The sequence below is a fragment of the Fundulus heteroclitus genome, unplaced genomic scaffold (genome assembly GCF_011125445.2).
Source record: "Fundulus heteroclitus isolate FHET01 unplaced genomic scaffold, MU-UCD_Fhet_4.1 scaffold_36, whole genome shotgun sequence".
Classification (NCBI taxonomy): Eukaryota; Metazoa; Chordata; class Actinopteri; order Cyprinodontiformes; family Fundulidae; genus Fundulus; species Fundulus heteroclitus.
In genome coordinates, this window is record NW_023396770.1 from 2,638,033 (window position 1) to 2,709,317 (window position 71,285).

At 41.3% G+C, this 71,285-nt stretch overlaps 4 protein-coding genes across 4 annotated transcripts in view; all 4 read right to left on the reverse strand.

The window, feature by feature from the left end:
* Positions 1-1,511: 1,511 nt before the first annotated feature.
* Positions 1,512-11,229, reverse strand: LOC105918689 (NACHT, LRR and PYD domains-containing protein 3). The gene is made up of 11 exons (XM_021311295.2): positions 11,078-11,229; positions 10,912-10,990; positions 9,422-9,647; positions 7,452-9,255; positions 7,184-7,357; positions 6,921-7,094; positions 5,342-5,515; positions 3,711-3,884; positions 3,457-3,630; positions 3,078-3,124; positions 1,512-2,498 (listed from the first exon to the last, which is right to left on the reverse strand). Exons 1-11 carry the CDS (start codon positions 11,125-11,127, stop codon positions 1,948-1,950), a joined length of 3,627 nt encoding a protein of 1,208 aa, XP_021166970.2. The 5' UTR covers positions 11,128-11,229; the 3' UTR covers positions 1,512-1,947.
* A 5,645-nt stretch (positions 11,230-16,874) lies between these two features.
* Positions 16,875-30,909, reverse strand: LOC105918690 (NACHT, LRR and PYD domains-containing protein 14). The gene is given in 15 exon segments (XM_036130416.1): positions 16,875-17,481; positions 18,270-18,316; positions 19,734-19,907; positions 19,994-20,167; positions 20,254-22,039; positions 23,439-23,667; positions 23,929-24,007; positions 24,176-24,243; positions 25,047-25,077; positions 25,228-25,341; positions 25,552-25,665; positions 26,589-26,702; positions 30,281-30,379; positions 30,479-30,550; positions 30,645-30,909. Coding segments are annotated over 15 exon segments (3,678 nt in total). The 5' UTR covers positions 30,689-30,909; the 3' UTR covers positions 16,875-16,948.
* A 2,969-nt stretch (positions 30,910-33,878) lies between these two features.
* Positions 33,879-42,710, reverse strand: LOC118559865 (protein NLRC3-like). The gene is made up of 7 exons (XM_036130417.1): positions 42,428-42,710; positions 40,606-40,831; positions 38,008-39,808; positions 37,753-37,926; positions 35,037-35,204; positions 34,861-34,907; positions 33,879-34,789 (listed from the first exon to the last, which is right to left on the reverse strand). The coding sequence occupies exons 1-7, from the start codon at positions 42,428-42,430 to the stop codon at positions 34,206-34,208; spliced, it is 3,003 nt and encodes a 1,000-aa protein (XP_035986310.1). The 5' UTR covers positions 42,431-42,710; the 3' UTR covers positions 33,879-34,205.
* A 7,537-nt stretch (positions 42,711-50,247) lies between these two features.
* Positions 50,248-71,285, reverse strand: part of LOC105918683 (NLR family CARD domain-containing protein 3-like) — a 25,069-nt gene continuing 4,031 nt past the window's right edge. The window contains exons 6-15 of the mRNA XM_036130415.1: positions 69,003-69,113; positions 67,630-67,740; positions 66,953-67,063; positions 64,807-64,870; positions 63,740-63,965; positions 54,661-56,452; positions 54,395-54,568; positions 54,138-54,311; positions 52,183-52,229; positions 50,248-52,009 (exon numbers count right to left, since the gene is read on the reverse strand). Coding sequence (XP_035986308.1) covers positions 51,483-52,009; positions 52,183-52,229; positions 54,138-54,311; positions 54,395-54,568; positions 54,661-56,452; positions 63,740-63,965; positions 64,807-64,870; positions 66,953-67,063; positions 67,630-67,740; positions 69,003-69,113 — 3,337 coding nt within the window. The 3' untranslated portion in view covers positions 50,248-51,482. The remainder of the gene's footprint in view (positions 52,010-52,182; positions 52,230-54,137; positions 54,312-54,394; positions 54,569-54,660; positions 56,453-63,739; positions 63,966-64,806; positions 64,871-66,952; positions 67,064-67,629; positions 67,741-69,002; positions 69,114-71,285) is intronic.

A 71,285-nucleotide genomic window follows, 5' to 3' on the forward strand; every position in this document is an offset into this window, starting at 1 on the left:
AGCATCTTTTTGTCAATAGGTTGCAAACAACCTTTTTTTATCATTTGGGTGCCATTTGCTATAAAGATCAAATGTCTAATTGAAGAAAATGCATTAAACCTAAACATAAAAATACTGTTGGTTAAATAATATAAACTGTTGATCTTTAATTTAAAAAAATTTAAAAAAATTCCTATAGTACACTATAAAAACATTCTCTTGTTTCAAAGAGATGTGTAGCTTTTGTGGCTCTAAACAAAATTTGTTTAGCTGGACCGAGGGCAACAATGGCTTTAAAGGTTGCTGAGCTCTGGTCTAGTGGAATGGTCCTGGTCTGCAGTGGGATCTATCTACTGGGTCAACTAATATCTGTGTTTTTAGACCAGGAGTACCAGGTGAGAACCCACGCAGGCGCATGGAGACACTGCTAACGTCATGCAGAAGAGCAACAGAAAAAAGCAAAGGACCACCAGAGCATCAGTTAATCAGCTGTTCCTGAACAACCATTTTCCCTGCAGCGTGTTGTAGTGGCTGCTGAGGTAGAGGCGCCGGGGATGCGTGTAAAGATAAGATAAGATAAGATAAGATAAGATAAGATAAGATAAGATAGTCTTTATTGATCTCACAGTGGAGAAATTTACTCGTCACATCGGCTCATACAAGAAGGTGCGGAGTAGGGAAGGTGCATTCAGTTATATACAGTGAATCTTCATATATACAATGGATCAAAAAGAATACAAAAAAATACAAAAACAGGGTCTGGTCCTTGTGTCCACGTTCTAAGGGTTGGACTCAAAGTCTAATCTTTTTTTGCAGACGATATGATTCTCTCTCTCCTCTACATCAGAAAAGTAAGCCGCGAGGGTCCTGGCCTTCCTCCTGGGCTTCTTTTTTCTGCATAATCACCGGAGCTGGCTCAGAACTCGTTGGAGGAACGTTCTGGTTATTTTGGCCTGAGGATAGTGGGCATTCCCCAGAAAGATCTGGGGAACGTTGTCCTGGGGCAGAGGGACATCTATGACACGTCACCACCAAAACATGATCCATGAACGGACAGATGGGTGAAAATAGGTTAAAAGAACCCATGATTCAGTTAAAAAAGAAACATAACAGCTGGTCTTACCTGTTCACATTTAAAACAAAGTTTCTTGTTACACATAAAATATACATTGTACAATGTGATGGGCCAAACCCATGGCCACACCTTAAAAGTCGGTACCACACATGCACCTTCACCTTTTTATTTACTAATCAGTATACGTACACTTTAGTTTGCAATAAAACTTTGTTCTTAGTTTAATTAATTGTTTTCTATTTGTAAGCTTGCACATTTAGTTCACTTATGTACTTATAGCCACTTATCCATATTTTCTTTGTGTTTTTGTCACTAATCTTTGTTTCTTACCGTACATGGTGCCGGGGAGTTTGGCCAGACAAAAGATGGCTGCCAAAGCTCAGATCTCCTAAATACAGGGAGGGGAAATTGGACTGTTCTGCCAGCTGTTGCTGGAATGGGGAATTAGTATTGTCTATTTTTATTTTTTGTTAATTTCATTTAGGGCTTGTATTTAGAGGTTGGTGTGTTTTCATTTTTCTTAGATTAGTTTATTGCCAAACTTAACTGTACTGCTTTGTTGTGTAATTTATGATTGTTTGATTGGTTTCATCACCTCTATTGTGTTAATGGTCTGATCAGCCAGTGTAAATATACCCTTGTCTGTCATTTCTTTGAGAGGTCAGTTATATTTGGTTGTGCAGTCAGTTTGTTTGGGCACAGTTTGGCTTGAGTTAAATTGTGTCCCTTTTTATCTCTTTTATGGCTCTGGAACCCACAGTTTTTGTAAATTTGGCTTTTTGGGTTACAAATAAAAAACCCAACTGTTGAATTAACACGTGACTCCTCGAGCATCTTGCCTCAGTCCCTCATATACAGTTGTAATTATTTAAAGCTGTTCCATTCAAAGGGCTTTAAGCAGAAGGTTGGTCTGAAGCTGCTGAACGCAACGACAGGAAGCCTCCGGTCCACAAACCAAAACTGGGATAAACGGGTTCAGTGAACGAGGCGCTGAAGGTGTGGAGGTGGATCAGTGCCTCGGAGGAGGCGATGTAGAACGAGAGGGTTCCTGCAGGGTGGTCCAGAAACACGCCGATCCTCTGGGAGGTAGCGGGAGTCAGGATGCTGGTTTCTCTGTTAACGTGCCAGGCAGAGAAACCAAAGACGTCAGAGCACTCCAGAGTCCAGGACTGATCATTCCTCCCAAACCGGCACTCGTTATTCGTTCCCCTTCGTTTGATCCCTTTGTAGCTGGCGGAGATGAGAACGCTTCCCTTCCACTCCACCTCCCAGTAGCAGCGGCCGGTCACGCCGTTTCTGCACATCAGCTGCCAGCATTGTTGGAATCGGTTTGGGTGGTCGGCGTACGGCTGCTCGACCTCCGTCAGCCTGACCTGCGTGTTGCTGTCAGACAGTCTCAGCTTTCTGTTGACTGAATACGTGTCCACCTCCAGCTCACACAGATCTGACGGACAGACATTTTTATTCCCCATTAGCACCTATATACAAAATATACTGGTGCTGCAAATTATATGAAAACAAAACAAATTCCTTCTTTATATTTAGAGCCAATTTAAAGTAAATATGAAATTATGGAACAATTCATTTGTTTGTGACCAAGTTGATAATCAATAATATTAATTTATTATTAAGAGAAAATTAGCATTTTAGCATTTGATTCTTTTCTCTACAATGCTCTTTGAAGAAGAAAGGTTTTTGTGTTTTTCTTTTGTTTCCGTGTAAAGCACTTAGAGTTGAGTTGAATGATGCTATATAATATTTCTGAATACTGTAAAATGTAATCACAGCAAATATGGATAACTGAGACAAAATGGATGTAAATACTGTAAAAAAGATTAAGTAACAGAACTGATGCACAATTATTGTAAGTTAAGGGATAGATATCAGAAGATTTCTCTCTGCAGCTTTTCATTCAAGATGCATTGATTTGCTAGTGTTGTGTATGAATTTTAAAGTTATTTTTGAAATAAATAAATAAAATAAAATAAAAAACTATATAAAAAAGGGGGTTTGTCAAACTTACACTTTCTAAAATCTGGTTTTAACCTGTTCTCTCCATCATGATCCAACCTGCAGAAAAAAAAGATTTTTTTTTATACTTTATACTTTTTAAGCATTGAATGAAGCATCTATGTAGGTACTGTAAAAGCTTTGAGATAGAGGTACATCATTTTATTCAGATTCTGTATTGCAAATACTCTCAGTGTTCATAAAAAAGAACCAATTATTCAAGAAATCTAGTTTTGGAGGAAAGCGTTAAATGAGAGAGAATTGGCCACTTTTAGCAGAACTGGCATGGAAATCTGTTGTAGGTTTCATTTCATCCATGAATATTTTTTCTTAACCTTTCACAACAAGAAATCTTAATAGAGATCTGATTAGGAAGGTTTCTCTGTTAATACCTAAGGGTGGCCAGTTTCCAAAGCGGACCCTTCTGCTCAGAAGACAGCATTTGCTTCCCCAGGAGTCCTGGATAGTTGTAGCTCAGGTCCAGCTCTATCAGATACGAGTGGTTGGAGGTCAGAGCCGATGCCAGATAAGCACAACCTTTCCCAGTCACCAGACAGCCTGACAATCTGAAGTTTAAGGGGAAAAACTATAAATCCCAGAATAAAGATAGAAATAGAAAAGTGATGAAGGATCGGTTTTGCCTGACCTGAGAGTTTCCAGCTTGCAGTGTGGACTCCCCAGGCCGTTGGATAGCTGCTGCACTCCTGCATCTCTCAGGTTGTTGTTGCTCAGGTCCAGGACTCTCAGTCTGGATGTCTTGGTGCTGAGCGCCTTAGAAATCGACTCACAGCTCCTTTCTGAGAGCTCACATCCACAGAGTCTGGAAAAAACATAATAAAACAGGATGAATCCACTGTGGAGAGTTCACTGACCGCAGTTATTTAAATGTTATTTTTCCAGTTTTATTTTGAATGGCACTTATTTTCAGCCAGTCGGTGCTAGGTATGTGCTCATATTTATTCTGTGTATTACATTTATGAAAACAAAGTAAACCTTGGATGAACATGAAAGAAAAATACAATAAACGATAGATCCTGTCACCATTAGTGGTAAATACAATAGGCCCATTGACATGAAATTCACACCATATGCAGGTGACAAGCTAGGAACGGTTAAAAATAATAATCAGAAGAATTAATCTACAGTAAAAGACATGAAAACATGAAATTAGCCTGGTTGTTTTTCCATGAAAAAACTTCAATGGCTTCTATGCCAACCCACTGCACACTGTGGATGAAAACACGTTAAATTACATTTAAGAGTGAGCTTCATAACAAATGAACAAATTAGCAAAATGCAACGTAGTCTCATCAGATGAGAACAATTCTGAACTATGGAGTAGAGATGCACCAATCCAGTTTTTTTCTATCCAATCCGATGCGATACCTGGGCTGAGCACATCAGCCGATACCTGACACCGAGCCGATACTCCTGTTGAACGAATGAACCGTATACCTTGCCATGTTTGTGGAGATGAATTTACCAACCTCACCACTACAGCTCATAATTTCCGCGTTGCAGATGTTGCAGTCGTACTTGTTGGCGTATCAAGTACAAAATTTTTCCAGATAGCAGACTTGGCTCGGTCCGGCTCGTGCTCCATGTTGCTCTGTGTTCACTCACCGCTAGCGGCTGTGCGTTATGACATAACCGGCGTTGCAAACATAGAAAAGAAGTGACAAAATTGTTGTAACTGTATTGCTGTGTATGACATTAATAATAAAAAAGAAATGACTGGATCAGAATGCTGAATAGGCATCATTCATCCGATATCCTATCCTATACTTAGTCAACATCGGAGCCGATATCCGATCCGGGTATCAGATCGTGCATCTCTACTATTAAGTTAACACACCGTGACAGGAGAAATGTGCCAGGAGACTCCATTAGGAAACTGAAGATGAAGCAAATTTGGATTTTTCTGCGAGAACGGCCCCAAGTAGAGCAGCCAAGGAAAGTCTCAGCTGGTTTCAGAGAAAGGAAGCAAAGCTGCTGCAATGCTGCAGCCAGTAGCCTGACCTGATCTTGGGAGCATTACATATATTTCAGTATGCATGCTGAATATTTAGTCCCTTTTTCATTTTTGCTTTATTTCCACTTGTGGAAAACGGGTTTTGATTTCTTGGTATATGTGCATGACTTATCTGGTGTGAGTTTCATAACAATAGGCCAGCTGATGGGATTAATATTGGTCTGGATCTTGATAATGATCTCCACACAAAAGGTTTAAAGCACTGGATAACTCCTGGAAGTCTGCATGATAAAATCAACACGAACATAACCGTCTCCACGCCACAGTGTTTGTCTTCCAGTCCGAAGGAGAGCAGCTTCACTCCTGAATCTCCGAGGCTGTTGTTGGTCAAGTTCAGTGATCTGAGGTTGCAGGACGGCGAGCTGAGCACCAAACCCAGGACTTCACAGCTTTGCTCTGAGAGGTCACAGCCTGCCAAACTGTAAAACACAATGTTTGAATCATTTTATTCTATACAGATAGATTTAATTGGTCGTGTTGCTCTCAGATGTGTAAGCTATCTTTGTTTTTGACATTTCTGCTTTTTGTTGCACGTTTTTATATTTTTACTTTATTAACTTGATCTTCAGCTGATCCAAATTGCTGCAGCGAGAGTTCTGATAAAAATCAACCAGAGGGATCATATTTCTCCAATTTTTGCATCCCTTCATTGACTTCCTGTTAAATCAAGAATAGAATTTAAAATTCTTCTTCTAACGTATAAAGCCCTTCATAATCAAGCTCCATCATATATCAGAGCTCTGATTACCCCGTATGTTCCTAACAGAGCACTTCGCTCTCAGACTGCAGGTCTGCTGGTGGTTCCTAGAGTCTCTAAAAGTAGAATGGGAGGCAGATCCTTTAGCTATCAGGCTCCTCTCCTGTGGAACCAACTCCCAGTTTTGGTCCGTGAGGCAGACACCCCGTCTACTTTTAAGACTAATCTTAAAACTTTCCTTTGTGACAAAGCTTCTAGTCAGAGTGGCTCATGTTACCCTGAGCTACCTCTATAGTTATGCTGCTATAGGCTTAGGCTGCTGGAGGACATCAGGGTCTATTTCTCTCTCTCTGCTGAGTTCTCCTACTGCTCTCCAATCTGCATTGTTTGTTGTTATTTCAGCTTTTAACTTTTTGTTCTCTGTCTTTTTTCTCTTCATAGAAGGTACACCTGGTCTGGCGCTCTGTTAGCTGTGACATCATCAGGGGAGGCAGATCATCCTCTATCACCATCTAACATAGAAAGTACTCCTGGGTCAATGTGAGCTTCTGTGCTTTCTGTGTCTCTGCTCTGTCTTCTCTAACATAGAAAGTACCCCTGGGTCAATGTGAGCTTCTGTGCTTTCTGTGTCTCTGCTCTGTCTTCTCTAACATAGAAAATACTCCTGGGTCAATGTGAGCTTCTGAGCTTTCTGTGTCTCTGCTCTGTCTTCTCTAAGCCCCAGTGGGTGGAGGCAGATGAGCGTTCACACTGAGCCTGGTTCTGGTTCTGCTGGAGGTTCTCCTCCCTGTTAAAGGGGAGTTTTCCTCTCCACTGTCGCTTCATGCATGCTCAGTATGAGGGATTGCTGCAAAGCCATCAGCAATGCAGACGACTGTCCACTGTGGCTCTACGCTCTTTCAGGAGGAGTGAATGCTGCTTGGAGAGACTTGATGCAACCTGCTGGGTTTCCTTAGAGAGGAAACTTTCTCACCAACCTGGAGGATCTGATGGAGTCTGACTTTGGAAAGAGCCTTGAGATGATGTGTGTTGTGAATTGGAGCTATATATATATAAAACCGAATTGAAAATGTTAATTGAATTAATACAACTTTTTTTGAAACAATTGCTTGATGTGCTTCTCTTACCTGAGGGTTTCCAGTCTACAGTACGGACTCATGAGTCCGTCGGAAAGCTGCTGCAACCCTGCGTCCTGCAGGTTGTTGTAATTCAAAACCAAAGTCTTGAGCCTGGAGCTCTTTGAGCTGAGAAACGAGGAAAGAGTCTCGCAGCTTTTCTGTGACAGGTCGCAGTCAGCTAACCTGAAAAACAAACACAGCGGTGAGATATCTCGGGTCTTATGTATATATCACTTTAGTAATTTCATGTTTCGTACTGACGACCGTCATACCTCAGAGATTCCAGCTTACATTGACGGCCCAGCGTCCCAGAAGACAAGGCTTTCAGCCCAGCGTCCTCCAGGTTGTTGTTGCTCAGGTCGACTTCTTTCAGACAGCAAGACTGGGAGCTGAGCACTGAAGATAAACCTTCACAGCTTTTCCCTGAGAGGCTGCAGTTGTTAAGCCTGGAAAACAATTTACCGTACATAAAACTCAGAAAGCTTCTCAGAGTGCCTTGTGAGAATGATGGTATTCGTCGGTGTGATTCCTGCCACCTACAGAGCTTTGCTGGAGGCTTTGACCACTGGCAGCAGCATCAGCAGGGCGTCCTCTGAAGCGCAGTATTTCTTCAGATGAAACACGTTCAGATCTTCCTCTGACGACAGTAGGATGAAGATCAGAGCTGACCACTGAGCCGGAGACAGCTTCCGGGTGCTGAGACTCCCTGACCTCAGGTACTGCTGGATTTCCTCCGTCAGAGAACGATCGTTCAGTTCATTCAGACAGTGGAAGAGATTGATGCTTTTCTCCGCAGACAGGTTCTCGCCGATCTTCTTCTTGATGTACTCGGCCGTTTCCTGGTTGGTTTGGGAGCTGCACGCCGTTTGTGTCTGCAGCCCACGAAGCAGCGTTTGGTTGGACGGCAGCGAAAGACCCAGGAGCATACGGAGGACTAAGTCAAGGTGGCCATTTGGACTTTGCAATGCCTTGTCTACAGCGATCTGGTGCAGTTTCTTTACATTGGGTTTGGTTTTAAAGACTTTAGACACCCTTTGTGGCATTTGATTGTTGTCTAGCAGATTTATACCGGAGTTCATGAAGGTCAGATGGATGTAGAGAGCCGCTAGAAACTCCTGAACACTCAGATGGATGAAGCAGAACAACCTATCCTGGTAAATCCCTCTCTCCTCTTTAAAGATCTGTGTGAAAACTCCTGAATATACAGAAGCTGCTCTGATATCAATGCCAGACCCTTTCAGGTCTGATTCGTAGAAGATCAGGTTTCCTTTCCGTAGCTGATCAAAAGCCAGCTTTCCCAGAGACTGGATCATCTGCCTGCTCTCTGGACTCCAGGTTAAGTCGCTCCCCACTCCCCCGTCATACTTCACCTCCTTCACTTTGGTTTGAACGAGCAGGAAGTGCATGTATAACTCAGTCAGGCTCTTGGGCAGCTCTCTTTCCTGGCAGGTTTTTAAGACATATTCCAGAACGGTGGCGTTGATCCAGCAGAAGACAGGGATGTGGCACATGATGAAGAGGTTTGGTGACGTCTTCATGTGGGAGATGATCCTGCCGGCTTGCTTCTGGTCTATGAACCTCTTCCTGAAGTACTCCTCCTTCTGCAGATCTGTGAAGCCTTTGACTTCTGTGACTGTGTCCACACACTCAGGGGGGATCTGACTGGCTGCTGCGGGTCTGGTGGTTATCCAGAGGCGTGCGGACGGAAGCAGTTTCCCTCCAATCAGGTTTGTCAGCAGTACGTCCAGAGAGGCGGACTCGGTGATATCAGTCAGGATCTCGTTGTTCTGGAAGTCCAGGGGAAGACGGCACTCGTCCAGACCATCGAAGATGAAGAGAACCGGGAATTTTTCAAATCTGCAGATTTTTGCTTCTTTGCATACATGAAAAAAGTGATGGACAAGTTCAACCAAACTGAACCGTTTCTCTTTCAGCAAATTCAGCTCTCTGAAGGCGAAGGGGAATATGAACAGGATGTCCTGATTGGTTTTGCTTTCAGCCCAGTCGAGAGTGAACTTTTGTGTTAGGACTGTTTTACCAATGCCAGCAACTCCCTTGGTCATCACCGTTCTGATTGGTTTGTCCTTTCCAGGTGAACGTTTGAAGATATTTTCCTGTTTAATGGTGTTTTCTTGCACGTGTCGTCTCCTTGATGCTGCTTCGATCTTCATGACCTCATGTTCATCATGAGCCTCTCCAGTCCCCCCCTCGGTGATGTAGAGCTCCGTGTAGATCTGGTTGAGAAGTGTTGGGTTTCCTGCCTTAGCGAGGCCCTCAAACACGCAGCAGAATCGTTTCCTCAAGTTAGACTTTAGCTTCTGCGTGCATTCTGTCACGCAAGTTCCTGCAGTTAGAGAAAGTCAATGAGATGATTAGCAGATTTGCTAAAAGCAACATATGAGTAGATGTTTCTGGCAGTTTCCAGTTTGGAACAAATTATGGTTCAGATGTACATGTCTTCATTGTGTAGAAACATAAACTCTGAAAGGAAATCAGTGAAATTGTCTTACTGTTCCATAGAATATCGGCCAGGTCATCTTTTCTCATTCTTCTCAGGAAGTCGAGTGCAAGTTTTAGAAACGTCTCCCTGCCGCTTTTCGCCTGTTCGTGGTCTTCAGTGTCTCTCGTATCTTCTTTCTCCTGTTTTTCTAAAGTTTCTGAGTAATCAGAACTCAGAATCGTCTGAAACTTCTGCAGCTCTGTCTTCATAAATGTCGTAAGGTTTTCTTCAAGCAACTGGAACAGACAGATGTTGAATTTTCTTTTTGGAAATTACGCAGACTATTGAACATAATTCACTCGAATTTAACAGGGAAATCTCAAGCAATAGTCTTAACAATGGATGCACAAAAAGCCTTGGACTTGATTGAATTTGTTTGAAGTACTGTCTAGATTTGAATCTGGCCCAGATTTTATATATTGGGTCAGAACAATTCACTCGACACCAACATCTTATGTTATTTCAAAAAACTTTTCATCTGCCCAATTCAACCTGCATCAAAGCGTAAGACGGAGTGACTGTTAGGCTTAGCACCTAAATACATGACAGACTTGTTATCAGTGCATCAACCCTCCAGACCACTGAGGTCTTCTGGCTCCAGCCAAACTAAAGGCGGAACTAAACATGGAGAAGCAGCATTTAGTTTTTATGCTCCTCTAATCTTGAACAAACTTCCAGAAAACTGTAAAAGTGCTGAAACCCTGAGTTCCTTTAAATTAATGTTAAAGTTTAAGTCCAAATTGTCTTATTCTGTATCTGACCTACTGCTACTATTCTGATGCAATGTGCTTTCCTCTGTAATGCATTTATTTCCATGTTTTTTTTTTTGTTCTGTTCATGTTCACCACTTTGAATCGTCTTGTTACTGAAAAGTGCTTTAGAAATAAACCTGCCTTGCCTCGTTTTTCCCCTTTAATATTTTATCTAGCTTTATAACCACTTGCAATGGGGATAATAAATAATCCCTTTTATAAAAGAGATTAATATAGGCCCGACAAAGTGTCTTGTATCACTATATGCTGATGATATGCTAATCGCCCTAAGTGTCTTTTGCAAAATATGATGAGATTTGGGTCCATTTAAGGTTTTAACATTAACTGGTACAAAAGTGAACTAAGGAACTACGGGAACGATAGAGCAATGCATGTTCCCTTAAAGTGGTACATGATAGCATCACATATGTAGGGCTGAAAATGACAAAAAGTGTTTTTTTGTTGTTTTTATTTGAGCAGATCTGACCACACATTCTCGTCACTAGGAAGGTATGAATGGGGCATGATTCTGCATGCATGTGTGAGTGGGAATGTACTGGAGAGGTTGTTATGGGGATTTCATCTGTATATGAAAATACTGTATGTTTCTTTTTTGTGTTCTGGAGAAATAAAAGTTTTTTTTAAAAAAATACAGCTTTGCAAAACTATATTTAAGAAAGTTGTTCTAGTGAGAGTCTTCCCTTTTCTGTTAAGGCGATCGTGTTTTTTTTTTTTTTTTTTTTTTTACCTTAAATACAGACTCCAGTTCTCTTTGGTAATCTTTGGCAGATTGGTCACTGAGCTCATCTGAGATCTCTTGGCTAGCACTGCCAAAAAAAAAGAAATGTAGATTTAAAATAAAGTCATTTGAACCACAATGTGATCTTTTCTGGAAACTATACTCTTGTTTTTACCTGTGATGAAAAGTTTGAGCTCTGTCTTTAAAATCTACTTTATTATCCATGGAAAGATTACTCTTTAAGGAAGAGCAGGGTACAGGGGAACTTGGTGCTTTTGAACATACTCTGTATGGGTCACAATAAAATACGATTTGTTAAAAAATGTATCAGACATCCTAAAATCCATCAAGCAAAGGTTAACAAAGATGTAAGCCTTGACTTATTTGTTGGCCCTTCAAAGAAATCACCGTCTATACTCTTATGAGCTCGTCTGAGCTACACGTCCTCTAGAGGAAACCCAGAGTAATGTTGATTTTTCTTTTACATTTAAATTAAATAGAATTGTACTAAATATAAATCAAATGTGATTTTACTTTCACTGCAAAAGGGGAACTAAAAGTAAGTAAAAAAAATTGAGATGAGTATATTTGTCCTTGATTTGAGCAAACAAGTTTAAATGATCTGCAAATGGAATACGATTTTTGCACTTAAAATCATCAGCAAATCATCATCGTCATCTTATTTCAAGTGAAGTATATCTAATTATCTTATTTTAAGGGTAAAAATACCTATTCTATTGGCAGATAATCTTATTTACCTGTTCAAATCAAGGACAAATACACTAATTTCAAGAAAATTTGGCTTACTTTTACTTCCCTTTTTGTAGTTTTTCATATCTGATGTGACTTTCTCTGTTAGGGCAAAACATATTTTTTTCTAAAAACGCTCCTCTATCCTGTTGCTTTCCACTGAGGTTCAATACCCAGTTATTTTATTTCTATATTATTCTATTTTATGGACGTATGCAGTTTCTTTGGAGATATATTGTCTCTTCTATGCTGATGACATGCAGTTGTATTTGCCTCTTAGCCTTACGTAATGGATACGCTGCCGATCTAAGCCTACTGCTTAATCTGAATTAGTGATCGACTCTTGAGGAACGATGTTGCTTTAAATGCCAGTAAAAATATATAATATCACCATAATTATTTTTCTAACAGTGCCTCTATAACATACCTAACAATGTTTAGAACTGGATCCATTGGTATTTTATTTTTAGAATTTATATAGTTTCCATTCTTGCATCATGTCACTTATATTCTGATTATATTAAGTAATTATATTTGAGTTTTATCAATTGGATAGGCTGTCTGTTCTGGTCCAATATTTACTATTTCCTGGCGTTTCTTGTCTTAAATAACAGTAAAACTGAAACTATGACTATAGTCCTAGAGGGGACTAGAGAACATCTTTTAGGCATTCTTGTTACTGCATTTACTGAATTTATTGTAATGTTTTTGTTTTTTTTATGGGAGGTGGACAGTTATCCTTTTCAGGGACAGATCATTGCTTATCTTAGACTTTTCTTAATCCTTCATGCTTATGTTCAAGTTCAAGACGTAAAAAATAATTAATAAATCCATGTCATTGGAAAACATACAGCCATTTTTATTTCCTGGAAACCTAATCAGAAAATATGCATTTTTATAATTTTAATTAAGCATTTCTTTAACAATTTTTGGCATGAATTGCTTTTATTGAACAGTAATTTAAGAGGAAAGAGGGTGGAAAGAGAGGTAGAAATAACATAACAAACGGCAGAGGATGGGGAATCAAAGCCAGGACAACCGCGTCGAGGACTCTGGCCTCTCTCTGCACATGGTGGACCTCTTCAACCAGCTGAACGTCCCACATATGCATCATCTTCCTAAAACATGACTGCATGCGCTACTACAAAATAATTCAGGTACCTCTTATAAGGAAAGCGTAAAAAAGATGAGTCCTACATAACCTGACTTCGACCTAAACAACTTGAAGAGAAACTTACCGGGTTTCTAAAGAAGTTGCCGCTTTGAAATCAGCTTGTGTTTTATAAGGTATGTCACTTTTCAAAGACACACCATGAGTTTCTGGTCCAGTTCCCGTGCATTCTCCTTCATGCTTTGGGTCAGGGCTTCAACACAACAGACACAGATAACTTTGGGCTTGGAAGATGTGGATTTAGTAATTTGAGTGTTCAACTTTTACATGTAGAAAAGGCCCAGAGAGTTTTATAACAAAAGACACACAGGGCTGTGAGTTAAGTCAGAAATGTGGTGATAATTCATGTAAACTGGAGGAAGAGATGGTTATCTCACCTCTGAGCTTTGTCCTGACCCTCATCTTCCTCACAGACGGTGGCTTTTGGTGGCAGGACTCCAGAACTCATGCTTCACACCTTATCATAAATATACAAACATGCTCACACTTACTGTTAAGTTATTTTCTTCCACGGAACACAGATAAAGTATTCATGACGATCATTTGGGTCAAAATGAGTCCCAGTTAAACCAGACTGAACATTAGATTTATTTTAATTACTTTAGGAAAGACAGATAAACCGTATAGAGATGAGGATGGAAATAATTCTAAATGCTTCGAGAATTGTTCTGGCTCAAGACTGAAAAAGCGCAGCCTGTGTCATAGAGTGAAACACTTCTACTCAGCTTGATTCAAAGCTGCCAGGGTAGTTGTGACACTTCCTGCTGTTTTCACTTTTGCTATATAAGAACCACTAACAGATAAAAATTACAAAGTGCTCACAGTGAAACAGACATGTACAGACTTCTTACCTGCTAATCTCACTTTATGTCAAAAAGTTTTAACCATCCATTTGAGTAATTGCTTGGAGACGGCCGTGCTGATTCCCTGTCAGTCCAGGTGACTGAGTGCATTTGGCTTGACGATGCAGTTACATCCTCATAACTAAGTCTAGGATGAAAACATGATTGGAGCATAAAAACCAGTCTGTCCTGTCAGGAACCAAGGAGGAGCCTTTATGAAAATACTTTCAGGCATAGCAGTGATGGCAATGAAGAGTGGAAACATCATCCTGCTGACTTAAAATAGCACAACCTTGTCACATTTAAGCATTCTAGTTGGTAAAAAGATGCCAGGAATGACTTGACAATAATTCAACCAGGAGGGACTCACACAAACAAAAGAGGCAAAAGATTTATTGACAAAAATCATAAAAATCATTTTTGCTCAGACACCGGTGGAAGACGTGAAAGCTTGTGAATGTCTATGAGCTTTGATGTTCATTTTAGGATTGGGATTAGTAAAGTCTTCCCCCCGGGGTCCGGACACTAGTGGTGGAAGCCAAAGGAGATAAGGAGCCAGGTGGATGGGGTGGAGGTGGTCGAAGCTCAGCTTAAGTTTAGCTGAAGAGTGGGAGAATCCATGGATGAAAAGCCTTATAAGCAAAGTCTTTATGGGATGATAGGATGAGGACTTGAGGACATGACGAGGTGTAGGGGGAGTCTTCCAGTTTGAATTTATGTCTAAACTTCATAATATGACATTTTGTTAAATCAGTAACAAATAAAACATGTTACTTTCACTGCAATAGTAGTTGTTCTCAGTTGCAAGATTTTATAAAAAAAAAAAAAATTAAGTTTAACAAGTAGGAAAGATGCTGTGGTCAGAGATTTCGTAGAAAGGCAGGAATCCACTTGCACATATTGTTTCCACATATTCAAATGTTTCATGTAAAATAGATTAAGGAAGTCCTTGAAAGGTAACTCAAATCAGTATATACAGCTAGGAAAGTATATTTTTACCACATAACTGTTTTGCCCCTGTTGTGAAATCAGACAACAGAAAGAAGTAACAGTAAGTCTCCAAGGCTGAAGCCACCCGAAATGTGAGAAGCTGCAGGCATCAGGGGACTGAACAGGGGAGATGTTATCATCTTCCTCTTTATCCGTGGGCCCTTATGAAGAGACCGTCTACACTGGAGAGACCTGCAGCCATGTACAAGCTGGACCCAGCCAAGCACAGCCTGCCTTCTTCAACATCGAAACCTAAAACCTACAGAGAAATGAGCAGCGAAAGTCAATGGTTTACTTTTAATGTGTTTTAACTGTTCTGTTTTTAAGGTTTGACCAAGATTTAAAAAAAGACCCAGAGCCTACAGGCTAACCTCCTGCTAGCAATTTTGCAACAATGCTATGCTGATAAGTTTTGGAGTTTGATTTGCAGTTATGAAAAACTTTATTTCCATAAGGGTTTTCAGCACTGATGTAACAATAGTGTTTGTGTTTTCTGGTCCACGCATTACAACAAAATATAGCTTAAAAGTTTTTCAAGTGGAAGCCGAATGTCCGCTAGCAGTAGCCGCTATTCGTTTCTCTAATAACTGAGTAATACCCTAATTAAATGTGACTATGGCTTGTTTTAAACATAATGCTTGTTTCGTTTCGCTCCACCTCTGGAAATTGAATCATGGAAACCAGGCATCTGATTATCCATTTGAAGAGTACAGCTGTCAGTGAAGATCTCTGATTTTACTTCACTGCCTCTAGTGGCAAAACAAAATATTACAAGAACAAAGACAGAAAAATAAGCGATGAAAAAATTATCTTGTCCTTCAGGGCAGAACCAAAAACAAGGAAAAAAAAAGCTCAGAAATATTTTAATCTAGATATATTTTTCTCACTTGCCTTTCAGGGCTTCCGTATATGTGATACCTTGGTAATTAGATCCCTTTTTATTGTCCTCAAAAAACTTTGGAAATAAACAAGTTGATGCAATGATTAGAGGTAGGGTTAGGGTTGCTGTCTACAGAAATACCAGATTTAAACCATTTTCTTTAATCCAAAATGCTTTTTTTAATACTTCATTTTGTACACGTTACATACATTTTATTTGGGCAAATATTACAATCATATTTTTATCACACAAAATGAAAGAATTTACATTTATGAAGACAACAACATAGGATAAACATAAGATAAAATGTACTCATGGAATTAACTTGAACGTGAATGCCATTTTTGGCCACATAAATATACCTGGACCTATACCAGAGCATTAAAGGTAGAGTCTGTGATTTTTCAGGAAGTTTCCCTAAGTCCCTTTTTGAATAACTGCACATGTGCAAGACCAACTTACCTGCTCTTCTGTTCCTCAGGGTGATTGCATAAAACAAATCTCCCAAATTCACTCTGGTCTTGTTTCTTTCTACTGAGGCCTTCCTCTTCTTCTCAAAAATATGACACAGTTTGCTTGTTGCGACTCTCAGCCATGTTCAAAGTCTACGGTGAGAGCAGTGGAGCTACAATGAACGGCTAACACCGAAGCTAACCACTAAGCTAACCGAATACATGCACAGCCATCAAGCAGAAACTAACAAGGAACGAGCACGCACACTGGCATTAAGTGGGCGTGTCAGACTGAGTGGCATGTGGGATAACCGATAGATAAGATGATACCCCGGAACTTGAGGGACAGAAGGGGTTGAGAGCAGGAACAAAAGGGTGCATAGCATTAGTCCGACAACCCATTAGTTCGACAACCCTAACCCGACAACCTAAGGCACAAGTCATGACCGTTCTGTCTAATGTGGGAAAAGTTTAGTTTTCTTTGCTATGCACTCACCATGAAGTTCAATCTAATGCCATCAGAGAGTACTAGGCATGGTAACTGCTGATACAGATAAGATGAATTTGGGTATAGGCCTAGCGCATGAATGTTGTCAAGGTATAGGCCTGTTAAGAATCAATACTAAAAACCAAGCTAATTTTTTGGGTTGTCGGACTAATGGGTCATCCGACTATATCAGACTAGTGGGACTGTCGGATTATTGGGGTGTTGGACTATTGGGCAGACCCCTTCACAAAACTCTGACCAATCCCTGCCATTCCGACTGAACAGCAGGGATTGGTCGGTGTTTTTACAGGCCTGCAGCTCCACAGATAATGATTTTTTAACCTCCTTTTTCTAAATACATAATGTATTGACTACTTTCAGGGTGGTAGGACCATTTTACTCAAAAAGTATTGTACTGAACAGGTTTACCAGCTACAGTTTCAAAGTTGATTTCACTTTCAAATACTCTGCTCATTACAGAGAACAAATACACGCTGAGGAATCAAACCAGAATCCGAAGCCAGGGTACAGCGGCTCAGTGAAGGTGGCGTTGAAGGTGTGAAGGTGCGTCAAAGTGTCCGAGGAGATTCTGTAGTAGGACAGAGTCCCAGCAGGAAAGTCCAAGTAAACTGCTATTCTATGGGAGAGGCAGGATGCAGGGAGGGGCACGACTGTCATGATGTTATTGTGACAAACAGCATAACCAACATCGTCACAGCACCTTAGACCCCACGACAGCTCGTTCCCTCCAAACCAGCGGTCACTGCTTAGACCGCGCCGTGTGAGTCGCTTGTAGCTCACCGACACCAGAACCCTCCCGCTCCACTCCACCTCCCAGTAGCAGCGACCCGTCAGGCCGTTCTTGCACAGAAGCTGATTCCATTCGAATCTCTCCGGGTGGTCGGGATACGGCTGCTCCTCGTCGACAATCTTCACCTTCTTGTTGTTGGCCGACAGTACCAGCTTCCTGCTGACCGTGTTCGGATCCAGTTCAATTTCACAGAAATCTAAAGGGACACAAAATAGTTGTGGTTTGGCATGTTTCTGTTGGAGTCCAGTTGAAGGAAGCCCTGGATTAAATAATCTCTATACACTGCAAAAACGGATCTAAAAATAAGTAAAATGTTCTTAAAATTTGTGTTTTTGTCCTAGATTTGAGCAGGTAAATAAGACTATCTGCCAATGGAATGAGTATTTTGACCCCTAAAATAAGATAATTAGATATACTGCACTTGAAATAAGATGGAGATAAATTGTTCCTATTTTAAGTGCAAAAATCTTATTCTATTGGCAGATCATCTTATTTACCTACTCAAATCAAGGAAAAATACACAAATTTTAAGACCATTTTACTTATTTTTAGTTCCGTTTTTGCAGTGTAGTTTGTGGATATTTAAGAGAATAACAGCTGCAGATTGTGAAAAGGCTTTACTTAAAAGGCTCTAGATTTTAGACAGTAGGAAGAGAACACAAAAGGCTGTGAGAAAGACAACACAGATCTCAGTTTGCAAATAAGAGGTTAAAAAACATTGTGAGGATGAAGTGAAGCACGACAAAGCACAAACTGGTAATACCGGCTTGATCATAGAAGGAATCTGAACCGCTTTAACAAGACATTACTGGTAAGGAAATAAACTAGCTACTGAAAAATGTGTGAAACAAACTTTAAAAGCTTGAAAGAAAAGGTCCAAAGGATATTAGAAGACAAAACAAAATAGTGTGAGATGAACAAATTATTACTGTGAAATGTTTGTTAAATGAATTGGTTATTTTTGACGACATTATTCAAACTTACACTTCTTGAGGCCCGGTGTTAACCACTGCTTTCCACAATGATCCACTCTGCAGGAGGAAAAACAGAAACAAGTCAGTTAACATGGCGCCAAAGCCCCGTTCAACACGTTTAATTCAGATGGAAAGAAACTATTTCATTAACACATTTTGTAATTTGTGTTTTATTTATTGCTTTATTTTGAAATAATTGTCTGTTTTTCTTGGTTTTCCGTCTCATAGTTGCTCATAAACTTGTTATTTCTTGCCACCTTCAGCTGTTTTCTGACCTTGGGGACGCCTTTTCCTAGTGATTTCAGTCTTTTCTGCAGCTTCCAGACACCTTTAGCCCCCGGGTTCTCCTCTTGTTGCTTAAAATGTGTTCAAAGCGCTGCTTAAGTTGTTCCAGCCATATCTAGTGGACAAGCCTTTTTCTGTCCAGCTACTTTCCTGCTCTTCAGCAGCTTTCCCATTAGACTATCCTTCAGTGCTTAATTTTACGCTCTCGTTGAACACTATATTCTTTATTTGGTGTCTTTCTTTAATAGTTTCTTTAACACTTTTACTCCTTAGCAGATAAAATCCAAATTTTCCTCCATCCAAAAATTTCTCAAGGTGACATCACAAATACCTTCCTAATCTATAAAAACAAAAAACTTCTACTTTAATTGAATTTCTCTAAACCTAAATGACAATAAAACTAATATATTTGGTAAAATGTTCTTGATGGAGTTGATGTTCTTTGTCTATCTTGGAGTATAGTTGCTGCTGAATGGTTCAGACTTCTGTTTTCAGATAAACGTTGACTTGACATTTATCTGAAAACAATCAAAGCTGTTTGCGACCCTGTCTGAAGTTTCCAGTCTGTGACGGAACCTGTCCACACTACTATAATATTGCCTGTGGTCACAAGAAAGCAGACCTTACCAGCAGAGAATCTAACAAGTAATTTCAAGCTGAATATGAGACATCAGAACTGAGAACTGAAGGCTGCACTGTATTGACACATAAGTCTATGCAAAAGGAGCCCAGACCAGGTACTGATTGTGAGACTAAACTATGACTGGCCACATTTTTCAGCAGCCCCACTTTACTGCTTTAAAACCTTTTTTAAATTAGTCTTTTGTAATATTTTCTGTGAAACTAAATGTAAGATTGTATTTAGCTGCAACCCCTAATCAGCAAATTTAATGGAAATGTATGCCTTAAATATCCCTCTGTGTGTAACAAACCAAAATGACTTGTAATTTACTCAGTGAAATAAGTTGACTTTTTAGTTATATTCTAATTTATTTAGATAAAACTGCTAGAAATTATATATTTTTTCTGCACTTAAGGGATAAAGCTCTCTTCTCAAGACAGTTAAACGGAATACTATTTTAAAAATCTGATTGCCTGAATTGGTGGAGGAAAGACATCTTAGCATCTGCTGCTCATAAAAACAAGAAAGTTGTGCACAAGGAGGAATATATGTGGACACTTGTTGTACCTGAGCATTTCTAGTTTGCAGTGTGGATCTTCCACCCTGGAAGACAGAAGCTTCACTCCTGAGTCTCCTGGATGGTTGTAGCTGAGGTCCAGCTCTTTCAGGTGGGAGGGATTGGAGCTCAGAGCTTTGGCGAGAGCAGCACAGCCTTCCTCCGTGATCAGACAACCTGTAAGACTGAAAACAAAATTATATAAATAAAATTAAAAGGTCTATCAGCTTTGACACAAGTTTAACTGTTTGCAACACCAGCATATCCTGACCTAAGGGACTCCAGTTTACAATTGGGACTTTCCAGTCCCACAGAAAGTAGCTTAACTCCTGCGTCCTCCAGCTTGTTGTTGCTCAGGTCCAGTTCCCGCAGACAGGAGGATTTGAGGCTGAGAACCGAAGCCAGAGCTTCACAGCTTCTCCCAGAGAGGTTACAGCCACTCAGTCTGAAGAGTACAAAAACAAAAAACAGAAAACTAAAAGTTGTTTTCAATGAAACAGATTAAATACATGGGCTTTGTCGTCTACCTACAGGACTCTGTTGGAGGCTTTGACCACTGGAAGCAGCTTTAGAAGCTAGTCTTCTGAAGCGGAGTATTTCTTCAGGTCAAACACAGCCAGATCTTTGTCTGATGACAATAAGATAAAGACCAGAGCCGACCACTGGGCCGGAGACATTTTATCTGTGGAGAGACTTCCCGATCGCAGGTACTGTTGGATCTCTTCAACCAGAGAGCAATCGTTGAGTTCATTCAGACAGTGGAACAGGTTGATGTTCTTCTCCACAGAAACATTGTCACAGATTTTCTTCTTGATGTACTGGATTGTTTGTTGGTTGCTTTGTGGGCAGCTTTGCATTTTTGTCTGCAGGCCTTGTAAAAAGGTTTGATTTGCTGGCTGAGAAAGTCCCAACAGGAAGCGCAGGAACAGGTCCAGGTGTCCATTTGGACTCTGTAAGGCCTCGTCGACAGCATGCTGATGGAGCTTAAATGCTGCAGAGTCCGGTTCTCCAGTCTCTGATGTATTTGGTGTTCCCATCAGCAGGTTGACACCAGAGCTAATGAAGGTCAGATGGACATAGAGAGCAGCCAGGAACTCCTGGACACTCAGGTGGATGAAGCAGAACACCTTGTTCTGGTACAGCCCTCTCTCCTCTTTAAATATCTCTGTAAAAACTCCTGAGTACACCGAGGCCTCGCTGACATCAATGCCGCACTCTGCCAGGTCTGATTCGTAGAAGATCAGGTTTCCCTTCTGCAGCTGAACAAAAGCCAGTTTCCCCAAAGACTCAATCATCTTCCTGCTCTCTGGACTCCAGTGTGAATCGGTTTCCATTCCCTTATCATACTTGACCTTCTTGACTTTGGTCTGAACAACCAAGAAGTGGATGTACATTTCCGTCAGGGTCTTTGGCAGCTCTCCATCGTCTCTGGTTTTCAACATGTCCTCCAGAACGGTGGCATTGATCCAGCAGAAGATGGGGATGTGGCACATGATGTGGATGCTGCGGGATGATTTTATGTGGGCGATGATCCTGTTGGCTTGCTTCTTGTCTTTAAACCTCTTCCTAAAGTACTCCTCCTTTTTGGAATCTGAGAAACCTCTGACTTCTGTCACTACATCCACGTAGTGAGGAGGGATCAGACTGGCCGCTGAAGGTCTGGTGGTTATCCATATCTGAGCGGAGGGGAGCAGTTTCCCCCTGATGAGGTTCGTCAGCAGGACATCCACTGAGGTGGACTCTGTGACGTCAGTCAGGACCTCCTTGCTGTGGAAGTCCAGAGGAAGTCGACACTCATCCAGACCGTCGAAGATGAACAGAACCTTAAACTGTTCAAAATCGCAGATTTCATTGATTTCTGGGAAGAAGTGATGAATCAGTCCCACCAAACTGAACCGGTTCTTTTTCAGCACATTCAACTCCCTGAAGGTGAACGGAAAGGCAAAGTGGATGTCCTGGTGTGCTTGGTCTTCAGCCCAGTCCAGAGTGAACTTCTGAGTTAGGACCGTTTTCCCAATGCCAGCGACTCCTTTAGTCAGCACGGTTCTGACTGGCTGAGCTTTCCCACGGTGAGCCTTAAAAAGCTCTTCCTGCCTGATAGTTTCCAGACTGTCTTGTTTTCTGGAGGTGGTCTCAATCTGTCTGACCTCATGCTCTTCATTAACCTCTCCGGTTCCTCCCTCGGTGATGTAGAGCTCCGTGTAGATCTGGTTTAAAAGAGTCTGGTTTCCTCCTTTGGCGATCCCTTCAAAAACGCACTGGAACCTTTTCCTCAGGTTAGACTTTTGTTTCTGCTGATACTCTGTTGATGAGGCCCCTGTAGACAGAAAAGCTCTCTTTCAGGTCATTTCTTGTATAAAATAGATTTTTCTACTGCAATAAACTGGGAAGAATCAGCCAACAGTACAACTAATATATTTTACATTTCAGGGGTTTTAGTGCAACGAGTATTTTTAAAAAGTCAGGAATTTTTCACAGAGATAAAAAAATTAACTTTCTTCCATGTCCACGCGATGACACCTGCAGCATGAAATGAAGTAAACTTTGCTGTGACAATGTGAAGCTGATTTCACATTGTTTCTTAATTTGCTATGTGTGCAGGTATATTGGAAAAGGTGTTTTGTAGGTCTGAGCATAAGGAAATAAAACATCTAAACCTGTTTTATAAAATGCTGATGTTACCTTTGTTCGGGGCTCTTCCCCGTTTCCATTTTTCCTGCATTGTGATCAACATAAGAGCCCAGGACTGAGCTGTACCATTTTTTTGGGCTTTTTTAGATTAAATATACTTTCTGTTTACAGAGTAATTTCTTACTAAAGAAATCATTAATGAAAGAAGACCGCTTCTCCCTGGGAAAAGTATCTGCGATCTTTAACATGTCTTTGGAGTAAATGTGTTGCTTTGAGGCTCTCCTGCTCTGAATAGTGCATGTTTATTGGGATGATGGTTGTGAAACTCATGATATTCTGCTGTGTCAAGGCAGGGTAAATTACTTTTTTAGCAATTTCACCATCCAGTTATATTTAGTTTGGGGGGAAAAAATAATGTGTGGGTGCACCGAGGTGATCAGATCATTATTATTCAAATAAATGACAAAATATGGTAACAGTTTCGTCTCCAGTTTCAAGAATCCAGCATGCTGAGGTGAGTGGATGGTGAGGTTACAGTTGGGTCGCTGTTGTGAAATTTCAGCAGCAGTTGTATCGATTCTGATGTGTGGTGTGCATTTCATGTTTGCTAATTCTGACCAATTTTTCTAATTTAATCTGAAAATGTCAAGGAAGGCAGGATTAGCTGTTCATCAAATTGTATAGAAAGATTTATTCTCCACTACGGCGTTGTGTCTTCCTAGACCCAGGATACAAAATGTTTTGATGGTTTATTAGATTCATATATGTTATGTTAATTTGGTTGCAATATAGAAATGTTGATGGTTTAGTTCATTTCGTTGACTTTTTTCCCCTTACCTCTTTATTGTGATTGGTTCTCTTTTTTCAACTTCACCTGTTTTACATGAATGTGTGCATTTCAAGAATCAGTAACCCTGGATTTACTTTCTGAGTTGATAGCCAGCCTGGTGCTATGTGCAAATGCTCTGCTGTTAGTTTTGTTCATTCTTGCTCTATTTTTTGTTTTGTTTTTTTGCTTTTATTTTATTGGAAAATGAAAATAAATTAAATAGATCTTGATTGAAAAAAGGGTAAAGTAATCTTACTGTTGTGCAGATAATATGCCAGCTTCTTTTGTTTCATTTTCCTCAGAAAGTCTAGTGTGAGCTTCAGAAATGACTCTCCACTGGTCTTCCCTTGGTCATCATCATCTTCATCCAGCACCTCTTCTTTCTCTCCTCGGCTCGTTAAGCATTCATGGTAATCTGGTCCGAGAACGTCTTGGAATTTCTTCAGCTCTCTTTTTACAAAACTCATGATGTTTTCCTCCAGAGCCTGAAACAAAGAAATCAAATGTGTGCTTAAAATCCAGAGGAGTGCTGGGAATACTTGCCTTCATTAGAAAGGCTGAATCCCTATAACTGCTAAAATTATAACCATCATTAAAGTGGATTGGATTTAAGAAGTAAAGACCGCCCTGCAACCAAATAATGTTGGATTTGTTTTGCTGCTTACTGATGGTTATTATTTGTGAAAACCTTTACAGCGTGTTAATTTATTCTGACAATAAAGTGATGATTCTAAAATGGTTCTTACCTTAAATATAGAGTCCAGATCATTCTGAGGATGAGAGGGAGACTGAACACAGAGACACTCTGAGTTCTGCTGCTCAACGCTGCAGAAATAAGAGATTTTAGCACAACATTAGTGACAAGATTTACTTTATGTTGTTCAGATATGTTTACAGGAACAAAATATCAACATTCCTTACTACAGGTATGAACGTTTTTGATGAATGTGATGTTATTTTAAAGAGGAAACAGTGAATACTTTTTGTTCTCACCCGTTCTGGACAGACTGTTGTTCTCTGAACACAGTGATTGGATCCATGGACCGGTCGCTCTTCAGGGACAAACAGCTGACTGGAGACAGGGCTGGTGTCTCCCGCCGGATCCTGGTGGAAACAAGGCAACCAGAAAGTAAATAATTAGTGATTACTCATATTTATGGGAATTAAAATTGTATCCTAGGAAAACCCTGAATTTCTGCACTTTTATTTATGAAAAGTGTATTTTTGGAATAGCGAAGCATTTATGAGAGAAAGCATCTGCATCAGTCGCTATAATCCATGATAAATTTATTACAGGTTCTGTGTATCGTCTTCTGTCAGGAACACGTTCTTGTCCAGAGTTGGAAAACAAAGGCGGAGCTGTGGGAACAAGCTGCTCTGTTAGAGGTTTGGGTCGGTTGAAGTGTGTCTGCCGTAAAACAAATGTGTTTTTATGACTTTTATCCTGACAGCCTGCACAGTGATGCAGCTGGTAGAACTGCTGCCTTGCAGTAAGAAGGTCCTGGGTTTCAATCCCAGCCTGGGGTTGTTCTCCCTCTATATGTGTGAGTTATTTCTGGGTACTCCGGCTTCCTTCAGCAGGCTAATAAGATACTTATTTTTAAATTAGTTTTACTGTTGGTTTATGTGTCTCTCTAAGTCTGCTAAGTGTGAGTGGATGCATGCTTGTTTGCCCAGCTGCGTTACCCTGTGATGGACTGGTAACCTGTACAGGGTGGATTCCCCACCCCCACCCCCGACCCTGCACCGATAAGCTGGTATGAAAAAAACAAATGGATGGATTAAATTCTCACTCTTTATGAACAGACGGGTCTCCATTTTTGAAGACAGTGATTGGATCCATGGACCTGTCGCTCTTCAGAGATATGCAGGACGCAGGTTTCTGCTCATTCATCCTGGGAGAGAGAAAAACAACAAAATAAAAGTAGTTATGGGCCTTATCAGAGTTTAACATCCATGCTTTTTCCTGGACGATCAAATCAGATGCATAAAACTTAAATTACAGATTACAAATCCCTAATAAAGAATCTGAACCAGTTTCTCACCCGTTCTGGACAGACTGCCGTTGTTCTCTGAAAACAGTGATTGGATCCATGGACCGGTTGCTCTTCAGTGACAAACAGCTGACCGGAGACATGGCTGATGTCTGCTGCCGGATCCTGGTGGAAACAAGACAAACAGAACTTGACTAACAGGGAAGCTGCTCTGAGCAAAACCGATTATACTTTCACATTGCTTTTAAATAAAAATAAAGTGAATATTTGTTTAACCAAACATTCTAATGACCTTGTATATGTTAATAAAGTTACTATTAGTGATGGAAGTGGTAGTTTTAGAGAAGAGACCCTCTCAAGGGGTTAGATTCTCACCATTTTTGCTCCGACGGGTCTCCATCTTTGAACACAGTGATTGGATCCATGGACCGGTCACTCCTCAGCGATATACAGCTGGGTGGTGATGAGACTGGGCTCTGTGGATTTATGCTGACATAAACAAAAAAAGGCATTTTCAACTACAGAAAACATACTGGCACAAAGAATGGAGCAGTTTATGGTCAAAGTGAATCTTAAAACACCGACTGGAGGCCCAGACTCTAAACTCCAAGCAATGAGACAAAGTATTGAGTTGAACTTTTGTTATTGACCAAATACTTATTTTCCACCATAACTTACCAAAAAATTACTTAGAAATCCTGCAATATGATTTCCTGTATTTCTTTCTCATTTTGTGTCATAGTTGAAGTGAACCCATGATGAACGTTACTGACCTCTCTCATCTTTCTAAGATCAACTGACTGAATAATTGTTTCTCCACTGTAAGAGCATACAGAAAATCTAAAATAATTTGAATTCAGTTTAGTTTGTCTGTATAACAGCAATTTATAACAGTTATCTTCATTAACTTTACAGGACAAATGAGTCTAATTAAATCTAAACATATAGAATCCAATTTAGTCCAGATTAAATGCAAGTCCATCTACTTCCTTCATAACTAATCACCTTATTGTTGGACTCAGTCCAATTGAGTCAAGATTAATAAACAATAGGGTGAAGTTTAGTTAAACGTTTATCTTTTTTATTTATTTATAATCAGTTAAATTCTTAGTTTTTACTGCAGAGTCAGAGAAGGAGCTGATAATCAGGATTTCATGGGGCAACTCGGACCATGAATCTGATCCATGAGAAAATAAACTGGATTAATTTTGGATCCTATAAATGTGTAAAATCTTCCCCAGCTGAAACTGCAGAGAAAAATCTATTTTCACGAGCCTATCAACAGAAGTTTGTGTTGTGTGGTTGGATTCACTTTTGTTCTGCATCTAAATAAATGAATTAGTATATTTTATCGTGAAAATATCTGCTTCAAATGATTGTTCTTGTGTTTCCTTAAGGACGTTTATTCTCACCTTTTATGCTTAGACTGGAGTCCTTCGTTGAACACCGTGATTGGATCCATGGACTGGTTGCTCTTCATGGACACACAGCTGATTGGAGACAGGACTGGTTCCTGCTGATCGATGCTGAAGGAAACAAAGCAACAGTGTGGGAGAGTTTGTGTCAATGAATTGGAGAAATGTTCCCATCATCCAAAAGGAAAAGGAAAGGTTCTGTGACAAATGTTGCTCCCAAACGTGAAAAAAAAAGCTGATTTGTTCCAACCATTCTCAATAATTTCAGTCAGGCTGAAGAAATGAGACGCAACACTGAGAGAAGTAAACCTACAGCGTATTTTACTAGTCTAATCAGATCAGGTCAGACAGCAATGCCTCATGGGTGAGTATTCAATCTGCCAGCAGATGGAGCCAGCCGGAAAAAACACACACAAAAAAAAACAAATAATATGAACAATAAACTGAGTTTAAAGGTGCATAATTTCTTCAATCAGTACAACTATCCCTATAGTTTATCTTTGCCATCTCAGCACTATCAGATGGAGGAACCTAAGCTTGACTCCTTTAAATAAACTCTACCACCTTGTTTTCCCCTCAGAAACAAGAAGATCTGGTAAAACTGGGACTGTTTATACGGGTTATTACATTTTCTAAAATGTTCTGGGGTTTTTCCCCCCAGTGACTTTAACAGGAACGTGTTTATTGCCTTCCCTGCTAGTTGCTAATAAAGATAAACCAAACATTTGACACAACCCTTAACAGAATAAAGGTAGAACAGGGGTCACAGATGGAGTCATGGTAGTTAGTAATGATCTGATGTTTGGACTTCTCAGGAATCCACCTGATTAAACTGAATTGTTTGACATGAGCGAGAACGAAAAGCAGTTTATTCCACTTCTATACCTTTTATTTGGATAGAAAATTAAATCTCTAGCACATTATATAGTGGACACTACCGTATGTCTCGGACTATAAGTCGCACTTTTTTTTCATAGTTTTGGCCGATCCTGCGACTTGACGTCTCTGCATTTGGAGCCAGTGGGGCCCACCAGATGTCGCTGTGGAGCTCCATGTTTGCAATAATCAGTTTATAAAGTAATATTGTAAAAAAAAAAAAAAAGACAGATTATCTTGCCAATAAAATTTGGTTATAAACATTTGTATCTAAATATCTATGTCTGCCAGAAAACTAACAAGCTCAGCAGCTAAATCCTCCTGAGGCGCCTTGATATTGGGGCCGGCCCACCAATGTTTGTTTAAATAATGAACGTCTGAAATAGGGGTGTGCAAAATAATCGTCATGACGATGCATCGCAATTCTAATATTCACAATTCAATGCATCGATTCTTGACGCCAAGTATCGATTATTAATTTAAGAAACGAATAAATAAATTGCATGAATGGTTGGCGAACATCAGCCAAAAACAAGTGGAATACAACTTCCAGTCCAGTAGATGTCGCTGCAGATGTGTTGATGCCCGCTGCCTTGTGTCAAGAGCATTTCTGGCCGTGGGATACTGCGACGAGTCATTCATAAACAAAACATGGAGGATACTGAGAACATTCGCCCAGCTCCATCACATGTCAAGTCAGATGTTTGGACACATTTTGGCTTTAAAAACAAAGAAGGTAAAAACAAAATTGATATGACGCACGCAATTTGCAAACACTGTTACATCGTAATGAAATACTGTGGGAACACAACAAACTTAAAAAGGCACACATGCAGAGGCGCCATCCAGAAAAATAAGCACTGATTGAACAAACAAGCTAGCCCCAACATCTACACGCACAAACATTTTAATGTTTTCATTTCACTGGTTTAAAGGACCACTGAGGCCATGTAAACAGCACTGATTATCCTTATTTTGTTATTTTAAGTTTTAAAAATTCTAAGCATTTTTTGTCAGTGTGTCCACTCTAGTAATAGTAATATTTGTGTCCAATAACAGTAATGTTTATTTTCATGGCAATATCTTCAAAAGTTGTTTCAATAAATACAGCTATGTATGAATTCAGTTGCTTTCAGTATGTATCAGTTGAAGACACTATCCAGATCATACACAGCCAGTCAGCCACTGGTAATGGCTGTATTTTTAACAGTGTTCAGTGAAAATATCACAATGCATTGCGATGCATCGCAATAATTCAAGTATCGTGATGCATCGTGATAGAATCGGATCGTGACTTCTTTGGCAATACCCCTAATCTGAAATCACAGTGAGCATGCTCAGTACGCTCTCAGTAGACAGCTGTGGGGCACAAATACTACGGCCCCAAGCTCGGATCGTCCAATCAGAACACTGGAAATGCTCACGTTACATTTATGTTCTGCTGGAAAGTGTGAGACCATCTAGGCAAGGTAAATTTATTAGTATAGAACGTGTCAGTACAAGAACAATGCAAAGTGCTTTATGTGATTAAAACACTGGAAAATAAAAACAGAATAAAAGCAATTAAGAAAACAGTTGGAATAAAATGTCGGAAAATTTAAATAAAATACCAGTGGGTACTGGTATTTTATTTAAATTACCAGTGTGGCTTGGGTTAAAAAGGTCTTCTCATTCTGAGTTCGGACAAAGCTTGGCCTCAAAGCACAAAAGGACCCAACAGAGTCACCAGGAGGATCCTGGCAGTTCATGAAGCTGAAGAGAAAACTTTCTGAAAAAACTTTTGTTTCCTTGCATATGATACCTAAACTATCAAGAATTAAATATTTTTATTGTCATTATGTCTAAGTATAATTACATTGTGGTGAGACACAAGCTGTCATAACCTATCTGCACTATCATGTTGTTCATTGTTGTAATACATCTTGCTGCTGCATTCCTGGCAAATGTCACAATATTTGTATCCGTTTCTGTTAATTTTAGATGTTTTTATTGTGTAATTTTGATTCGTTTTATATTGCACATTGCTGCATATTGCAGCTGAATGACATTAAAGTCTAAATCTGACGTTCTGGGACTTTGGTCAAGCACATCTGGATCTAAATCCGAACTAAAGAAGCTCTAGACGTCCAAACCTGGAGCAGAAGAACCCGCTGCTGCTGTCCGGTTTATAAGTGACCGCAGTGGGCTGGCAGAAGCGTTTCTCTCCACTTCTCTGAGAAACAACTGTGGAAATGCTGCAGATCTCATTATCTAAAGCAACAGAAAAGTTTGGACTTGTCCTGAAGGCAGGCGCATCAAAAGTCTGCATACAGTTTCCCTCCCAGTCGTAACGTCCTAAACATTTTTTAATTAAAGCAACAAAATGGATACCTGACAATTAAACAGACTGTTAGGGACTTTTAGAGTTGTAACTGCTTATTAGGGCTTCTTTTATTTAGTTTTCTATAGTAATAAGTAAACACTGAGCATATTAGACATGATATTTCTTACTATAATCTGTAGTAAACATGATTTTTTTTTTTTTTGCCATACTCGTTTAATAAATACCATATTACTTTTTAAATCTACTTTACCCCTTTTAGGAATACATTTTTAGACTCAACAGAGATGTCAGGAATTTATCCCTGAACAACATTCATTTTAAAACCATTAAAGTTATTTATTGCGATGGACTAAGCGAGTATACATAATGGATGGATGATTAAAGTCATTCAAAGTAGCTGTTAGGTGTTACCAGAGTAAAGTTTTAAAACCCAGACGACAGAGTGAGCCCACAGACTGATAACTTTAGGGAATCGGAACCAGATTCTTACGTTTCTGCATTGTTGCGTTCAGCTTTGTCATAAAAACGGATTTTCTCAGACGGATCACTCTTAGTGGCGTCGTTACGACCTCGTTTCAGTGGGTGGATCCTGAAGCAGAAATCACAATCATGAAAAATGGGTCTGTAATAATACTTATTCAGAATTTAAAAGAACAAGCTAAACTACATGAAAGCAGAAATAAATCACCTTTGATCAGCAGCAGGTTCAAATAACAGTCGAAGTTGCCTGACTGACACAGAGACTGCAGAGGACACTGAGCTGTGGGGAGGGAATAAGGACGGTCCAATAAGATGGGTGCTGTGCTGAGATATGGAAAAGATCAACTGTGGATAAATGGAGATGAACATCTTACCTCTGAGTTCTGGTCTGGCTCTCATGTTCCCCACGCTGATCCATATTTACGGCCAAACCCTGAGAGAATCACAGCAGCACGGCGTTCAGAACCTACATGAGAGGAATCATGAGTTCCTGTCTGGGAACCGATGTCCAGGCCGGACAGAGAAGACCATCCAGGCTGACTCCCTCTGCTCCACACACACTGGTTTAAACACTCCAAAGAGACTGGAAACCACTTCCTGATGTTTGTTCTTCTTAAGAAATGTAGAAAATACTGGGCTGCATTGTTTTAGGGAGTTTCAGAAATAACCTCAGAGTCAAGTCTGTCTGCTTCTGTCAGAGCTTTATGTGACACTTCCTGCATTTTTTTCAGATGACACACGCTTGACTGGAAAACTGTTTTCATAACTAACATTAAGATTAACACATTATAACATGTTGATTATTACAGAATTATTAGGATTTTACTCGCAAATATGCCTTTCAGCCCGTTTAGTTAGACAAAGACATCCAAATGAACAGCCAGGAGATCTTGATCAAGATCAGGTTGATCAATTAATGACAGATGACGGTTTCCCTGTAACGAGTTTTAACTTGCTTAACTTACTTTAGCTCAACTTACAGATAATTTCGAACGACGGGAGTCCAGAAAACCATTCCAGGAGAAAAAGCTGCTCCCTGTCCCTCGTCAGGTGCACATACTGTGAGGAATTTATCACGTCGCAGAACATCAAGACAAACATCAGAGACAGAAAACCAGTCAGACAACTGGCTGGAAGCCATGTGTAATTCTAAGACCTGCCCACAGGGTGGAGCTATCCTAGAACCAGATCACTTTATCAACATGTAATGGAGAAGCAGAGCGAAAACTGCCCTAAAATTAAAAAGTTTTCATCTGCACCAGCTACCAAATCTTTGTTGAATTGCAGTTGGGGTCAGTAAAGGGGCTGAAAATGGCCCCAGGCCGCTCATTGGACACGCCTGTTCTAAAACAAACATATTTTTATCCTGAACCTAAAAACATGTAACTGCATGTAAGTAATGCCTCATTTTATGCTTCCAATGAAAACGGATTTCAGTTTAATGCAACAGATTTGGTTTTTCAAAATAAAGCTACCAAATACACCTTAAAATAAAAGCCTCAGACACATCTGTGCGATTATTAAAGAGTCCATCTTTAATTCACAACACGCCCGACACAAAGACCAAAAGGTTAAATGATAGTTTTAACATGTATTCTGTTTCATAAATGTTTCATTAATTGCATTAATTGTAATGCAAGTTCAGTCAAACTAGTCAAACTAATCCAGTAATGACGATAAAACCTTTTCAGAACCAGACTGACTTTATTAGCTCCATGGAGAAATTTGTAACATCACAGACACCCGATAAAAGCTGGAGACAAAACAAAGTATTCATTTTCTTTATTGTTTATTTGTGTAGGAACAAATGATAAATACCAAGAAATGCTGAACACCAGAACATTTATAGCCTTCACTAATTTGCAATTCACATCCCTAGATGGGATGACAGTAATCCTATAGGTGGTTCTTTATGAAGTTTTATTTCTATCAAACCAGAAACAGCAGAACTCAACATAAGCAGTATTTACATATTTTTGCTATGTCTGAATATCAGCATATATTAGCGTAGTAAAAGGCTAGTAAATGTTAGCTAAGAGGCTAGTGTGAGCTAACATGTTCATGTGAGGATGTGTGCTATAATTAGCATTTTAGTTAATAAATACAGTTAAGCTGTTATATGTTGTTGGAAGTGATCGACGGGTAAGAGCAGCGCGAGGCACTCACCATCATCATGGCTTCCAGACAAAGAAAAAGAAAGTATAGTGATATTTTTGACCAAAAGTGCAAGAGAACGATACATCCACAAAAATCGCTGCTGCCAGGTTCTATCCGTATCTATCAGACTGCCTCTGATACCTTACCATGACAGCTAATTACTTAACGAACAGGAAGAAGGCCTCACACCTACGGATGCATACGATCCATGTTTTAACGACTTCGTCAAAAGCGTTGGAAATCCTCATGTGGTTCTGCTGTTTTCTATGACCGATTCTTGAGGTGGATGCTTTCAAGCCAGACCCCCCCACACCTTCACCACTCAGTTGTTTGTAGTTCTTCATATGTTCTAAATTTCAGGGACGTAGTGGCAACTGTGCTTTGCCAAACAGTCGTTTTGTGGGTTTGGAACATCGTTTCACCCAACAGGAAATAGCCACTGCAAACTTTGTAAAACTTATAAATAAAATAAATAGTCCTTGGTATTCAAACTTAGCTGCTTCTAATGTGATTCTACCAACCAACGAGGTGGTTAGCGACAGAGTGCCCGGACATGTGACGTCACACGAGAACTGTGTCAGAATAGTGGATAAAATTAGTGCTGACTAACGGCTGGTTCCCCACGGCAGCAGTTTTAGCCCGACTTTCGCCCCGATGTCAGCGTGGCTTTTAAAATAATCTTAATGGATATTCCTGTGGTGTGTTAAAAGTAATCAGGTCCACTCGGTGGAACGTCGGGATCGCTCCGACTTTAAATCAGGGATTTCCAACATGCTGTATTGTCTTGTCCTGATATCCTAGCGTGTGTGGTGTCCCCCGTGGACAACCAGCACGAATTCTGTAGGATTTGACGTGTAGCCAATCAGAAAGTGAGGTGAGGGATTCCCCGAGAGAAAAAAAATCCCCAAATCGCTTCCATATCATAGTGCAGCAAGCGTAGAGCCCCCGGTCGCGTTGTCTCCGCTTCTTTAACCAACGGCTTTTCTTTTTGTTATGTTTTCTCTCTGTTAAAATCAGTCTACAAACTTTACCATTATTCTTCCTGGTCGTCCATGTTTATTTACTCTGAACTCACGTTTGATCTTGAGAGGACTTACAAGATTTTTCCTGTCTGACATCAGAATGATCTTAAGCAAAATCTGAGGTGTCGTCTGCCACACACTGTACGAGCAAACCTGTTTTAGCTAGGATTTTTTTTTTATCGTTAAGACTGTTTTAAAATCCTGCCGTGTGAACCAGCCTTCACGCACTGCAAAAAGAGAACTAAAATTAAGTAAAATTTTCTTTAAAATGAATGTATTTGCCCTTGATTTTACCAGATAAATAAGACTGTCAATGGAATGAGTATTTTTAGCCCTAAAATAAGATAATTAGATATTCTTCACTTGAAATAAGATGATGGAGATGAATTGTTCTTATTTTAAATGCAAAAATCTTATTCCATTGGCAAATAGTCCTATTTACCTGCTCAAATCAAAGAAAAATACTTTAATTTCAAGAAAACATTTCTTATTTTTAGGTCTATTTTTAGCAGTTAGCAGTTTAGCTAATAATAGAATGCATATTAGTAAAGTAGATGGAAATTAACGCCAGCAACAGCCGACAGCTAACAAGCTGTCAAGTGTTTACAATCTAGACTTCTTCGGGAATTATGCTAGTTTAACATTTAGCAATTAGATTTTTTTTCCCCCTCTTTTTCAAACACGAGCGTGAAACAGCATGTTTCAATTAAAATGTTGCTTTTTCAACTGAAAAAAAATAATAATTAAACAATTAATTTAGACTTGAAGTGCTGTCCTTTCCAAACATTTGCAATTCTGATAAGAACAGAGCGACAAGGTGGAGCCATATGACCAGAACCCAAATCCAGGATAAACTGCTTCTTTGAACGTGGTGTTTACTGTGTGAAGGTGGTCCAGTCTGCCGGAGCAAACTCTGTAGTAGGACAGAGATCCAGCAGGGAAGTCCAAATAGACGGCTATCCTGTTGGACACCGTGGAGGAGGAGGCAGATGAGAAGGAGATGGTGGTGACCGTGTTGTTGTGCCAGACTGAATACCCAACGGTGTCTGAGCAGCTCAGACTCCAGGACCGCTCGTTCTCTCCAAACCTGCAGTCCGTCCTGAATCCCCTCCTCTTGATACTTTTGTAACTGACGGATATATGAACTCTTCCTCTCCACTCCACCTCCCAGTAGGAGCAACCAGTCAGAGCGTTCCTGCACAGCAGCTGCCACCAGCCAAATCTGTCCACATGGTCTGGGTACGGCTGCTCCGCCTCCAACACCGTCACCGTCCTGCAGTCCTCAGACAGCTTCAGGTTTGGGTTCATTGTGTTCGTGTCGAACACCAGTTCACAGAAGTCTGACGGAGAGAAACAAATTAAGCCTTTCGTTGCTTTGTGAAGGCAATTGATACATTTAATTAAGACTTACATTTCCTTAGACCAGGCTTCAGCCACTGCTTTCCACTGTGGTGCACCCTGCAGCAGGAAATGCACTAATAAAGGTCACTAATTAAACACAACGGCTTAACAATCCTCCCAACTTCTCCTCTCTTCTCCAGCTTTGCTGCTAACTACGCTGGTTAATTTCATATTGCCTGAAAATACCTTAGTGTTTCCAGCATTGTGTTCTTCCCGCTGGTAGACGCCACCTTTTCTCCCCATTCTCCGAGGTCATTGTAGCTCAGGTCCAACTCAGTCATCAGAAAGAGGTTGGAGCTCAGAGCTGAGATCAGCGAAGCACAGCCTTCCTCTGTGATCACACAACCTGATAACCTGCAATTAAAAAAACACCACAAGCTCAAAAATACACTATGAATCTTGTTCTGGCCCTAGACCTGCACCTGCTCCATCATTCTTTGGGTTTCGTTCCTTTTTTCTGTTAATCTATATACCGTATCTCCAGTAGTTGATTGGCTGCCACTCTCTACATGGACCCCTCTCCAAAGATGACTGGCTGTAGTACGGCTGGATAATAATTCAATAACAATATATATCGATGATAGACAAAAATGGGTCAATAAAAAGTTCAACAGAATATCAGTTTTCCTTCCAAGTTCCAAAAACCAAAATTTTCCAAGAAAGGCCGTGGGTGGTAACAGGTGGTTTGTTTCATGAACGCACTTCTGACTTAAAATATGTGTTGTTTATTTCCAGCAGAAATATGGACAAAATAACTAAAAAATATCTTACAACTTAGATAATAAATTAACTTAATCTGATGTTACAACTTGCAAAAAAAAAATAAAAAAAAATAAATAAAAAAGTGGGTCAACAAAAAGATTACACCGGACATTTGACCAACAGAAAGCCATCTCCATCACGCCCTGCCGTGTTTTCTTAGTCTCTTAAATTAATGGGAGGGTCTAAAACCAAAGTAATTCAAACAATTCCAAATATAAAATTATAGATTTTGGTTTTAAACTAACTTAAATATATTATATCTGTCTAGAGAAAAATAAATAAATAAAACTTGTGATTTACAAAAATTCTAAATAAATGGCCACAACACTTCCTTTTGCTTTCTAGCCTATAATGTAGGTTAATATTACAGTCGTTAAATCCTCCCAACCAATCTCAAACGCAGACCCAGGAAGCTCCGCCCCCTCCAAAGAGTTCAGAGAGCACACGTTCATTTTTCTTTTTTTGGTAAAAATTTGGTTGAATAGAGGGTTGAGTTTGAATTAAGTGTTTGTATCTGTATCTAAAAATAGGTAACTAAGCAACAGCATAAAATGGCCAGGGCTGCACTTAAAATACATGTTTTGAATTTGTTGATAATTATCGATAGGGAACCATATGATTTGTATTTTTAATATATCGTCCAGCCCAAGGCTGTAGCACGTGTGGAGAGCACGGCCCACCCAGCAGCTACTGCCAGTGAGGAGAGCAGAAGGCTGAGAAGGAGCGCTACCCTTCAGTCAGAGCTGCTGGGCTTCATGCACATCTGCCATCGTGCTCTTAATACGTGGTTTCTTGTTTTTAAAGGTCATTTTGACTTTGTTTCAGGGATTTTTGTGACTTTTATAATTATGTAGGAGGTCAGAAGTCACCATAGAGACTTCTGCACCGATTTAGACCCAATGGATAAAAGTATGACTTTCCTTTGTGTCTGGAATCTTTAACTTTGTAAAATTGCTGTGATTGTTGTAGCGGTTTCTTTGTCTAGTTCTGATGTGCTAGTAGATCTTGAGAAGCCTTGGGACCCTGTTCCACAGGACATTTTGGAGAATAGGGTCCCAGGTTTCCTGTAAGGGCAACAATGTCAGCGGATACAGCGCGCGCACGAAATACTACTTCGTTACCATGAAATATTAATTTGTGGCCAACAAATACTAATTTGTTACCACGAAAAATAAACAAATTGAAAAAATAAATAATAATAATAATAATAATAATAATAATAATAATAATAATAAATAAATATATATATATATATATATATATATATATATATATATATATATATATATATATATATATATATATATATATATATATATATATATATAACAGAAATAAATAAACACCGTATTTTTCGGACTATAAGTCGCATCAGTCAAAAAAATGTTTCACAAAGAGGAAAAAAATATATTTAAGTTGCACCGGACTATAAGTCCAGTGCAATTTTACAGAAATATTTAAACATTTATTTCACACAATCCAAGACTAAAAATGTACTTTTAATTTGGTAAACCAAGTTATTAAATTATAGAGCTGCATCCCTAACTAGCTGGATAACGTGGAACATACCTGAGAGGTTGAATGGAGTAAATGAGCAACTTCAACCAGCAGGTTTTATCCAGTGCATTTTTCTACACTGAAAGTTGTAAAAAATTAACATAAATCACACATTCATCAGTGAAGTTGTAACCCGCGCGGACAACAGAGCTGTAAGCTAGCGCTAGCTGCTCTTAGCTTCACAGACCACTAACAGGTTCTGTCTGGTTCCTTAGAGCTGCTCCACACAACGCTCTGCTGTGTGAATGCAGAATGAAACAGTGACACAACATACAAACATGTGTTCAGTCTATAAGTTAATGTTTCAATTAATTTTCAAGTGGTACAGGAGCAGCATATTTTTCAATAGCCTAGAGCGCCCTCTTGTGGCTATAGACGGTAATGCTTCCGACTTGGTTCATGTTAGTCACAATGAATTACTATTTAAAATGTGTATGCGTAGGTGAGACCTGAATATAAGCTGCAGGATCAGCTAAACTATAAAAAAGTGACGGTACCTAAGTAATAAAAAAATAAAACTCTCTTATATTGCTGGGGAGGGGATAAGTCGTGATAATTACCACATCTTCTGTTGAGTACTGACCTGAGGCTTTCCAGTTTGCAGTGTGGACTCTGTAGTCCCACCGACAGCATCTTTATTCCCGAGTCTCCCAGGTTATTGTTGCTGAGGTCCAACTCTCTCAGAGAAGAAGTTTGTGATCCCAGGACTGAGGACAGAGCTTCACAGCTTTTCTCAGACAAGTTACAGCAACTGAGTCTGAGACAGAATGGCAGGGGGAAAACGACTAAATTATAAATGCATACTTACAAATTTAAATGTGCATTAAAATGTACCTACAGAGCTTTGTTGGAGGCTTTGACCACAGGCAGAAGCCTCAGGAGAGCCTCTTCTGAAGCGGAGTATTTCTTCAGGTCGAACACAGCGAGATCTTTGTCTGAAGACAACAAGATGAAGACCAGAGCCGACCACTGGGCCGGAGACAGCTGGTGTGAGGACAGACTTCCTGATCTCAGGTACTGCTGGATCTCCTCCACCAGGGAACAATCATTCAGTTCGTTCAGACAGTGGAACAGGTTGATGCTTTTCTCAGGAGACAGACTCTCAGCAAGCTTCTTTTTGATGCACTGAACTGTTTCCTGGTTGCTCTGTGAGCTGCTAACTGAATCTGTCAGCAGACCTCGCAAGAGCTTCTCATTGGCTGGCAAGGAAAGACCTAGAAGGAAGCGGAGGAACAAGTCCAAGTGTCCGTTCTGACTCTGTAAGGCTTTGTCCACAGCTGTTTGGTGGAGGTCTGCTCTTGAAGACTCATTCTGTCTTGATTTGGATCTCTTTGATACTTTGGTTGATCCCATCATCAGGTTGACCCCAGAGTTAACGAAGCTCAGATGGACATAGAGAGCAGCCAGGAACTCCTGAACGCTCAGATGGACGAAGCAGAACACCTTGTCCTGGTACAGGCTTCTGTCCTCTCTGAAGATCTGGGTGAACACTCCAGAGAACACCGAGGCTGCTCGGACATCGACGCCACACTCCGTCAGGTCTGGTTCGTAGAAGATCAGGTTTCCTTTCTGCAGCTGCTCAAAGGCCAGCTTCCCCAGACACTCAACCATCGCTCTGTTCTCCGGCGTCCAGTGTAGATCTGCCTCAGCCTGGACGTCATACTTCGCCCTTTTCACTTTGGTCTGAACCACCAGGAAGTGGATGTACATCTCAGTCAGGGTCTTCGGCATTTCCCCCTCGTCTCTGATCAACACTTCCTGCAGAACCGTCGCTATGATCCAGCAGAAGACTGGGATGTGGCACATGATGTGGAGGCTTCGAGATGTCTTGATGTGGGAGATGATCCTCCTTGCCTGCTTCTTTTCTCTGAACCTCTTCCTGAAGTACTCCTCCTTCTGCGGGTCGGTGAACCCTCGGATCTCCGTCACCAGATCCACCCACTGAGGAGGGATCTGATTGGCTGCTGCGGGTCGCGTGGTTATCCAGAGACGAGCAGAAGGAAGGAGTTTCCCCCTGATGAGGTTTGTCAGCAGAACATCCACTGAGGTGGACTCTGTGACGTCGGTCAGGATCTCGTTGTTCTGGAAGTCCAGAGGAAGTCGACTCTCATCCAGACCGTCAAAGATGAACAGAACCTGGAATTCCTCCAACCTGAAAATCTCGGCCTCTTTGACTTCTGCGAAAAAGCGATGAACAAGCTCCACCAAGCTGAACTTTCTCTCTTTCAGCGTGTTCAGCTCCCTGAAGGTGAATGGAAATATGAACTGGATGTCCTGGTTGGTTTTGCCCTCAGCCCAGTCCAGAGTGAACTTCTGGGTTAGGACCGTTTTTCCAATGCCGGCCACCCCCTTCGTCATCACCGTTTCAATCGGTTTAACTCTTCCGGGTGGCGTTCTAAAAACATCTTCTGGTCTGATGGCTGTTTCTTGATTTTCTGCCTTCCTGGACGCGGTTTCAATCTGTCTGACCTCGTGTTCATCGTTGACCTCTCCGCTCCCTCCCTCTGTGACGTAGAGCTCTGTGTAGATCTCGTTCAGAACCGTCGGGCTTCCTTCTGTGGCGATCCCCTCAAACACACACTGGAACTTCTTCTTAAGATTTGTTCTGTGCTTCTGTCGAAACTCTGAGGCAGGGGCCCCTGAGCGAAGAAATAAAAACAGTCTTTTACTTTATTCTAACTTAGTTCTGCTTTATTTTTAACTATTTAGCATCCATCCATGCAAAAAGCAAACAGTAAAATTCTTATATTAAAGCTGTAGTCTGTGTTGTACTCAAGAAGGCTGAAGTCTGTGATGCAGACCACATATGTCAAACTTAAGGCCCGCAGGCCGAATCGGGCCTGTCAAGGCAGTTTGTCTGGCCCTCAAGAGCCAAAAAAAAGGCGCATTATGTCGTAAAGTAGATGCATATATCCTTTTAAAGTGTATAAAGTGGGTAAAACTGAGCCTACTGTAACGAATGTTATTTTTTTTTTAACTGTGTAGTAACATCATCCTGCCACTAGTTGTCAGTTTTTCCCACAACACATTAAAACAACCCAGAAATGTCCAAAAACAGAAAAAGAGATGCAGGATGATGAGTTTAAAGTGTAACTCACCCAAATAACAACTTTCTTTGCAGATAAACTGTATAAACTGGGCCTAAGTTGCTACTTTTATGTTAATGTGCATTTTTTATACTTTTATGAGAACTGAAATTAAATCAAAAGTATCATCTATTCAGGTGCAAACAGCCCTTTTAATGACTTCATGATGCCAAAGTGGCCCCATGTAGAAATGAGTTTGACACGCCTGATTTAGACCATGGATTCACCAGGTAACAGGAAATACAATTAGTTTTTTATTAATTAGTGACGTCCCCTTCATGTTTTATGTTTTATGTTTTTAGAATGATAATGTTCGTATTTTAAAAAGAGTCACAGCTATGATGTCTTACTGCTCTGCAGACATTCAGCCAGATCCTCGTGTTTCATCCTTTTCAAGAAGTTCAGTGCAATCTTCAGAAATGACTCCCTGCTCCTTCTCTGCTCCTCCGTCTCCCCATCCGGCACCTCCTCATTATCCAGGTGACCCTCCGAGTGATCGGGATAATCTGGACTCAGGAGCTTCAGGAACCTCTTCAGCTCATTCTTCACAAAAGTCACAATATTTTCCTCCAGTAGCTGGAGAAAAGATTTATATCAGCTTTAAATTGAAGATTTCTGCCCTACACATAAAGCTTTGTGAATATGGTTGCTAGTGGATAAAATAATTATTGTTCTGAGTCAGAGCCAAATCAAAACAGTCTTTACCAGAATACCACATTGTTGTTGATTAATCAATTTTAAAGGCATATAAACTGTATTCATCCACTCACTCATCCGTTTAAATCCCATAATAAACAGGTTTCCAGAGTTTCCTTTTTTCACCTCAGGAATATTGTCAAAATTAGAAACATTCTGTCCAGGGGTGATGCTGAAAAACTAGTCCATGCATTTGTTACTTCAAGGCTGGACTATTGTAATTCTTTACTATCAGGAAGTCCACAAAATGCAGTTCAAAGCCTTCAGCTGATCCAAAATGCTGCAGCAAGAGTTCTGATGAAAATCAACCAGAGGGATCATATTTCTCCTGTTTTAGCTTCCCTTCATTGGCTTCCTGTTAAATCAAGAATAGAATTTAAAATTCTCCTTCTAACGTATAAAGCCCTTAATAATCAAGCTCCATCATATATCAGAGCTCTGATTACCCCGTATGTTCCTAACAGAGCACTTCGCTCTCAGACTGCAGGTCTGCTGGTGGTTCCTAGAGTCTCTAAAAGTAGAATGGGAGGCAGATCCTTTAGCTATCAGGCTCCTCTCCTGTGGAACCAACTCCCAGTTTTGGTCCGTGAGGCAGACACCCCGTCTACTTTTAAGACTAATCTTAAAACTTTCCTTTGTGACAAAGCTTCTAGTCAGAGTGACTCATGTTACCCTGAGCTACCTCTATAGTTATGCTGCTATAGGCTTAGACTGCTAGAGGACATCAGGGTCTATTTCTCTCTCTCTGCTGAGTTCTCCTACTGCTCTCCAATCTGCATTGTTTGTTGTTATTTCAGCTTTTAACTTTTTTTTTCTTCATAGACGGTACACCTGGTCTGGCGTTCTGTTAGCTGTGACATCATCAGGGGAGGCAGATCATCCTCTATTATAAAATCTAACATAGAAAGTACTCCTGGGTCAATGTGAGCTTCTGAGCTTTCTGTGTCTCTGCTCTGTCTTCTCTAAGCCCCAGTGGGTGGAGGCAGATGAGCGTTCACACTGAGCCTGGTTCTGGTTCTGCTGGAGGTTCTCCTCCCTGTTAAAGGGGAGTTTTCCTCTCCACTGTCGCTTCATGCATGCTCAGTATGAGGGATTGCTGCAAAGCCATCAACAATGCAGACGACTGTCCACTGTGGCTCTACGCTCTTTCAGGAGGAGTGAATGCTGCTTGGAGAGACTTGATGCAACCTGCTGGGTTTCCTTAGAGAGGAAACTTTCTCACCAACCTGGAGGATCTGATGGAGTCTGACTTTAGAAAGAGCCTTGAGATGATGGGATGTGAATTGGCGCTATGTAAATAAAACTTAATTGAACAAAATCCATCCACCCACTCATCCATCCATCATCTTGTAGGATTGAGGGGTGTCTGATGTCCATTTCTATTGGTCAATGAGTGACAGGTACACCCTGCACAGATCACAGTTCATCACAGGAATAAAAACAAATTATTAATTTTACTTCTGTTGAGATTCTCACCATAAATATGGAATCCAGTTCAGTTTGATGCCAAACGACAGACTGACTGCTGGGAGCATCTGAGCTCTCTTGGTCAGAGCTATAAAAACATTCAGCAGAGTTTATTAAGGAAAGTGGTTTTAACAGTCTGTCAAACTACAGAACAATATGTTTTTCTGTAAAATATAAAGTATTTGGTTAAATAATTTCAGAAAGACGCAGACATACTCACTGCGGCTCATAGGGGTCATGGCTGGCAAAGGCAATGGGGGCCTCCTTAGACGCAAAGCTACAATCAGAGTTCTGGTTTCTGCAACATAAACATAATATCAACTGGTTATGAATAAATGTTTAACACACGACAGGATGCAGGGGATCTCCAGTTTAGAAGATCTAACAACCTCACAATAGTTGTAGGTCAGTTCTTCATCAGATTGGACTACTTTGTGTCGACTTACTTTGTCTCAGAAGACGGTTCTTTAAACGTAACGAGAGGATATCCAGACTGCATGGACACACAGCTTGGTTCTGGTCCCCTTTCAGGTTCTGATTCATCAAATTCTTGTCTTTGCAGCTTTGTCCTTCAGTGCAACAAAGAGAGAACTGTGACGCTTTAGCGTGATTTGGAGAAGAGTCAAACAGCTCTAACTCTCACCTGTGAGCTTTGAGTTCTCCGCTCGGAGGGATTTCAGAGGGAAGGACTTCCTGGTCCTCACAGAGATTCATGTTAGCGTCCAGACCTTCGCAGGAATGCAAGATCAGATGAATTTATATCAGACTTCAAACAGTGTTTTCTCACCTTCAATCTAGAAATAGTAAGGACCTTCTTTAGTTTGGAGGAAGAGAAAAAGATGATTCAATTCAATTCAATTCAATTTTATTTATATAGCGCCAAATCATGAAACATGTCATCTCAAGGCACTTTACAAAGTCAAGTTCAATCATATTATACAGATTGGGTCAGATTATACAGATTGGTCAAAAATGTCCTATATAAGGAAACCAGTTGATTGCATCAAAGTCCCGACAAGCAGCATTCACTCCTGGGGAACCGTAGAGCCACAGGAAGAGTCGTCTGCATTGTACATGGCTTTGCTGCAATCCCTCATACTGAGCAAGCATGAAGCGACAGTGGGAAGAAAAACCACCCATTAGCGGGAAGGAAAAACCTCCGGCAGAACCGGGCTCAGTATGAACGGTCATCTGCCTCGACCGACTGGGGTTACAGAAGACAGAGCAGAGACACAACAAGAGAAACAAAAAAGCACAGAAGCACACATTGATCTAGTAATCTGTTCTACATTAGATGGAAGTAGCGGGTGAGCCGTCTTCTCTGGATGATGTCACAGTTAACAGAACGCCAGACCAGGTGTACCTACTATGAAGAGAAAAGAGAGAGAACAGAAAGTTAAAGCAGAAATGACAACACATAATGCATAATTGAAGAACAGTAGAACTCAATAGAGTGAGAAAATTAGATCCTGATATACTCCAGTAGCCTAAGCCTATAGCAGTAAAACTATAAAAGTAGCTGTGAGTAACATGAGCCACTAGTTATAATTTTTGTCAAAAAGAAAAGTTTTAAGCCTAGTCTTAAAAGTAGACAGGGTGTCTGCCTCACGGACCAAAACTGGGAGTTGGTTCCACAGGAGAGGAGCCTGATAGCTAAAGGATCTGCCTCCCATTCTACTTTTAGAGACTCTAGGAACCACCAGCAGACCTGCAGTCTGAGAGCGAAGTGCTCTGTTAGGAACATACGGGGTAATCAGAGCTCTGATATATGATGGAGCTTGATTATTAAGGGCTTTATACGTTAGAAGGAGAATTTTAAATTCTATTCTTGATTTAACAGGAAGCCAATGAAGGGAAGCTAAAATTGGAGAAATATGATCCCTCTTGTTGATTTTCATCAGAACTCTTGCTGCAGCATTTTGGATCAGCTGAAGACTTTGAACTGCATTTTGTGGACTTCCTGATAGTAAAGAATTACAATAGTCCAGCCTTGAAGTAACAAATGCATGGACTAGTTTTTCAGCATCACTCCTGGACAGAATGTCTCTAATTTTGGCGATATTCCGTAGGTGAAAAAAGGAAACTCTGGAAACCTGTTTAATATGGGATTTAAATGACATGTCTTGGTCAAAAATGATACATTCATTTTCAGATCACACTAGTAAATGTTACTCAGACAGATTTCAGATTAACTCACATTAATGCAAATGTTTTTAATTCCTGTGAAACATGTATTTGGCCTTAAACGCTTGTCTTAACTTTTGTTTTGGCAATGGTGATGTTGATGCATGCAGATAAAATGATGTGACTTCCTTATTTCTGCTTTTTTCACCACTGAAAAAGAAGAAGAAAACCCCATAAAAACAGAACAGCCAGTTTCCAGGTGGTTTGGGATTCTCTGGGTGTAATTTCCCTTATACTGGCTGCAAAGCTCTCATTTAAAACTCTTAATAATGAACTTTAATGCCGAGTCATAATTAATATAGAAATTAACCCAAAAGACAAAATAACCTGGGTTGATTTGATTTGGCCCTGGCCTTACATGTCTTTAATTTAGGAGGTACAAAAATAAAAAGAACAAAATTCAAATGTTAAAAAACACACAACAAAAAGAAACTTGGTTAATTTCAATTTTCTGTTTTATACCATACATGTAATCTTAAAGCGCTTTACAAAATAAACATCCAATTCAGATTTAGTTATGATCAAATCAACCCCACACATTCTAGCCATTTAGCCAGATTTAAATTAGCAATCCCTTTCCCTGGAAAAAGCACATAGCGACAGTGAAGAGGAACAACTTCCTTTAAATAAAAAACTTGCAACAATAAAAAGCCAAAAAAAAACGATAAAGACATAATATTTAAAACCACTTCAACCTGAAAAACATGTTTTCTTGTAATATTAAATCACTAACTTTTTCTAACAAGCAAAAATAAAACGTTTCCAAGAGTCAACAGACTGAGAGACATTTTAAAGAACCAGTGGCTGCTCTTGGCCTTTTTTTTTTTTTTTTTTTTTTTCTTTTTTTTTTTACTTTCCAGTGTCACAGCTTACAAATAAAATAAACTTTTATTCATTTGCACTGCGGGATTGTTTGAAGGACACACTTTAATTAGCAACGTGTTCCAGTTTTACTAACAAGTTGACATTTCCAAGTTGCTGGTTGGAAAAAAATGGGGGAAAGTCCCTTTTATTTCAATTTCATTAGAAAAGTTGCAGTTTGACAACATCCAGTATGGCTGGTTTTTATCAATTATCATTTTAGCAACAAATGAATTACACTGTCTAAGTAACTGGATCTGAATCTGCCATCGTAGGAATTAATGGTGCTTTAAAGTGAATTAGAGCAACACTGGAGTAAGTTAGGAGGAATTGGGTGAGTTTGTGCTATAAAATGTTTTCCTGCTTGTATAAATTAACTTAACGGAAACTGAACTCAGCTCCATCTATTAAAACGTTTTGATTTTAAAATGTCAGCTCTGTTAAACATGAGCAGAACCCAGAGCAGTCAGAAACGCTTTCTTTAGAACCGACCAATATCATTTCAGACAGATTTCATCAAGAAACTGTTCTCCGTAAAACATTAACGCATGATAAATGTATGAATCTATATCGCTAAGTAAGACAGAAAATACTGAAAAGCCTAAACTGGATGAAGACAAGGCTGCCGCCGAGTCTTCCTTTTTATCAGAAATGTAATTAATTCACTGAAGTTCTCACCTTCTAACCCCACAGATCAGCCTGCTGAGCTTTTCTTCGTGAGCAAAGGAAACACAAACAGAGAAGATGATGAATCTATCGTGTCGTTTTCGGTTTCATTCCTGGTAAAACAACCCAGAACAAAGTCACACCCTAATGAGTAAAAACAAGAGTGACGTCAGAGCAGGTCTGACCTGTGGCGGTAGGTCACGTGTGTTTATGCTCTGCGTCCGCTAGGTGGTGCTAGAATTCCACCTGAAACACCCAGAGTCAGCCTGCAGGACAAAGACATTCTTTGTAAAATGTGTTTCATGTTGTCTGAGATCTAATTCTGATCCTCGACTTGAAAAAGGTGGATTATCAGTGAAGGAGTTTTTTTCCCTTTCTCTAATAAGCGGAAGACAGACAGATGGATAGACTGAAGTCTAAGATACTCATAAAACGAAATGGATTGTGTGCAGATTTCTGTTCAGATAATATCATCAGACAGCTGTCTTATATTTCTATTTCTCAAAGAGAAACATTTTTTTTTATTTCTGTTCATTTTAATTTAGCTTACAGGTCCTAAAAACTAATTTATTAGAGATTGAATAGAGTTGACACAGTCCCTCGTGGACATGCTGTTCAGGAGGAGCACATTTCTGGATTAAAAGTCTGATAAAATATTAAAATTTACCAAAACTCAATTTTTGTTTTTTCATTTTCTGTCTGCCAGAACCATGTAAACCCTTAAAATATATCACTGTGTGTGTGAAGCTGTATAACAAATGTAACTTTTTGAACAATTTGTCAAAATAAATAAGCATTACAGTGATAGATAATAAAGATGCACCTGTGTGTAATATAGGAATAAATAAAGCAGCAAGGTCATTGTTTTATTGCAGCAAATCCTGGTTCATTGTAACTAATTAATTTTTTATCAATTATCTGGAAAAGAAACAAATAGTGATAATTAACTGCAACCATGTTGTTGTTGTTTAATAAAACATACCATTTATTTTAAGTCACACTGAACTAGGAGAAATAAGAGGAAAGATGTTAGTTAAATGTACTGCAAAAAAAAAACAAATAAACTATCTTCATTAGTGCTGACTTCCAATTTTTTATTGGTGGTTAAACTAAAATACGCTGGATTTTTGTCTGCGATAAAGCAATATTTTACCATAGATTAAAATAGAAAATATATCTTGCTACTTAAATAAATTTCAAGGGAAATTTATGTGGCGAATACGTGAGTTTGTGTTCTTAAACATAATTACAAAAGAAAAGTTTTATCACACAAAAAAAAAGCAGAAATAAAACTTAAGTCGAGGGGGGGGGGTTGGTTCGGGAAATATTGCGTTTTCTGATAACATGAGTCACCTCAGAGTCCCGTCGATGCGTTTAAACATGAAAAAGTAATTAAAACACTAATTAAAATCCATCAAAGATATACCTAAAGATACCAGAACAGCACGCAACCATAACTAACATAAAATGATGCAAATCTGTGTTTATATGCAGTCATGAAATATTACATCAGAATCACAACAAACACATGGATGAAGAAATACAGGAAAAACACGACGACTTATAATCATTCAGCTGACAAAGTAAAGGAGCAGATTAATGAAAAGAACTGAAAGAGACTCACAATATATTCATCAAAAGTAAAAAAGTTTTTCTAAAGTCGGCTGAGAGCTGGATTTCAGAGCAACCCTGAGAAGGAAGTGCAGCTTTCAACACAGACGTCTGATCCACGTAGATGGGAAGGAAATCACGAGTCACGCCAGAGAGTGCATCACGAAACTTCACAAATGATTCTATAAAATTTGAATAATAAGATTTTAAAGGTATTTATTTGATTTATTTTGGCAGATTCTCTTTTTACCCGTTTTCCACCCAGTCTGTGAATATTTGCTTATACCTTTGGCTCTAAATTAGATGTTTTAAAAAATGAATGTATTAATAGTACGATGACGGCATCTAGCAACAATCTGTTTTAAAAGAAAATTATTGATTTCTTTTATCTTTCACAAATGTATTTTTTCATGTATGTAGCAAATATGCCCGATTTTAAAGGTCATGTTTGCAGTAAATTAAACTGCAACCAAAACAGGTTCTGGATGACTGATGAAGACGAGATAGTCGTGTTCAGTATTTCTAAGATCCATTCATCCCACTCTCTCTCCATCCATCCGATGTCATCTGCTTTTCTGATCAGCTAGAGGGGGTAACAGGATATCTCCTCACCTTTTCAGTCACACTTTCCAGGTGTTTCCCGGCGAAAACAGCGACACAGTTCCTCTACATCAGGGATGTCAAACTCATTTCTACATGGGGCCACTTTGGCATCATGAAGTCATTAAAAGGGCCGGTAGCACCTGTATGGATAATATTTTTGATTTCATAATTTCAATCCAGTTCACATAAAAATGTCTAAAACAATGCACAGTAGCATAAAAGTAGCACCTTAGGACCAGTTTATACAGTGTATCTGCCAAAAAAAAGTTAAGATCGGGGTGAGTTCCATTTTAAACTCATCATTCTGCATCACTTTTGTCTTTTTGGACGGTTGTTTTAATGTGTTGTGGGAAAAACTGACATCTAGTGGCAGAATGATGTTACTACAGATACAAAAATCACCATTCGCTACAGGAGGCACAGTTTTAGCCACTTTACACGACTTAAAAGGAAATATGTCACTACTTTATGACATGATATGCCTTTTTTGGCTCTTGAGGGCCGGATATATTGCCTTGACAGGCCAGATTTGCCCCGCGGGCCTTGAGTTTGACACCTTTGCTCTAGAGAGTTCTGAATCTGCTCCAGGGGTCCTCTCAGTGGGACGCTCTCCAAAAGCCTTCAGAGTGAAACATCTTGGAAGGTGTGTTGAGGCAAATCAGCAGGTCCAGATGGCATTGCGCCCAGGGTTCTTAAGGACTGTGCTGCGGCGTCCTTACAGTGGAGCAAGGGCAATGGGCTGGTGTTAAACACTGGCAAAACAAAAGAGATGATTGTGGACTTAAGAGAAGAGCTGAACATAGACCTATCATTATGGACGATGTGAAAATCAAGGAGGTCTCCACATATAAGTACCTCGGAGTCCACCTTGATAATAAGCTGGACTGGTCGGTGCAGGCAAATGCGGCATACAAAAAGGGGCAAAGCAGACTCTACTTCCTCAGATGACTTAGGTCATTTGATGTGTGAGGGGATATGCTTTTCCTCTTTTACCAGTCAGCTGTGGCCAGCGCTGTTCTGTTTGCAGTTGTCTGCCGGGGAAGCAGCTTTACTAGCAGGGACAGGAGCAGAATAGACACGTTCATCAGGGGGGGTGCGGCAGTGATGGGGAGGGAGGCAGTCTCTATGGAGGAACAGGTGGAGAAAAGGACTAGTGCAATGGTAAAGTCCATAGGGGCCAATGGGAGCCATCCTCTGCACAGCACTGTGGTTGCTCAGGAAAGCAGCCATAGTTCAAGGCTGATCTCCATGAGGAGCAGAACGGAGAGGTACAGAAGATATGTTGTCCCGGCCGTCATTAGAGAGTTTAATGTCTCTTGAAGGACTGCGTTTTTATTTTATTCTATTAATTATTTACTTTTTTTTTTAAATCCAATTTTATGTTTTTATCCTATTGTACATGTTTTTATCTATGCTATCAGGCAGATGAATTTCCCCTATCGAGGATCAATAAAGTAATTATCTATCTATCTATCTATCTATCTATCTATCTATCTATCTATCTATCTATCTATCTATCTATCTATCTATCTGTCTGTCTGTCTGTCTATCTGTACATCTGTCTATCTATCTATCTATCTATCTATCTATCTATCTATCTATCTATCTATCTATCTATCTATCTGTCTATCTATTGTATCTATGTCAGATGCTCAAACATATTGAGCTCATTTCCATGTGAAGCAGAATCATATGAGATGATTTAAAGATGAAATGGCTCTAAAACATTGTATAACAGGATTCAGGTTGCAGACCTAAAGTCATACATCAGCTTCAGTGCATTTATTTCAAGCCTGCATGCATTACAGACAAAACTCAGAATTACATCAGACTCAGGTCTGATGAAGAGCGGGCTTTGTTTGGATATAATTATTTATTATTATTACATTTCCATCCACCATCACAGCATAATATAACACTTATCCAGACAAAGACAGACCTGACCGTTCTCCACGCATTTCTCTCTTTATTTACACGCTCTCAGCTGAGGGCATCATTATCTCTCCTCCAAATATTTCGCCATTACTCTTTTAAATTGGATGATATTAGGACATGCTTTTTTCTCCTCCTATTCCATAAAACGACTCCCTGAAATGCACAAGGATTTTAAAGCAGTTCTTACCTTTGGATGATGCACACGTCTATCACAGAATCCTTTCTGTATTTTCCTTGGAAGAGATTTTTCTGATGCCCTAAACATCATTTGAGCAGTTTACTAAATCATATCATTTTAATACTGAAGTTTTTACATTAGTGTGATCATTATATTGCACTCTGTGAACAATCCTTATTGCCTTTTATTTATTTATTTATTTAATGGAGCGTAATTAGAGGCAGTAAATTTGATCTATAACAATTCCCCCAGACGTTGACAAAATTATTTAAATATGACATCACAAACATATGATATAATGTCTTTTGCTTGCTTCATAATGCCCACAAATTTAACAACTTTTCCTTGCAACTATACTTCGCAAACAACTAATGTGAGGATTCCAAGACAATGTGTCATCTATCAGAACTCCTCAAAATACATGTTGCTGAAATAGTTATCTGTACCATAGTGTTGTTTTGCCGTTCACCAAATTGGATAATTTATTATTATTTAATGATAATTTACCAACTTTTTATCTTATCAATTTCCTCAGCTGTCCCAAGAGTTGCTCCAAGTTGTCCCCTGAACAGATTATATTAGTGTCATCTGCAAAAAGCACAAATTTCATTATCTTAGAAATGAATATTATGTCATTAAGGTGCCTAATGTGCAGCATAGGCTTGAGTAACGATCCTTGAGGTGCGCCACATTTTATATTCATACAGTCCAATTTGTTTTGCTCAGTCTGTACGAACTGTAGTCTCTCCATAACACACATAACCTTTCTGTACATTTAAAATCTCTGTTTGGCTTCTTGCTACCATCCTGTGAAAAGTCACAAAACGTTTTATTCAGTTTCTGTTTCTTTTATAATTACATTTTATGTTTCTATTTCTTTTATATTGCACCTGCTTATACTGTCTCTCTTCTGTCTTGTGTTTTTATTTGGAGCCTTGCAGCAAAGTTTCACTCAAACATACATAGCAAATGTGCAACTGAGGGACAATAAAATCTGTCTAAGTAAAAAAGAAAATGTCAAACTACTCATTCCTTCAGAGAACACAGAGACACAAAGGATGCATGGGACCAGAATCCAAAGCCAGGATACAGAGGTTCAGTGAATGTGGTGTTGAAGGTGTGGAGGTGGATCAGCGAGTCGGGGGAGACGCTGTAGAAGGACAGAATCCCAGCGGGCCAGTCCACATACACCGCTACTCTGTGAGAGACCTGAGAGGTGACGGCCGTTCTGACATTATCGTTCCAGACCTGGTAGCCACCATCAGAGCAGCTCAAACTCCAAGACTGGTTGTTCCTTCCAAACCTGAGGTACTCGCTGCCGTCTTTCCTTTTGATTCCTTTGTAACTCACTGATACGCGAGCCTCTCCCATCCAGTCCACCTCCCAGTAACAGCGGCCGGTCAGGCCGTTTGCACAGAGCACCTGCCAGTTGCTGAACCTCTCCGGGTGATCCGGGTACGGCTGCTCCTCCTTCACCAAAGCCACTGTTCTGTTCTCAAACACTTTGAGGTTTTTGTTCATGGATGTTAAGTCCAGTTCCAGGTCCCAGAAGTCTGATGATGAGAAACGACAAACTCTGAGCTCCATATTTCACCAACAAAATGATGTTTGTGGCAAATAAAGTGAAGGGATTTAATTTTTTCAGGAATATGAACATTTAATGAGGAAGAGCTGTATATGAAAAAAACAAACTTGCAGTTTGGTGTTTTGTATTAATTAAACTTACATTTTTTCAAACCAGGCTTCATCCATTGCTCTCCAACAGGGTCCAACCTGCAGGAAGAGGACAAATGTCTTAAATGGCAACACATGTCCCATTTGTAAAGTAATACATCCCATATTTCCTCATCTTATTTATTTAAATTTTTTTTATGCCTTAAATTTCTTTTTCTGGTTGCCACTAATTATTTAGAAACAAATATCTGCTTTTGTTTATTTATTTTTTTTGTTATTTTGTTTAGCTTTTAAGGGTATTGCTGCTTTTACACTTTTAGCAAAAATGCCACCGGACCTTTGTTCAGTTCTTCTAAAAATGTTTCGACACCTTTCCAGGAGTCTTCGTCAGTTCTGGTTCTCGCTCTGAACAACCTGCAGGTGGAGCACAGCTGTTTTTAAGGACATGCAGGCCCGTCCTTCTGGGCAGATTCTAAGTCAGATGCAGATCAATGACCCACCATCTCTGTCCTGGGTGGGTAGAAGCTATTGCTTGGTGTGAGTGGAGTACTTGGTCATCTGAATCCTGATGAGATGCTGATGTAATCAGTAAAAACAGGGGAGTTGGAAGTACGATTGGACCACAGACACAACACCAACACCGCCCAGCTTTGGTTTGGTTGTTCCATCTGTGGGATGAACCACTTTTTGTCTGATAGTGTTATTATTAGATTTGAACTTTACTGGTATGTTGAGTTTACTTATTTGGGATCTCAATGTTTTTGCGTCTCTCTGTTTTCTTCTTTGTGTTTGACGCTGTACTGTTGTTGTTTTTTCTGCTAGTTGTGTTGTCCGACCTGAAAAACACCCAGTTAGGGTAACCACATGCTTGAAGTGATTCCCTGACGGGATTATGTTCTTGTAGTTTCTCGTCTGTAGCAGATGGAATGTTGTCAGCCCGGTAACTCAGAGTTCTGGTAACAGACGCTTTCTTCCAGTAGGTGATGTGAATCAAAATGCAGATATTGATCTATGTGTGTAGATTACTTTAAACCTTAGTGTGTAGATTACTTTAAACCTTGGTATTGAGACTCGGTATATTGAAGAAGAAGATGCTATCAAAGTATGGAAAAGGCCAGGACAGTGACGGGTGGGGAATGGACTTGTATCTGACTTAGACCGGGCCTAGGAGGATAAACTGCAGGTTAGTCAGTGCGAGCGGCCAGGATTGACAAAGACTCCTGGATAGGTGTTGGTAGAACGGAATCCATCTGGTGAGAGTCGGATTAAATGGTTCTCGCTCTGGAAATAGCTCTGTAACCCTTTCCAGACTGACGTCAGTGACTTTGTTTCTCATCTGTTGTTAAATTTCTTTTGATCGGGGCATGATGTGCTGCTTTTTGTTTGGCCTATTTCCCGCTGTAGGAAAAGTTCTATCAAAGTAATTTATTGATGCTACTGATTGCTACCAGACCTGGATTTGGCTTGAGAAATTGCACTCACCTTTTCAGACCTACGGTTAATCAGTTAATACAGGATTTGACAAGCAGTCGGTGCTTTTTCCACACAGAGCCAGGTTGGTTTTGATGGCTTTTTCCCCATCAATAAATTATATAATTTGTCTCATGTTAACATTTGTTTTTGAGAATCTGAAACGCTTCAAAACTAAAAAGCAAAAAGCAAAAAGAGAAGAAGTGTTTAAGCAGGACAAATACTTTTTTCACTGGACTGTGTGCGCAGTTAGATTCATTTTCAGCCAAGTATGTTAAACATATTGATATTGTTTCATATTGTATATGATTTCTCAATTTTCTCTGAAAATTGTACATTTTTGTAATTTCCATAAAATATTTTTTAAAACCAAACATTCTGGCAGCGTGGCAAAAATAAACTTACTTTAGAGATTAATGATTCTTTTTCCATCATGTGAATCATTGAATTTAGGAGAACAGTAAATTAATTTTGGTGGAAACGGAAATCAATTAAGATGAATTTTCCACTCGGCACGTTTTTTTTGTCGGTCCATACTTGAGAGTTTCCAGTTTCCAGCGTGGATCCTTCAGGGCGGCGCGAAGCAGCTGCATCCCCGTCTCTCCTGGATTATTATAGGTCAAGTCCAGCCTCCTCAGATGGGAAGGGTTGGCGCTCAGAGCGTATGCAAGAGACGTGCAGCCTTCCTCTGCAACCATGCAACCCGACAGACTGCAAACAAAGAACGGGATCAGGAGGAAAGTATTAAACCAAATCTACAGAAGTTTTCCTGACAGGAACAAATATATCCTGACCTGAGCGACTCCAGTTTACAGTTTGGACTTTGCAACCCAACAGACAGGATCCTCACGCCTGAGTCCTGCAGGTTGTTGTTGGTCAGGTCCAGCTCGGTGAGGCTGGATGAGTCCAGGCCCAGAACTGTAGACAGAGCCTTGCAGCTCTTCTCTGACAGGTTGCAGCCGCTGAGCCTGGGGGGGCAGGAAACGACCGTGAAAGAACAGATTTCAGTCTTCGTGTAGAATACTACGCAAACAGCATAGGAACTAGAAAATCTCCTCACATCACTTTTTTGGAGGCTTTGACGACTGGCAGGAGCCACATGAGAGCCTCGTCTGAAGCGGAGTATTTCTTCAGGTCAAAAGTATCCAGATCTTCCTCCGATGAGAGTAAAATGAAGACCAGAGCTGACCACTGAGCAGCAGACAGTTTACCTGCAGAAAGGTGTCCCGAGCTCAGACACTGCTGGATCTCCTCCATCAGAGAACAATCGTTCAGTTCCCTCAGACAGTGGAACAGGTTGATGCTTTCCTCTGCTGAGATGATCCCACTGATTTTATTCTTAATGTAGGCGATCGTCTCATTAACTGTCTGTGAACTTGTTGTTTGTGACAGTAGACCTTTCAGATGTGTCTGGTTAGTCTGCAGGGAGAGACCCAGAAGGAAGCGGATGAACAAGTCCATGTGTCCATTTGGGCTCTTTAAGGCCTTGTCTACAGCCCTTTGGTAGAAGGAGGCTGGTTCAGGGATATTTCTGAGGAAACACAACCAGGAGCCTTCACTTTCGTCTCCAAGAAGATCCACTCCTGCGTTGTTGAAGCTCAGGTGGACATAGAGAGCAGCCAGGAACTCCTGAACACTCAGATGGATGAAGCAGAACATCTTGTCCTGGTACACCCCTCTGTCCTCACTGAAGGTCTGGGTCAAAACTCCAGAGTAAACTGAGGCTGCTCTAACATCAATGCCACACTCTAAAACTTCGGCTTCGTTAAAGATTAAGTTTCCTTTTTGCAGCTGCTCAAAGGCCAGTTTCCCCAGACATTCGACCATCTCCCTGCTGCCGATGTCCCAGAGTGAATCGCCCTGCGCTCTACTGTCATATTTTGTTTTTTTCATTTTGATCTGAACCACCAGATACTGGACGTACATCTCAGTGAGGGTCTTGGGCAGCTTCCCCTCCTCTCCATTTTGCAACAAATAGTCCAGAACTGTGGCAGTGATCCAGCAGAAGTTCGGGATGTGGCACATGATGTGGAGGCTTCGTGATGCCTTGATGTGGGAGACGATCCTGCTGGCCCGCTCTTCATCAGCAAACCTCTTCCTGAAGTACTCCTCCTTCTGCGGGTCGGTGAACCCTCGGACCTCCGTCACCATGTCAACACACTCAGGAGGGATCTGATTGGCTGCTGCGGGTCGCGTGGTTATCCAGATGTGAGCGGAGGGAAGGAGTTTCCCCCTGATGAGGTTTGTCAGCAGAATATCCACTGAGGTGGACTCTGTGACGTCGGTCAGGATCTCATTGTTCTGGAAGTCCAGAGGAAGTCGACTCTCATCCAGACCATCAAAGATGAACGCAACTTTGAGTTCCTCAAAACTGTGGATTCCTTTAGTTTCAGTGAAGAAGTGATGAATGAGTTCCACCAAGCTGAAGTTTTTATCTTTTACCAGATTCAGCTCTTTGAAACTAAATGGAAGCACCAGCCGGATGTCCTGATTGATTTTACCTTCAGCCCAGTCCAGAGAAAACTTTTGTGTTAAGACAGACTTTCCAATGCCAGCCACTCCCTTGGTCATCACTGTTCTGATGGCTTCTTTTCCTCCGTGTGAAGTTTTAAAGATGTTTTCATGTCGGATTTTTGTTTCTGGTTGTCCTCGTTTCATTGACGCTCTCTCAATCTGTCTGACCTCGTGCTCCTGGTTTACCTGTCCAGTCCCTCCCACTATCATGTAGAGGTCTGTGTAGATCTGATTCAGAAGACTTTTGTTTTCCTGGTTGTCAGTTCCCTGGAACACATACTGGACCTTCCTCCTGAGGTTGGATTTCAGTTTGTGTTGGCACATGGCTGCTCTTGTTTCTGAAACAAAAATTGCCCGTCATTTTAAGTAAGGTTGCTTTCACGTTCACAAAATAATTTAAATATAAAGACCTCCGTGGGGTCAACAGCTTTCAAAAAGCTATCAGACTCAGTTAAAGCTATAATTGGTAATCCTGTTCAGAAACACTTTCCTTCCACCCTGCACCCTGTTGCAGTGTAGGGTCCTTCCACCCTGCACTGCAACAGGGGAACCAAAAGTAAGCACAATTTTCTTAAAATTAGTTTATTAGTTCTTGATTTGAGTGGCATTTTAAATGATCTGCCAATGGAATATGATTTATGCACATAAAATAGGATTAACTTATCTCCAGCATCTTATTTTAGGTGTATCTAATTATCTTATTCTATGGGTCAAAATACTCATTCCACTGGCAGAACATCTTATTTAACTGCTCAAATCAAGGACAAATACACACATTTTCAAGAAAATGTACATACTTTTAGTTTGCTTTTTGCAATGTGGAAGTAGTCAATAAATTATGTACTCGGAAAAAAAGAACAAAAAAAATCTATCTCTGTGAGAGCTGCAGGCCTGTATGTATCACTGAGCTATATAATACACTGGAGTGCTGATTTTGCCGAAAAACTGAAGTCACTGGCCGCCATCTTGCTACTCCCTACTCTCACAGAATCCCATAGGATTTGGTTGCAACAACAAGCAGTTTTCTGGCTAAGTGAAAACGTTTCACAGGTAATTCTACAGTCAGTGGATGTACTAACACTATTAACTACTAGGAAATTAGGTGCTGAAATATTTTACATGTTATTCATATTAAATATATATATGTATATATAAGTATGTGTATATGTATATATGTATATATATGTATATGTGGAAATTGCAGTAAATCGTAAAAGACAATTTCTCACTTTGAGCACACGAGATGCGTGTGTCGTTTATTTCAATAGGAAAAACACTGAGCTCCAAAATGGCGCTGTCCAGCAACAACAAAAGCCTGGGGCTACACGTCATCACCCTTCTTAACATTTAAAGGGACCGCGATCCCTGAACAGCTATACTTACATGAAGTAACTACAGGCAGAACAAAGTGCTGTGTCTAGTATGAACGGTATGTAGAACCATACTTAATAACAAAGGTGAATTATGTCAATCACATTCACTACACACGTCCCCCCAGAATTCACCCTATCAGAAGTAAAACCAACAGTCAACGGGGAGGTGGGCGTATTAACCGTCCACAACGGCTGTGCCGTACCGGAGGTCGATGAGACCCTACTGCGGCAGGAGTCCCGTCATGACACAGGCGTGGGGCATGGCGCGTGGGAGGCCTGGGAGGGAGGGGAGTAGGGGGTTGGGGCAGAGTTGGAGGCCGTCCGCGTCGTGGGGGTTGGGCCAGGTCAACGGGCCCGGCCACATCTAAGTGAGCCGGTTTGAGACGGTCAATGGAGATTCGCTCCGGTTTGCCGCCCATGTCCACCACAAAATGTTTGTCCCCTGCCTCCAAAACACGGAATGGGCCCTCGTAGGGCGGGCGTAGCGATCCTCTGTGGGCATCGTGGCGAATGAAAACATAGTCAGCCGTCTGAAGCCCAGTGGGAATGTGCGACTGAGGGAGGCCGTGACGGGAAGTAGGGACAGGTGTGAAAAGCCTCGCATTGTCCAATAGCGTTGACCGCTGGAGAGTAGCGGACCAAGGAACCGTGGTGCTAGGGACAAAATCCCCTGGGACCCGCAGTGGCTGTCCATAAACCAGTTCGGCGGATGAGGACTGTAAGTCCTCTTTTGGTGCGGTCCTGATGCCCAGCATCACCCACGGGAGTTTGTCGACCCAGTTGCCGTCTTTGAGGCTGGCACGCAGGGAAGCCTTCATTGACCTATGAAAATGTTCACAGAGTCCGTTAGCCTGCGGGTGATACGCAGTCGTGCGGTGGAGTTCCACCCCGAGGCTCTGTGCGACAGCGTTCCACAGCTCAGACGTGAACTGTGCGCCTCGATCAGAGGATATATCCGAAGGGGTGCCGAAACGAGCAACCCAGGTTCCGAGAAAGGCCCGTGTCATCTCAGCAGTTGCCGCTGAGGTCAGTGGCACAGCCTCAGGCCAGCGGGTGGTCCTGTCAACCATAATCAACAGGTATGTGAACCCGTGCGAAGATGGCAGAGGGCCGACCAGATCCACATTCACATGGTCAAAACGTCTCTCTGGAACCGGGAACAACTCAAGTGGGGCTTTAGTGTGACGGTGCACTTTGGCCCGTTGGCACTCAACACAGGTGTTAGTCCAGTCCCTAACGTCCTTCTTGAGGCCGTGCCAGACAAACTTTGCCGCAACTAGTCTCTGCGACGCTTTCGAACCTGGGTGGGAGAGGCCATGGATGGCATCAAAAACTTGTCGTCTCCATCTTGTGGGAATTATTGGCCGAGGGCTGCCTGTGGAGACGTCACACAGGAGCGTGGTGCCGGCATCTCCAAAAACCACGTCCTCGATCTGCAGCCCTGTAGTTGAGGTCCTCAGGAGTTGGACGTCCGGGTCTGTGGTCTGATCTGCTGACATTTGGTGGTAGTCCAAACCAAGATGGACCGCCCCTGCCACAGCCCGTGACAGGCAGTCCGCCACGTAGTTGTTCTTCCCAGCAACATGTTGCAAGTCCGTAGTAAACTCTGAAATGTAGGACAGATGGCGTTGCTGGCGGGCAGACCACGGCTCAGCCACCTTGGCCATGGCAAAAGTCAGTGGTTTGTGGTCCACAAAAGCAGTGAAATGTCGACCTTCCAGCAGGGAACGAAAATGTCTGATGGCGAGGTAGAGACCCAGCAGCTCCCGGTCAAAAGTACTGTACTTCCGCTCGCTGGGACGCAGCTGACGGCTAAAGAAAGCCAGTGGCTGCCAGGCCCCGCCTACCCACTGCTCGTAGACAGCACCGACAGCGTAGTCCGAGGCGTCCGAGGTGATGGCGATGGGGGCTGTTGAAGAAGGATGCGCCAGCATGGTGGCCTTCGCCAGGGCTGCCTTGGTGGCAGCAAAAGCCTTTTCCCTGCTGTCTGACCAGTCCACAAGGTGCTTGGGCTTACCTTTCAAGGCCTCGTGCAAGGGCCGCATAAGCTGAGCAGCTCGAGGGATGAAACGGTGGTAAAAATTCACCATGCCGAGGAACTCCTGCAGGGATTTGACAGTGAGCGGGCGTGGGAACCTTGTTACTGCCTCCACCTTTGATGGGAGAGGGACAGCACCGTCCTTAGTGACTCTGTGCCCCAGAAAGTCAATGGTGGAGAGACCAAACTGGCACTTAGCGGGGTTGACAATTAGCCCATGCTGGCTAAGTCGCTCAAAAAGTGTTCGGAGGTGCGCCAGGTGCTGAGACTTGGACGTGCTCGCTACGAGGATGTCATCCAAGTACACAAAAAGAAAAGGTAGGTCCCGTAGAACAGAGTCCATAAGGCGTTGAAAAGATTGGGCGGCGTTTTTAAGGCCGAATGGCATACGCAGGAACTCAAAAAGACCAAATGGCGTGATCACGGCTGTTTTGGGAATGTCCAGCGGGTGCACCGGCACCTGATGATATCCCCGGACGAGGTCCACCTTGGAAAAAATCACCTTGCCTGCCAGGTGAGCTGAAAAATCCTGTATGTTCGGGACTGGGTATCGGTCAGGCGTCGTTGCCTCATTGAGCCGCCGGTAGTCTCCACACGGGCGCCAGCCGCCACCCGGTTTGGGGACGATGTGAAGGGGTGATGCCCAAGGGCTGTCGGAACGACGGACTATACCCAGGCGTTCCATATTTGCAAATTCAGCCTTTGCAACGGCAAGCTTGGTCGGGTCGAGGCGCCGAGCACGGGCGTAGACGGGTGGACCAGTAGTGGCGAGATGGTGCTCCACACCATGCTTTACGGCGGATGCAGAGAAAGTGGGCTGAGTGAGCGTTGGGAACTCGGCAAGCAGACGGTGGAAGTCATCTGAGGCTGAGAGCATGCTAGACAGTCGTATGGAGTCAGTCCCGCTGAGCGTGCACGTATAAGAACAAAATGTGACGGCGTCAATCAAACGGCGGTTCTTTACATCCACCAACAGTCCGTGTGCACACAGAAAATCGGCTCCGAGGAGGGGAACGGCAACCTTAGCTGTAACAAAGTCCCAGCCAAACCGTTGTCCTCCGAAACACAATTCAACGTACCTCGTGCCGTACGTGCGGATGGGGCTACCATTTGCAGCTTCCATAGGGGGGCCGTGGTTGTCAGTCACCATGTCCAAACGGGTTGCGGGCAGGACGCTCCTCTGTGCTCCCGTGTCGCACAGGAAACGTCGTCCGGAGATGCTATCACGGATGAAAAGCAGCCTGCCTACGCGGCCGACACTCATGGCCACTACTGAGCGTCGGCCCTGGCATTTCCCGACCCGCCGAAACTGCATGGCGAACGACATTTTTTAGCCTTGGGTCCAAACTTGGCATGATAAAAACACAAGCCTGGAGACTGTTGGGGGCCAGAAGACTGCTGCCGACGAGAAGTGGATGCAGCGACGAGCGTGGAGTCGTCCAGCGGCACAGGATCGATGTGTGTGGGAAAAAACGCGGCCACACAATGTCCCTGACTTGCCAGGAAGAATTTGTCAGCCTCTTCAGCCAGCCTCCGACAGTCAGTGATTGTGGTGTTGGCTAGTGCAGCCCTGACTTGGGAAGGCAGCTGACGTAGAAAAAGTTGGATAAAAAGAAAATCGGGACTGTGCTCGCCCAAGAGATCCAGCATACGGTCCATGAGCTCAGATGGTTTGCTGTCACCCAGTCCTTGAAGGGAGAAAAGCCTGCTGGCTCTCTCAGCGTCTGACAGTTCAAAAGTTTTCAACAGGTGGGCTTTTAGTGCTGTATACTTCTCAGTTGCTGGAGGGTTTTTAAGAAGACTGACCACTCTGGACGCTGTTGAATTTCCAAGAGCCGACACAACGTAGTAGTACTTTGTTGCATCCGTGGTGATGTCACGTAACGCGAACTGCGCTTCAGTCTGGGCGAACCATGCCGACGCCGACGATTCCCAGAATTCGGGGAGCTTGAGGGTAACAGCGTTCGCGGTCATGGTCGTGGAGTGTCTCTGGATACGTCCAGCAGACTAACGTCGGGGTCACCAGTGTGGAAATTGCAGTAAATCGTAAAAGACAATTTCTCACTTTGAGCACACGAGATGCGTGTGTCGTTTATTTCAATAGGAAAAACACTGAGCTCCAAAATGGCGCTGTCCAGCAACAACAAAAGCCTGGGGCTACACGTCATCACCCTTCTTAACATTTAAAGGGACCGCGATCCCTGAACAGCTATACTTACATGAAGTAACTACAGGCAGAACAAAGTGCTGTGTCTAGTATGAACGGTATGTAGAACCATACTTAATAACAAAGGTGAATTATGTCAATCACATTCACTACATATACACATATGTAAATATATGTTTTTGTATATTGTTATTTATATATTTATAAATGTTAAACATATATATTTAAATGAATAAAATGCAAAATATTTCAGCACATGACTTTCTCAGTACTTGATATTTTTAGAACATAACATAAAACTATATGGCATTTGACATTTTAAAAGTTTTAAGCCCCCCTGAACATGAGAAAATCCTCGTTATTCGATGCTGTAGCGCACATATTCCCTAGTTACTGAGGGGAAATAGGGAGTACCAATATGGCGGCTGGTGGCTTCAAAGCGACTCGTTCAAACAGACGGTGATTAGCACTCCAGTGTATAATATAGCTCAGTGGTATGTATCCGGTTAGCTTAGCAGTTAGCTTAGCAGTTAGCTTAGTGGTTAGCTTAGCGGTTAGCTTCGGTGTTAAACATTCATTGTAGCTCCTCTGCTCTCACCGTAGACTTTAAACATGGCTGAAAGTCACAAAAAGCAAACCACATTTATGTTTATGAGAAGAAAGGAAGGCCTCAGTAGAAAGAAATAAGACCAGAGAGGATTTGAGAGATTCTTTTCATGCGATCCCCTGAAGAGCAGAAGAGCAGGTAAGACGGTCTTGCGCAGTTATTCAAAAAGGGACTCGGGGAAACTTCTGGAAAAATCACCGACTCTACTTTAACGTCTTTATATTGTTAATAATTTGTTTATTAAATGTTTCCATTATTTGACAGTTAAAAGTAAGAATAGGTTTACCTGATCATGGGATAAAGTGGTTTTGATAAATGTAACTTTTGTACTGTGTGAGTTAGAAGCGCGTGCTTTATCTAGACATTTAAAGGTATAGTGGACAATCTTCTTTTGGCTTTGAGTTCCAGAAGGATCATCTTATCTATTGGCTGTCCCCCACCTGACACCAATGTGTGTGTTTGTTCCTTGCTAGTTTCCGCCTACTAGCTGCGCACCTCCAGCATTTGTGTAACTGCTAGCTTTGGTGTTAGCCGTTCATTGTAGCTCTGCTGCTCTCATCGTATTTTGGAAATGGCTGAGAAGCACAACAAGCAAACTATCTGACAAGTTTATGAGAACAAGAGGAAGGCTTAGAAGAAATAAATAAACCCAGAGTGGATTTGGATTTTTTTCACACGATTGCCCTGAAGAGCAGGTAGAATCATGCGGCACATTCGCAGTTATTCAAAAAGGGACATGAGCATTTTTTACCCACAATTCCTGAAAAATCGTCCACTATACTTTTAAGACACATAAAGATTCATATGCAAAATACACACTGCAAAAGGGGAACTACAAGTGAGTAAAGTTTTCCTGAAATTTGTTAATTTTATTCACGGGAAATGATTTTTACACTTAAAATAGGAACAACTCATCTCCACCATCTTATATCTAATTATCTTATTTTAAGGGTCAAAAATCTTCTTCCACTGGCAGATTATGTTTTTTACCTGCTCAACTTAAGGGCAAATACACTCATTTCAAGAAGGTTTTACTCACTTTTAGTTTCCTTTTTGCGGTGCAGATAAACGACTAAGTGATGACACATTTCTTTACTGGTGACACGTGAGGAGGCACCATGCCCTTTGGGCAGGAGTGTGCCTAATTAGGGGTCTGCTAGTAACCAGAGGAGAAGGAGAAGGGAGATGAGGAAATAAATACTTAGATTCCTTCCGTAAATTCCTTTGTTCTGCCTTTTTTTGCTCCTGTAACTCCTGTGGTTGACAGGAAAGGGTGCCCAGCATTGGTATCTTATAATCACATGTCTGCATTCTTTAGATTAAAATGTTAAAGTCTAGCCCCAAGTTTGACTCATCCTTAGAGGGTGTTCATTTTAAAGTGCGCAGTTAACCGGACGTTGGTGTGTTGAAGCACGGTCTGGCTATGATCATGAACAATACCTTTGTGCAGGTGTTCAGCAAGATCTTCTTGGTTTATTTTTCTTAAAAAGTCCACCGTGATCTTCAGAAATAGTTCTCTGCTACTTTTTTCTTCTTCATCCTCGCAGTCAAACACCTTCTCAAACTCCTCCCAGGTTTCAAGGTCTTCAGAAAGACGTAGCCTGAGAATCTTCTGATACTTCATCAGCTGCTCTTTGGCAAAACTGAAAATGTTGTTTTCCAGGAGCTGGAAAACAATGTCGATGTAAAGTGCCTTGAGATGACATGTTTCATGATTTGGCGCTATATAAATAAAATTGAATTGAATTGAATTAAGATAACAGCTTCAACAAACACAAAATAACATTTGTCTGATAGCAGTCAACCACTAAGATAAAATTAGCGTTGTTTTGATGACCTTATTTTAGCTTTGACTTTTTGTAATGGGTCTAAAAAACACAGAAACCTATAAAAATTTAAAAACTAAAGCCTCTACCACTTGGTTTCACTTGTGACAGCTTAGCCTGAATAAAATGTTACAAATGAAACATTATGTCATTACAAACTATCCTGGAGAAATAGAGAAGTTGGCGATGTCTGGAGGGGAACTACAATAATTTTTTAAAGATTTGAGATTTTGAGAGTGGAGATGTGGCTCATCAAAGTGTGCCTGGACCAGATACTTTTTGCAACCTTTAACAACCTTCTGGCATTGTTCTGGCTGGACATCTTACCAGGTATCTGGGAAAAATTGGTGAAGCGCATAGAAATTGGTGGGTTTCATACCAAAGACTCTGCTTTTAAATTTAATACACATGAATTCGGCAGGTTTGGAGCCGTTTCAAAAGCCTAACTTTAGTCTTTTTTTATTGATCCTAAAATCAGTTTGGATGTGTGTTTAGGATTATTGTCTTAATCAGCTCATCTGCTTTTTTGCAAGTTTCAGGTTTCAGTTTTTGATTTTACATGAAACTGATGAATTCATAGGAAATTAAGGAGTAAAATACATGGGTAATTGGGAAATAGACCTACAGGTACACCAGCAAAATGTTCACAAAACCTTCATTAAAAGCACCAATCACACGCACCGTAAAGATGGAGCTCAGCTCTGTCTGTCGCTGTGCACACTGGCCACTGGGAGGCTTTGTTTGTCTACAGAGAAAAAAAAAAAAAACATTTCACAAACTTTTTTAAATCCACTTCATTATTTGTGGGGTAAAGAACTTCAGAGCACCACACTGCAATGCTCACTCAGATTCAAACATTTCTTGGTACATAAATGTTATATTGCTCCAAGTTTAAATCACTAATTAACACGCATGTGCAAATTCTAAGTTATCCAAATCATCGCAACAGCAAACAGGCTTAAATCGGAGGCAACCGGACCTTTGTTCAGTTCTTCCTGAAAACGTTTCTACACCTATCCAGGATTCTTTGTCAGTTCTGGAGGCTTGTTCTGGGCCTCTGTGTTTTTAAGGACATGGAGGCCCATCATCCTAGGAGCAGTCTAAGTCAGATGTAGATCAGTGACCCACCATCACTGTCCTGGGTCATTAGAAGCTGCTGCTTGGTGTGGGTGGAAGACTTGGTCACCTGAATCATGACGAGATGATTTAATATTGCTGGAACGTGTTGGAGGACCGAGCTGTAAACACTGGGGATTTGGAAGCTCAATCCTCCCTCTGGTCACGGATGGCTTTTCTCTTTGGACCAAACCATCTGTTCTCTCTGTCCAGAATCTGGACATCATTGTCGTCTAAAGAATCTCCTTTGTTCTGGAGGTACCAGTGGACCGCTGAATCTTGCCCCGAGCTGCTGGCTCTCATGTGTTGCTCCATGCACTTGTGTAGCTGTTTAGTTTCTCTGATGTAGGAGTCGGAGCCGTCCTTGCTGCATTGGACCGCAGACACAGAGCCGCTCAGCTGTGTTTTGGCTGTTCTGTCTTTGGGATGAACCATTTTTGGTCTGAGAGTGTTATTAGGTTTGAAATTTACTAGTATGTTGTGTTTGGAGAAAATTCTCCTAAGTTTCTCAGAAACCCCCGTCACATCGGGAATGACAAAGTTTCTGTGTCTCTCTGTTTTCTCCTATGTGTTCGAGGCTGTGTTGGTTTTTCTGTCAGCTTTGTTGACCAACTTGAAAAATGTCCAGTTAGGGATTTCCTGATTTCCTTGTTTCTCCTCTGTGGCAAAGGGAAGGTTGTCAGAGTTCTGATGACAGAGAGTTTGTGCTCCAGCGGGTGACGTGAGTCAAAATGCAGATATAGGTCTGTGTGTGTGGGGCTTCTGGTAATTAACTTGCACACTACCCAAAGTATCTGGAGAAGGCACCCGTGGGTGACTGTGGATCTGTGGGTAGAGCACTTTCAATTGCAATTGTAAGGTGGCAGGTTTGATTCCAGGTTCCCTGTACCACATGTCGATGTGCCCCTGGGCAAGGCCATTAACCCTAAGTTGCCTACTGATCTGTGTATAGCTGTATGAATGTGTTCAGTTAGTGGGCACAATTGGGTGAATGTTGCTAATGGGTAAAGCAATTTAAATGGTCAATATGATTAGAAAGTTGTTGTAGAAATCCACAGCAGACCAAACTTACTTTATACCTAAAGCATAGTTGAAATTACAGCAGATTTATGACTTATTATGTTTCCAACCTTCACCAAAGGCAGTGATTCCTGACCGTGGTCCTCAGGAACTCCAGTCCTGCATGTTTTAAACGATTCTCTGTTCCAGCTAACCTGATGCAAATGATTGCATCACCTCTTCTGCAGCCATAATGTGGTACAGACACCTCTTAATTAGTCGTTTATTTAATTCAGGTGTGTGGCAGCAAGAGGACACCTAAAACATGAAGGACAGGGGCTCCTGAGGAACAGGTGTTGGGAACCACCGATCTAAGGTCCTGACAGATCATGGATCATCACCAGAACGACCAGATCCTGGATACAAGCAGCTGAAATGCGTTTCCTTCAGAGGGAGGCTGGGCTCAGCCTCAGAGATAGGGGGGAGAGCTCTGTTATGTTGGGGAGCTCAAAGTGGAGCCACTGCTTCTCCACATCAAAAGGATTCAGTGCAGGTGTTTTGGACATTTAATCAGGATGTTCCCCCTGGAGCTGTTGCCCCCATCACCTGATCTCAGATAATAAGATAAAGACTTATGACCATCTTTAATCAATGCATTTTTGTCCTGCCCTCTAATGTCTAAGCCATTTGCCTGTTTAAATTCAGTGCCTACCTCTGGTCCAGCTGGTGCCGATCTCTGAAAACAGTGGGCCGATACATGGACCCATTACTCTCCACTGAAACACAGCCAGCTTCAGTAGAACACAGCTCCAGGTGATTAATCCTTGGAGAAACAAACATAAAGGTAAAAATTAACAGTTAAACCAATTTAGGATTTCTTGCTACAGAGAAAAACTCAAAGTTCCACAAATCATGGTAAGTTATTAAGGTCCTAAAGAAGCAAAGCAGCCCCAGACCATCATACGACCACCACCACGTTTGACTGTTGGTATGATCTTCTGGTTCTGAAAAGCACCAGATGAAACGGGAAGCACAGCTTCCTAAAAGGGCCACTTTGTCTCAAGAGTCCACCGAACATGTTCCAAAACCTTTGGAGATAATTAAGATGTTTTTTCTCTGGTAAATGTGAGACGGGTCTTTGTGTTGTTTTGGGTCAGCAGTGGTTCTGGTCTTGGACCTCTCCCATGGAGACCATTATGACCTCTGACCTTAACTGCAGGGTTTTAGATGTAGATCTGGGTTCTTCTGGGACCTCCTGGATGAGTCGTTGTCACTCTCTCAGAATCAATACATTGACATTAAGAACCATCCACCCACAAACTATCAGATAAATACAACGGTCTAAAGTTTTTAGTAATCCATAAATCATCTTGGGTTTCGAGCTCTAACCGTCTATCCGCTGTTTGTTGTTGCTCTCTGAAGACCGTGGGTCGGTACATGGACCCGTCACCCCCAAGGTACACACAGTTTGGTTCAGACCAGTCTGGATTCTCTGAAGTCCTGGGAGAATAAATGCAATTACACATTTTAGTTTAAGCCCAAATTAATTGATAACAGTAGGTATTACATACAATAAACCAATACTTTTGTTGAACTGACTGATGATCATTCTAGGCAAGGCAAGGCAAGGCAAATTTATTTATATAGCACAATTCAGTACAAAGACAATGCAAAGTGCTTCACATGATTAAAATATAGCAAAATAAACAGAATAAAAGCAAGTAGGAATAAAATGTAGTTAGAAAAAAGAACAAAAAAGTGGTGATTCAGTTAACTAGAACAGTTGAAGGCAATTTTAAACAAATGTGTTTTTAATCTTGATTTAAAGGAACTCAGGCTTTCCGCACCTTTACAATTTTCTGGAAGTTTGTTCCAGATAAGTGGAGCATAGGAATTAAATGCTGCTTCTCCTTGTTTAGTTCTGGTTCTAGGTATGCAGAGCAGGCTGGAGCCAGAAGACCTGAGTGGTCTGGAGGGTTGATACACTGATAACAAGTCTGTGATGTTTTTAGGTGCTAAGCCATTCAGGGATTTATAGACTAACAGAAGTATTTTAAAGTCTATTCTCTGAGATATAGGGAGCCAGTGTAAGGACTTTAGAACTGGGGTGATGTGCTCTACGTTCTTAGTCTTAGTGAGGACGCGGGCAGCAGCGTTCTGGATCAGCTGCAGCTGTCTGATCCACTTTTTAGGCAGACCTGTGAAGACACCGTTGCAGTAATCAATTCGACTAAAAATAAACATGGATTAGTTTTCCAGATCCTGCTGAGACATCAGTCCTTTAATCCTAGAAATGTTCTTCAGGTGATAGAAAGCCGACCTTGTAACTGTCTTTAGATGCTTTTGAAGGTTCAGGTCTGAGTCCATCACTACTCCCAGATTTCGGGCCTGATTATTGTTTTTTAGCCGAAGCAGCTGAAGCTGTGTGCTAACTTTTGATCTCTCCTCTATTGGTCCAAATGTTTTTACTTCTCTTTTGTTTTTATTCAACTGAAGAAAATTTTGGCACATCCACGTATTGATTTCTTCTAAGCATTTACTCAGTGCTTGAACTGGTCCATAGTCACCTGGTGACATGGTGATGTAGAGCTGTGTGTCGTCTGCATAGTTATGGTAGCTGATGTTGGTAGCTGATGTTGGTAGATGTATGGTAGCTTGACATTAAGAACCATCTACCCACAAACTATCAGATATATAACATGGTCTAAAGTTTTTAGTAATCCATAAATCATTTTTTGAGTTTTGAGCTCCATTTATCTAACCGTTCATCCACTGTTTGTTGTTGCTCTCTGAAGACCGTGGGTCGGTACATGGACCCGTCACCCCCAAGGTACACACAGCTTGGTTCAGACCAGTCTGGATTCTCTGAAGTCCTGGGAGAATAAATGCAATTACACATTTTAGTTTAAGCCCAAATTAATTGATAACAGTAGGTATTACATACAATAAACCAATACTTTTGTTGAACTGACTGATGGTCATTCTAACACATGAAAATGTTAAAGGCTATGGAAGCCCTGAAAGGCAAGTGAGAAAAAATATCTAGATTAAAATATTTCTCGGGTTTTTTTCTAAAACGTGTTTCGCCCTGAAAGGTAAAATAGATTATTTATTTATTTATTTATTTGAAAGGCTTATTTTTCTGTATTTGTTCTTGTAATATTTTGTTTTTCCACTAAAGGCACTGAAGTAAAACCAGAGATCTTCACTGACAGCTGTATTCTTCAACTGGATCGTCAGAGGCCTGGTTTCCAAGAATCAACTCCCCTTTTTTCTAAATTTGATTTTTGCAAACTAAAATCATATGTAATGAAGGAACAAAAACAATGTATTTGTTGACCATGCGACATTGTTATCATATCAAGCTTGTATATTTATGAGCCATACAGAATGAACTATAGAGGTGATCAAGGATATTTGTAGGACAAATGACAACATCATGACTTAAAACCTGCTGTCAGTAAATGTTTATCATAACTTGTCACAAAAAATTATATATGGGTGAAAGAAATAACAATGCAGCAATTTAAATATGAATGCTTTAATGGTCACTATATGTGTATTTTAGTTACAACAACTGAATAAAAACTCATCTGGAAAATTAAACCGTTTTTAACATCAAACAGCAGAGTGGGAAAAATTCTCTGTTTAGATTTCTAGTCTATTTTTTCTCCACCAACACATTTTACTTTGCAAAAATCAAATTTGGGAAATGGTAAGGTGGCAGCCCCCTCCCTGGGCTGCCACCTTACCATGGTGGAGGGGTTTGAGTGTCCCAATGATCCTAGGAGCTATGCTGTCAGGGGCTTTAAGCCCCTAGTAGGGTCACCCAAGGCAGACAGGTCCTAGGTGAGGGACCAGACAAAGAGCAGCCCAAAAAGCCCCTTATGATGATTACCATAAATAGATACCGTGTTCCCTCGCCCAGACGCGGGTCACCGGGGCCCCACTCTGGAGCCAGGCCTGGAGGTGGGGCACGATGGCGAGCGTCTGGTGGCCGGGCTTTTGCCCATGGAGCCCGGCCGGGTTCAGCCCGGAGAGGCGACATGGGTCCCCCTTCCGATGGGCTCACCACCTGTCGGAGGGGCCAAAGGGGTCGGGTGCATTGTGCAACGGGTAGCAGTAGAGGGCGGGGACCTTGGCGTTCCGATCCTCGGCTGCAGAAGCTGGCTCTTGGGACGTGGAATGTCACCTCTCTGGTGGGGAAGGAGCCTGAGCTTGTGCACGAGGTTGAGAGGTTCCGACTAGACATAGTCGGACTCACCTCGACGCGCCGCTCTGGCTCTGGAACCAGTCTCCTTGAGAGGGGCTGGACATTCTTCCACTCTGAAGTTGCCCCTGGTGAGAGGCGCCGATCTGGGGTTGGCACACTTGTTGCCCCTCATCTCGGTGCCTGCATGTTAGGGTTTTCCCCGGTGAACAAGAGGGTGGCCTCCCTCCGCATTCGTGTGGGGGGACAGGTTCTGACTGTTGTTTGTGCTTATGCACCAAACGGCATTTCAGATTACCCACCCTTTTTGGAGTCCTTGGAAGGGGTACTGGAGAGTGCCCCTCCTGGGGACTCCCTCGTTTTGCTGGGGGACTTCAACACTCACGTGGGCAAGGAAAGTGGGACCTGGAGGGGCGTGGTTGGGAGGAATGGCCCAACTGATCTGAACCCGAGTGGTGTTTTGTTGTTGGACTTCTGTGCTCGTCATGGATTGTTCATCACAAACACCATGTTCAAGCATAAGGGTGTCCATATGTGCTCTTGGCACCAGGACACCCTAGGCCGCAGTTCAATGATCGACTTTGTTGTCATTTCATCGGATCTGCGGCCGCATGTCTTAAGCGGAACATGGTCCATTCAGACTCGATGTCCCCTGCCTCCTTGGGACGTGTTCAAAGTTCTCCCAGAGGTGGGAGTTAAAGCTCCAAGAGGACACCTAAAACATGAAGGACTGGAGCTCTTGAGGAACAGGAGTTGGGAACCACCGATCTAAGGTCCTGACAGATCATGGATCATCACCAGAACGACCAGATCCTGGATACAAGCAGCTGAAATG

Excerpts from the sequence above, each read along its gene's own strand:
- LOC105918689 (XM_021311295.2), bottom strand. The coding sequence starts at position 11,127 with ATGGATAATAAAGTAGATTTTAAAGACAGAGCTCAAACTTTTCATCAC. Across the intron at positions 3,631-3,710 it reads TGCAAGCTGGAAACTCTCAG|ATTGTCAGGCTGTCTGGTGA; the intron begins GTCAGGCAAAAC and ends CTTAAACTTCAG. Across the intron at positions 2,499-3,077 it reads AAAACCAGATTTTAGAAAGT|ATCTGTGTGAGCTGGAGGTG; the intron begins GTAAGTTTGACA and ends TCTGTCCGTCAG.
- LOC118559865 (XM_036130417.1), bottom strand. Across the intron at positions 37,927-38,007 it reads AAAGCCTCCAACAAAGCTCT|ACTCAGTTGCTGTAACTTGT; the intron begins GTAGGTACATTT and ends ATTCTGTCTCAG. Across the intron at positions 34,908-35,036 it reads ACAATGCTGGAAACACTAAG|GGTGCACCACAGTGGAAAGC; the intron begins GTATTTTCAGGC and ends TTCCTGCTGCAG.